The sequence below is a fragment of the Tripterygium wilfordii genome, chromosome 23 (genome assembly GCF_013401445.1).
Source record: "Tripterygium wilfordii isolate XIE 37 chromosome 23, ASM1340144v1, whole genome shotgun sequence".
In the NCBI taxonomy this organism is placed as follows: domain Eukaryota; kingdom Viridiplantae; phylum Streptophyta; class Magnoliopsida; order Celastrales; family Celastraceae; genus Tripterygium; species Tripterygium wilfordii.
Genome location: NC_052254.1, coordinates 5,710,244 through 5,782,332, shown reverse-complemented (window position 1 = coordinate 5,782,332; position 72,089 = coordinate 5,710,244). Strand labels below are relative to the sequence as shown.

Genomic DNA, 72,089 nt, shown 5'->3' with positions numbered 1-72,089 from the left:
ACCCAAACCCTTAAGCCAAGTGATAAGTATATATACCCGACTAAACTGGTTCGGGTCAACAATAGTTTTGAGTACCAATTAAGTACGTGGGGCATATATTTCATATATCAAAGCGACTTTTACTGCATGTTGAGCTGGAATCGATAACATGGAAAGGCACATGATTTTCTCTTTCTGTGTATTAATCATATGCATGTGAATGTAATAGAGAGACGTGGATAGATTATGCATGTGAAAGTGACTCAAACATGGTTTTCTGTTGAATGGAGACAAAGGTGGTTGACAATGAAGACAAAAGCTCCTACAACTTTTTCAACATTCTCATCTTTGTGTCGGAATTAGACTCTTTTACATTTTTATGATGGCACGGTTAAATACGTTATTTTTGTTAAATAGAACTTACCAACTAGACTAGATGGTAACTTAGGTACTCACTCTCCCATTATTAAGAGGCCATGGGTTATAGCAATACTGAGAAAAGCGGGATATCCTGGATTCATCGTTTGCTTTGAGTATTTCTTTGCAGCCGAATGTGTGATTCCGCTAATCTTGGATCCATCAATTATCACGTGAACTATCTTTTCAGGAGGAGGCTTCTTCTCATTTTTCTGCCTTCACCATCGTCGCTTTTCCTTCATCGGTCAATAAATCACGCAGATATCTCTTCTTTAGCAGTTTGTTCACTTCTTTTTTGAGCACGAAGGAATCCTCAGTTGTGTGCCCATAGTCATTATGGAAACTACACCATTTGGATGCATCTCTTTGGTCGTCTGGTTTTCAGAGTTTCTCCGACCATCGAACAACGTCTCCAATTGTTTTCAATACCAGACACATTTCTCCAGGGGGTATTATCATATTGTATTCGGGCAATCATGGTTTCTTCGTCGTCGGATCCAGGGGCTTCGGATCCTTGTGGACATATCGTGAAGGATCCGTGGTCGGTCGCTTCTGTTCAGCTTTCTTCGGTTGTGGTGGGTTTGGAAGTCATCCTTCGTCTTCTTCCCATTTGATATCGACACTTGCTCTTGCCTGTACTTCCTGGAAAGTTTTACATGGATATCTAGTTAATTTTCCATATAATTTGCTTCCAAGTAAAAGTGTCATGCGAAAAGCGTTGATGGCTATTTCGTCCAGACACCAGGGGATCTCGAGCTTCTCCTTGTTGAATCTTGCCAAAAATGCCCGAAGTGATTCTCCCACCTTTTGACGCAGCCGATATAAGTCATCCGATGTTGGAATTATCTTTCTACTACTTGCGAATTGCTCAACAAATGCATCATCCAATTGGGCAAATAAAGCGATCTACCCTTTCGGGAGTCCGAGATACCATTTCAATGGTGGCCCTATGAGGGTTGAACTGAAGCCTCGGCACATGCATGCTTCATGCTTGTTAAAGGATACGACACCAAAGAGAGCCGTTGACTATATTGGTCAACATAATCTTCTGGATAGGTAGTACCATCATATGGTTTAAGATGAGGAATGATGAACTTCTTTGGGTGTTCTTCTGTTGCAGTGGCATGGACGAATAGGGACCTATGATAGGTATGATTCCTCTTCATTGGTGGTAGCATGCCTGGGATTCTGAAAATTGTAGATTCCATCTCCTCCAACCTTTTGTTCATGCTTTGCTAGCGGTGTAGGAGTCGCATTTGTCTGTCCATCAATTGAAGGGAAAGTTTGCTATGTTGTCACTGGGAACAACGGAGCCATGGATTGTGTCGTCGGCTGCAGGGCCGTCTTCAGGGGGAGGCCGGTAAGGCAATTGCCTAGGGCCTCTCATGAGAGGGGCCTCACTTTTTATTAAGAAAAAATATTCTAATATATATTGCTATTTAAGAAAACAAGCCTATTAGCCCAAACACAAAATGACACGCCATCACATATATAAAAATTAAAAAATGTAATTCATTGACGTAAAACTTTGATTGTCGTGTAACAAATCAAATTCAAACGTACAAGCGAGGGCCATAATTGTAAAATAAGAATTAAAGAATTGAAAGAACACCAGTAAAGGCCAAAGAGTAAGACTGTATGAGAACCTGTTCCGTTGTTTGTCGTCTACTCGTCTTATTGAAAAAAGGTTTTGAGAGTTTTGAGAGAGAGTCGGAGATAGAAAGAGAAGGGAAGTCACCGGTAAATCACCTATTATATATTTCTATTGTTTTGGGCCTTTCGACACACTTAATTAGAAATTGACAAATTGTTATTTGTTTTTCTAAACCCTAATTTCCTTTTTTCTTTTTTTTTGTTAGGTTTGCTTGTGATTGAGAAATCATGACAGGTAAAAGAAAATTCGAATAAGGAAGTTCGAAGAGGAAGAAGAAAGAAAGACAAGATAAACTCACACAATCTTTCACGGGATCTATGAATAGGTATGTAAAACCTACAAATATGCCGCCGAATTTAACTGAGAGTGCGACTACTGGTGAAAGTTTGCCAGAGAATAAAAAACTATCTCCGATCAACTATGTCACAAGATAGATTGAACGGTTTGGCCATATTGTCTATTGAGAAAAAAATGACAACTAAACTTGATCACAACGATTTAATTGACAATTTTGCACATCGAAAGGCTAGAAGAGTATTAACCTTTTCTTCTTAGATTTAGTTTAGTGTTATTTGGTTTCATTTGATGTAATAAATTTATAAGTTTGAGTTGCTTAATTTATTGGATATTGGTGATAATTTATGTGTATTCAAGAACTAATTATATTGCATTTTGGATTTACTAGATATGTTGGATTTTAGATTTATAAAAAAAAAATTTAGGGGGATGAGGGCCTCATTTTCTTAACTTGTCTAGGGCCTCCAAAATGCTGGAGACGGCCCTGGTCGGCTGCAAGAACTGCTCTAAAGTCGATGCCAGTGAAGATCCAGTCTATGGTACGAAACCTGTTAAAGGAGAACTGATGTCGGGGAACTATTTTGCTAGTCCTTCATTGGGTTGAGATGATGAATTTGGATCGATGGTGGTGACACAGGGGGTTGTTAGTTGATCCAAGCGTTGAAGTAGTGTCTGGTTCTCAGCACGAACAGTCAAATTTTTTTGCTCCAACTGTTGGATCCTTGAAGCTTGTTCATTTTTGAAAGCATTGAATTCCGGTTGATCGTCATCAAATCTTTTGATCAAGGCCTTCAATCTTTCATTCATGGATTGCTCCTCCACACCCTCAGTATTTGCCATTTGAATTGTTTTCTTCCCCTATCTGGCGCACCAAATTGTTGATGTAATAATTCAACAATCGAAATTGATAAGTGCTTGACTTGAGTGAATTGGGGAAGTTTGCGGCAGTTGTTGTCTTTTTTGGACATAATTGTTGATATAGAACTGCCTTGTCTTTGGCTTCATACATCGACTGTTTCTTGTTCGTCTTAATGTAAAACACTTGTCCTTGTTCTTTTGGACTTCTGTTTTGGTCGTATGTGTTGTATTGGGCTTATGGATCTTACCTCTTGTTTGGGTTTACGTTTTGATCTTGCCCTTTTTGTATTTGATTTGGGTTGGACTTCTGTTTTGGTCTTATATGTTGTATTGGGCTTATGGACCTTGCCTCTTTTTTGGGCTTACTTTTTGGTCTTGCCTTTTTTGTATTTGATTTGGGTCTGATATGTAAAGAAAATTTTTCAAAAATTTAAGGTGATAATGAAATTTCAAGTGAGCTTTGAGATCCCAATTCATAAGCTGACATGGCATGGCAGGACACGGCGAATTCATAAACTTGTCTTACAATTAAAAACATGAAAATCTGAGGTAGTGTTTCCATCAAAGCTTAATTACATGGGATAAATGTTCATATGTATCAAATCGACTGCTCTTGCGATCTATCTTTGCTGAAATTCCTCTCAACTTTGGAAACTTGAGAAATGTTACACCCTGTAGGTGCATGATCTACAAATAGAAGAAAAGTCAAAGTATGCCACCAGCAACTTGTATGATACATAAATAAAGGTGACTGAAAATCTCTTGACACCGAGGTGCTGATCAAAGAAACTTTGACGGTCAAATCAATAAACTTGAAGATCAAGAGATGTGCGTGGAAATGCACGTGAGAATGTCTGAATGTGGTTGAAGGCTCGACGAGAAGAGTGTTTGGTGATCAATGGTCCGATGAGGACTGATTCTATCATATTTGTTTAGTGAGGGTAGTAATGGTTAGAGCTTGGGGTTTTTGTCAGGGTAATAGACTTATCTTCTTCCTGAAGAAGATATGGCATTTATGGAAAGCCAAAAAAGATCTTTAGGAGATATCGTCAGCCATGAGGAAACAAATTTCAAGACTGTCTTGGGAGAAGGTGATTTTTAGAAAGCGATGTCCGATGACAAGTCTATCATGATTAGTTGGTAAAGTCTAATTTTGAAATTGCGGCATGCCCTCTTAGATGTGACATGTGCAAGTCCCGAGGTAGGCCTTAGGTTTCAGAGTGGGTCAGAGTTATGATAAAAATGAGAGTTGGTGATCGGTTGGCAAAAAATCGAGATGTCCAAAGGTGTGGTCCATCATCGAAAACAGGTTGACACAAGTTACAAGGTGGAATGTAGGAGAGGATCAAGTTGATCGAGGGACTAGGCATAAAGCCTAAGACTTTGTCAATAATTGGCTTGCTCGTGAGTTTGAGTCGAAAATAGAATCGACTTTGAGTTTCAGTCGAGGAGAACATATCAGGTTGTGATGTGACATGAGTGCGCTGTCTTTTGGGCAGTTGGCCTATGCACATGCATGTCATGATGAATATGTAAAAGTATGGTAATTGAATATTCATACTTGAAATGGGTTGAAGACCTATTCCAAAACAGAATGGATCCCTGCTTGTACAATATAAGATCATGAGCCTGTTAGTCAATTTAATTTATTGGACTTTAGTCATACATGTTGACAGGGTCAAGACAGTTTGTGGCTCGTGCATACCCCTAAATCTATCATAATCATTTGAATGGCAATCCCTACAACCTTCTCAAACCTAAAGCGATTATTGAGTTTGTATTCATTCGCAACCAATAATTTATCCATTCAAATAATTGATTTGAAATCTGATTTCAAAGCTCCCCAAATCTATGTGGTATATGAAATAGTCATTAATTATAAACACACATATACGTCCTACTTTCTTGACTCATTTTGAAGAGATTGATTCATGTTCGGCGATCGAACATAGTATCCGTTATGATCTTATTGGGCCAACTGTATTTAAGAAAAAAACAATTGCCCAAAATTTCCAAGTCAGCATATTGATTAAGCAAAACACAAGAAAAGTTAACCATGAAACGACTAGGTTAATTCATTAACCAATTTGTAACATTTGAAATGTAAGGGACTGAGTTGCAATAAGAGTTATCTGTCAGTGATCAAAAGTAACATTTATCCCAATTGAGAGTTAAATGAGGGTCACATTTGTGATGGATGAAGCATTCTTTTTCTTTTTCTTTTTCTTAGGTAAATATTTTTCTTTGGAAAATAGGGACTTTATTTTCAGTCTTGGCAATAGTTATTTAACAATGGGCCTAACCCATCTGTAGATGCCATTGGGCTGATCATAATGGGCTCATGCATGACACAAGAAGGAAAAGTGTTTAACCAGAATGGCCCAGTCCCAGTCCCTCCAATTGCTCAAAGGCCAAAGATGTACCACACCCACATTTTAAGCCCATATAAGGAAACAAGACAAACGCAGTGATCGTCAATAAGGCAACCCAAAAGTGATGCGCCATGATCTCTTGTTATGGTGGAATACGTACCGCAATGACTTGTTTAGGTGTGTGGAAAAATGGCATTTGAGTAGATAAGATAAGAGTTTTTGTTTAGGGGTGTGGAAAATGTACCGCAATTCAAGTATTCCTAGAACCAGATGAGATGGTTGGGCTGGGCCTTGTACATGCATGGAAGGTGATAATAAAAAAATAATATGAGAGGAAATCATTGCACACAAAATGTAATATATATATATATATAACAATCTCTTATGTAGACACCCGTAAATTATATTAACTTACGCTCTCAATTTCACAATTGATTTGAAACATGTGGAACCTAAAGCAATAGTCTTCACTTGTCATTTCACTCATCTACACCCTCAAAAAATATGCGTAAATTAATATTACATGCTAGTGTCGGCATAAGAGAATATTTGATATATATAATGGTATGTTAGACTGTTAGTTGATTATTATGTGGTGGTTGTGGATGAAACAAGCTTGCATAAAAACAAATAAGGCACCAACCAATCAAATCCAACCAAAAGACAAGAAAATAAAACTTAAATAAAAGAGGTAGATGTGTCAACCACCCATTGATGCAACATCTACTAATCTACGTACAAACCCTCTTTTCACCAAACACTAACACATACTTTTAAAAGTATAGTCATGTTTAACATGGTATTGCTTTTAATAGTAGGGTCATCAAAATTGTATTTTTAAAGGTGTGTGGAGAGAATGAGACAATTCAAAACACTTTGAGGAATATTATATTCAACAAAGAGCAAGCAGTTGCTTCCAAAAAAAAAAAGGAATAGTACGTGAAAACAGTCTTACCCTAACTCAAATTATTCCCATCCCTTTCAACCATGTTATAATAACAAGACAAATTGGACCAATTACCAACTCAATTATTGATTGCCACACTTTCCAAGTTTTTTAATTTATTAAAGTGAATTATTGAATTCAACCATGCATGTATTGTGGGTCATGCCCCAGTGATTGTACATCTCATAATCTCACTCTCTCTAGAAAAAAAAAAAAAAAGTAAACAAAATTTACCAAAAAAAATAAAAAATCATAAAATTGTTAAACAAGATAAGTACAAGACTGTTGATGGCACTAACCAAGACCAAGAAAATGATGATCGCTGAACTTTATTGGGTTCGTATGTTACTTAAAGATCTCAATGTTCCATTATTAATTCCTCCTGTGGTATGGTGTGACAGTCAATGTGCAATATCTCTTGCCATGAATCCCATTTTCCATATTAGGACCAAGCATATAGAGGTGGATTTTCATTTTATTCGTAAGAAGATATATTTACAAAAGGTCTCACATCAATTCGCTTTCAGTTTGTCAAAGAAAAACTCATGGTTTGTGACCTCCCCATTCGTTTGAGGGGAATTGTTAAACAAGATAAGTACAAGACTATTGATTACACTAACAAACACCAAAAAAATGTTAATCACAATTGTTCTGTTACCTAGTTATTGTAATCTCTTTTATTTGTTGTAACTAATAGATAAACACTTGTATATATCATGTGTAATAAGGGTATTTATCTCTTGTAACAAATCATATTATTTATTGAGATAGGAACAACTGGTTTTGGTAATCTGCCAAAACATATTCGTTCAATACATCTTTCAAAAATAACAAACAATAATGATTTATACCATTCCTATGTTTTTGTAATTTTTATTCTATTTTTTAAATTAAACATAATAAATTTTTTCAAAGCTCATAAATTAGTGTTAATTATAAGTTTTAACTAACATCTTACACCTTATTTCAAGTCTCATTATTCATAGTTTAAAAGTTAGTATTAAAATTGAAAAAATAAACTCTATCGGCTCATACACTCAAACATTCGTAGTTGAAAAGAAAACTGATAGAGTCCACTAAAAATAGGAGATATATTGATAATATCCACTGATGATTACAACCAGAAAGAAGGAACTCACAAAACAAAACACAGTAAACAACCCTAGCAATTCAAGAAACTAGGGAACCTCCCAAAAGAATTGGTTTTCGAGGAACCAGAGAACTCCCTAATTTTCTTTTTCCAAAAGACTCCTGCCTATCATGGTTGCAATCATACTTAACCTAAAAGTCACTAAAATGACAAGACCACCCTCAACTAGTACAAATAATAGCGTATATATCAAAAATAAAAACGTGTTTACCAACGAGAGGTGACTCGATTGACAATTGATTGAGTTAGATGGGTTAGTCATATGTATGCTCAATGTTTCATTTTAACTGCAAACATATTTCTTGATTGTATTTAAAAAAACAAAAATGTGTTTAGAAACCTCAACAGATGTTAATTACACGTAGATTTGTGAAAGCCGTGGCGTATTTGACATAATCATTGATTTAATCAATTTCTTTTTAGTACACGCAATTTCCACGTCAGACAGGAAGGACACGCATACGCTTATCCTATTATTCACAATTGTTCACCCTTTTTTAATTATTATAAATGGCTTCAAACTTACAACAATACCCTTATCTTTCACACAATTTACCCAAAAAAGAAACCGATAATTAAGAGGTAACATAGCCGCCAAAGAATTATAGGCCACACTATTTATTTTTATTTTTTTATTTATTCTGGTCAATGCCACTCATGTGAAACTTATTTTACCAATTTCATTTTGAAAAGAAAAACACCAACAAACCAACCAGCACAAAATAACAAAAATAGTATACTTTATCCTAAGATAAAACAAAATATACTTTTTGTTTGGTAAATTTAAAGTGAAATTAAGAAAAGATTTTTTTTTTTAAAAAAAAAATGACATAAAACACATATAAGCTCTCTTAATGCATCTCGTGTGAATTTTAAACCCTCTTACTTTTCTGGTCAATATTAAGCCCTCCTACTATATCTCAGGTATATTTTAAATGCTCCTGCTACATCTCAGATAAACTTTAAACCATCATACTTTTATTGGCCAATATTAAGTCATCATACTATTATCTTTGGATTAAATAAAAAAAAATTTAAAATCAAATAATCTTACTAAATAAAATTTCTAAAGTTAGACTTCTTTGTAATTAATCTTATTTTTGAGTGGGGTCTCAATATTTTTATATATTTTTTATTTTTACCCTTGTTTTTTCCCGTTTAAAAAAAAAAGAAAAATGACATCTTACCCAACAATTTGGTAACCCAAGAGAGTCCAACATATTTATTCAATTGATTTAATCAATAGAATACATTTATTCCACTCTTTTATTTCAGAATTCATTGTCAAAAATTTATTGTTTTAATATAGATTTCATTATTTTTTAAAACACAATCTAGAATTCATTATTTTAGTTGTGAATCCATTATTTTTGAAATTTCATTGAAAAAAACAATGAAATTAAGATCCACTCGATAAAACTCATCGACAATAGATCTTGTTAGAAAGAGCTTTATGTGCTGATTCTGAATATATAATTTTTTTTAAAATCTAACATGTATTTTGAGAATAAAAATGTTTTAAATTTTTGTTTAAGAGATGTGAACTCTTATGTACTATCATTGTATGAATTACCTAACATTACGGGAAAAAAAAATGGAGAATTTATGAATGACGTGGGACGTATGATTGGTTTACATTTCACTTTTACACGCAAAGGTGGTCAATAGAGACAAGCTCTTTCACGTCAGACAGGATATGCTTAGAGCATCTGCATCAGTTTCTCTTAACAGATTCCCTAAAATACAGATAAAATGTCACTTTCCCCTATTTTACAGATTCTCTATCCAATCAACACTGCATCAGATTACCTATCATATTCTCTATTGCATTAAAATAATATTTATTTCTCTTTCCTTTATTTATTCTATTCATATAAATTACTTCTATTTAAAATAATAAATTAATTACATTTAAAACAATATATTAATTAAAATAATAAATTAATGTTATTAAAAATTAGAGAAAAAAATTGAGGAGAGAGAAAGAAGAGAGAGAAAAGTGAGGAGAGACAGAGGAGAGAGAAAGAGATGAGTGATGAGAGAGAAAGAAGAGAGAGAAAGAAAGGAGTGAGGAGAGAGAGGAGAGAGTGAGGAGTGAGAAAGAGGAGAGAGAAAGAGGAGAGAGAGAAAAAGTGAGGAGAGAGAAAGGAGTTAAAATCTGAGGAGATGAGAGAGAAAGAAGAGAGGGACAGAAATGAGTGAGGAGAGAGAGAAAAAGTGAGGAGAGAGAAAGAGATGAGTGAGGAGAGAGAAAGAGTGAGGAGAGAGAGAGGAGTGAGAAAGAGTGGAGTGAAGAGAGAGAGGAGGGAAAAAATGAGGAGAGAGGAAAGAGGAGAAAGTAAAGTAGTAAAAAATGTTATTTTATGTTTAGGGAAGTGAATAGTGGTTCTCTAGATGTAGGGAACTACTGTTCATATTCTGTAAAATAGGGAACCTCTAGGTAATCTGATGCAGAGCTCTATTTTGACAAAATCTCTATAATCTTTCCCTATTTTACAGACAGATTCATGTTTAGGTAATCTGATGTGGATGCTCTTAGAATATTACTTACATAACTTTCGCTTTTGCTTTTTTTATAGTCATACTTTCTCCACAATACCCTTTTATATTCCATAAGTTACCCAAAATACCCTTGTAGTCAATAATAAAGAAGCAGTGTAGCCGCCGGTTAATTATTGGCCACAAATAAAATGTCATTCTTTGTTTTGGATATTCTGATTAATAATATTTGGTCAATGCAAGTGTCTTGCTCACTCAACGTAAAGTTTATTTTATAAATTTTATTTCTTCGTAAAAGAACAACCTAGGAAAGAAGAACAAAATAGTATTCTTTATCCTAATATTGAATACATTATAATGTTACTAAAATATTATAGATTGGATTTCAATTACGTAACCAAAAGATTTGTTAATGCTAAAATAGCCATTAATTTTTAAAAACAATTATACACTGGGGTCATTATGAGGATTAGGATTAAAATATTTTGAGTGCATTCACTAGGACTACATCAAAAGAAAATGACAAATATGTTGTAAATCCAACACCTCCATACAACCAATTATATTGTCCGGTTCTTGAGGATATAGCTTGCTCTTAATGAGTTGTCCGATTCTCGTGGATACATCGGGCCTTTACGGCTTTGTTTCTCCCTAGCTAACAAGTGGGTCAAGGTTCAACTCACTTAACTAGGAGAAATGCCTAGTTGATGTTAAGGGGTGAGCTTATCTCTTATTAAGGGGAATGTCCACACATTAACAACCGATGTGGAGCTTCTTTACAAACATCATAGATCGCCAAAAGACATCGGACTATAAACTACACCGAGTAAATCCGATTAGACTACACAAAACATAAAAAATAAAAAATAAAAACAAAAAACAACTTGGACAAAACATATTGAACAATTTGAGCAATCCTACAAACAGATCTAAACATCTAGATCCACCGAAATTCTGTATATCAATACTCGAACTTGAAGTTTGACAACGAAGAACATGCTAAGAGATCTCAGATCATACTCCGCTCTTGAAATCAAGCCATCTCTCAAGCAGAAATTCAGGGAAAAACCCATCATATGCTCATCTTCTTGTGCATATTGATAAGGATGATGATTATAGATTCTCATATAAATTGATTTTTTTTTGGCCTTATTTTCTTTATTGGGCCTCATTTATTGATTGCGTGAGAGAAATTAAATTGGGAATAAAATGATCAAACAATTACATGTGTAGATAACAAAACACTCTCCGACATAATATATATGCTTCCAGCATCACTGATATTGTCGTATTGTTTGGTGGGCCCATAACAGCCTTTGTACTATATAGTGTATAGTGTAGCCTTTGTTTTTACTCTTCGTCAATGAAAAAATAATTTATTTCTATTGTTACCAGCTTACCACTACCTATTTATATGCTAAGAAACTTGGACCTTCCATATCATTATCTTTTATATTATCAATTTATCATTATGCACAAGCCATTTTCAAAATACAGTTGTCCAACCTTATCATAATTTTGATCTCACAATCAAATAATAAATTGAGCTCCTGCATGACAATAATTATCATTTAAAATTTTAAATAATTATAATAAGGTCTATTAAATTCTAATACAATTAATAAATTTTTCAAGTATTTAAAAATTGAACGAGGGTCGAATCCATATATCTAGTAATGTAATACATCTAATACATAAATGCATAAATACTATTAGGAACAACAAAAGGTGATAAAAAGAGATAAAATAATGAAAAGTAACGACTAAACAACAATTAAATGAGCATAAATACTATTAGAAACAATAAAAAGTGATAATGATAAAATAATGAAAAGTAATGGCTAATCAATTGAACAATCATAATCATAATCATATAATTAAGATAAGTGTATTACAAAATACTGAAGTGCTTTAGAAGCTGTCACATCTGCTTTTGTATGGCTCAAATTCTTGTCACATGTAATAAAATAAAATAGAAGTTGTGTTAAGAAACACTTTCAATCATCACGCATTTTCTGCCTCATGTGATCAACCATATGTTACAATTCAATAATGTCATGTTATATATAGCAGTGTTATTATCTTGCTACTAAATGTACTCGCATTATAATTAAAATCTTTGTGAAGTATATTTCACTTCAAACTTGGCCACTTTTAAAAACATTTTAGTTTTACCTTTTAATCGCGTGAATAAATGAGATCACATATTTTAACTTTGTTGACGCTACTGAGTACTCAGATTTAGAATGAGATTCATGATTTGTCCATTTACTACTATGCATAGAATGTTGCCCATACACATGTTCTTGGTGAACTTTGTCACTTTTGAGAAAAAAGCAGCGCAAACAAGAATTGCTAAACTCTGAGCATTATTACTGAAGCTGAGAAAAATTTTGGAGAGATTCTACGTCACCACGTCAGCAAGATTAAAGCCTCACATTTAGACATTTGTATAGATGAAATTAATTATACTTCAAAATATTTTTATATTGTGTTAATTTGGTTTGATTTTGATAAATTTACCATTAAAATTTCATTGCCTTAATAAGACTATTAAATTGTATGTTTTCCTTGACCCAATTAAATTAATTGCTCCCATGATTGACATGCAATTTCCGTTATATCAGGAATTTTAGAGGCTATCATGATCATAACTGAAATAAATGCGATCATTGATGAAAATTTCCGTTTTAAAAGAAAAAAGTATGACAAATGGACATAAACCGAATTAAATGTGTCTCTATAATTTCCCTTTTTAGAATTGCACTCTATGTTGAGTACGTGGTTTTAAAATGATTTCTTAATGCTATTATGACTTTTAAATTTTTATATTCCTTTGATTAACAATAATTTTATAACTTACACTATACAAATAAATAGCATTACTCACATATAATTAATTCAATTGCATAAGTTTAAAATATGTAGAGACATAATTGCTTTACTCTTGATGGTATTTATTTCTCTATATAAAAAACAAACAAATACGGTATTTATTTCTCTATATAAATAACAAACAAATCCCTTGCAAACTATTTTTTTAAGCCAAAAAGAAAAAAATCAAGGCAACAATCTAAACAATATGCCTCTCAATTACCTTGGGGGATCTAAACTCATCTACTTTTAACTGACACATCCAAGTTAGGATTACTCGCATTTGGGATTCGTTGAATGCAAAAAAAAAAAACGACGAGTTAATCAATATTAACATGGTTCTCCTCGATACAAAGGTAATTACCAATAAGTTTGTTCAAATTTGTTTAGTATTTTAGGCTTTTTAAAATTTGTGATATGTTTTGATTGAGCAAGGCACACTTATGTATGCGATTATATGGAATCGACAATAAAAAGTATTTCGTAGCGTATTGAAGGAGGGACTTATTTATCGAATTAAAAACTTAAGAGCTATTGAAAGCAAAGCTTTGTTCAAACCATTGGATGGGAGGTTCTCTATCGTTTTTTTGCCTATAACAAAATTGGAGAAGATAACGGATCATGATAATGTAGCCATCGAGAAATACAAGTTTGAATTTCAAACACCCAATGAAATCATTAACAGGTTGTACAACAACAATGTTTTGTCAGGTTCGTAATTTATGAATTTTTACCTCTACTAGCTTTCAACATTAGCTAAAAATATAAATAAATAATTTGTCTACCTCTTCTAGATGTTGTGGGTTTGCTAACAGGTGTTGGTGCAGTTGAGAAAATATTTGTTAATGGTAATTTAGTTGAGAAGAAGAACATAGAACTCAAGCTATAAAGGTAACATCCATGCTCTTTTATTTCTATGTTTTCTCTAATTCATGAAGTATACAATTATATAGTATTTATTGTAAAGAAAATTACCCATTGTTCATGTTTTTAAGAGAACAAATATAAAAAAACACATAATTCTATGCACTGTCCTATAAACGAAAAATTATAATTCAAATATAGCCAAGCGTAGCGCGGGCATTGCACTAGTTTATACTAATCAAGTATCTCAGTTAGGGTTTGGTATCTCGATTCTCGCCTAGGGTTTATGAGAGGGTGTCTATCGTATACTTAGTTGTGTTAGTAACAGCGATTGTTGGTGGAATCTTATGTGTTTTCTGATGGCTGGGGAGATGGTGGACAAGCTTCAACAAATGCGATTATCATATCGGAAAAAAGGTGGCTGTCAATCTGGCTGAGAAGTTACACTCTTTTCCAAAAGATTGGGAGAACTAATGTCTCATTGGAAAAATATTTACATCAAAGAGGTTTAATCTAGAAGCACTTCAACAATCTATAGGTTGAGTGTGGAAAGAATCAACGTTGATAATAAAGGAGATGGATAAGCACCTCCACTTATTAGAATTTTCGAATCTTGGCAAAAAGGATCGATTTCTTACAATGGAACCTTGGACGTTTGAAAATAATGTCTTCTTTACGTCCTTTTAATGTTGTGGATTCAGTGGGTGACTTGAAGTTTGAATGGGTATCGATGTGGGTACAATGTCATAATCTTCCTTTGGGTGGGATGTCTAGTAGTGTGGGCACAATTAGGGGAGTTCTTATTCGTAGATATTGATAATGACGGGCACTGCTGGAAGTCATGTCTTTGTGTCAGAGTTCATGTGCGCATTGAGCATAGTTTGCTTAGAGGTGTGATGGTGAATATGGGTGAGGGTGAGCACTTTGTTGAGTTTAAATATGAGCGACTCCCTATGTCTTGCCTCTCGTGCGGGAGATTGGGCCATTATGATCTAAAATGTGTGGAATGTGGGCAGGGTGATTTCAGAAGTGGCAAAGTAAAGTATCCTTATGGAGCTTGGATGAGGACTGGTATAATAGTGAACAAAACACAATCTGCTTTCTCGAGGAGTAGTTGTGAATCTATCCCAAATGCAAATGACTATCTAAAAGAGGGATCACGTATTAGGGAAGGTGATGATGTGGGGGTGGTGGATCGTTTTGAAAATGTGGAGTCTGAACCAGATGTAAGGGGACAAGAAGGGTCAGTTATGGGGAATGAGGTAGATGATAATAATGTTCTTTTGGGATCAAATGAAGCTCTGGAAGAGGAGTTGCGTTGCGATACTATGGCTATGGGGAAAGATGAAATTGTGCTAGTGCATCTAGAGGGAGTCTTGAATAAAGAACTAAAACATGCATCACACGGAACAAGGAAATCTGGGAGATGGAAGCGAAAGACACGAGTGGTGGGTAGTGGTTCAATGTTTGTTGAGGAGACTGCTAGGGGGAAACAAAAGGCACTTACGGATGAATTAGGCCAAGGAAAAAAATTGAGAGTCAATTTTTCATCATGATTTTGGCGAAGGTGGCTAGCCTACCCCACCGTTCATTATGAAAATCTTAGCTTGGAATTGCCGGGGGTTGGGAAATCCTCGAATAGTTCGTGGGCTGGATCATTTGATTCAATGGTTAAATCTCCAAATTATTTTCCTTTCGGAGACAAGATTGAGTATGAAAAGGATGGATGTGGTTTAAAAAAAAATGAGTTTTGTTGGATGTGTTGCAATCAGGTGTGTTGAGGGTGGTGGTGGTTGTGCTTTGTTGTGGAGAATGGGGGGGGGGGGGTGGGTTACGGTGAAACTCTTGACCTATTTGATGTATCATGTAGATGGAGAGGTTAGGTAGAAGAGTCGGATAATTCTTGGCATATGACAGGTTTTTATGGTCACCCAATTCACTATCAGGGACATTTATCTTGGAGGTTATTAAGACAACTTATGGTGGGGTCAAATTTTCCATGGCTAGTATTTGGTGATTTTAATGAGATTTTGGACAATTCTAAGAAGCTTGGGGCCAAATTGAGAAGTGACACAGCGATGTTGGATTTTAAAAACTGCCTTGATGACTGTCAGCTTTAGGATTTGGGATTTACAGGAAGCAAATTTACGTAGTCTAATAATAGGCAGGATGATGCGATTTATGAGCGGTTGGATTGTGCGGTAGCAAATGCCTAATGGAGAAATTTATTCTCTCATGCCCAAGTGTCGAATAATGTTTGCTCCATTTCGGATCATGATTTTAGTGGATTTAATTCCTTGTAATATGCGTAGTCTGGTGAGAAGAAAGTTCAGATTTTAAGAGATGTAGATTCGACATAATGGGATGGATGCGGTGGTTCAAGAAGGATGGGGTGATAGCGTGGGGTCGATAATGGAGAAAATTGTTAGGTTGTCGGATGTTCTATTGTCTTGAGATAGGCATATTTTTGGGAGGGTGAAAAAATTATTACGATTAGTGCATCAAAGATTGGAATGGCTTCATAGTCAACCTAGTTCTATTGAAAATCAAGTTAAGAAGTTGAATTTTGATATTAACGAGCTTTTATGTCTTGAAAAAGTAATGTGACATCAACATTCTCGGGATAGAGTGGTTACATCATGACGATCGTAATACTAAGTTTTTTCATAGAAAAGCCAATCAAAGGATAAAAAAAATAACAGAATTGAAGGAATTGAGGATGAGGTCGGCATATGGGTGCAGGGTGATGATCAAGTAGCTCTGGTTGTGGTACGATTTGTTGAGAGTTTATTTCAACATGATTGTCCTACGGATGATGCCAGTGAGATTACTTGCATTGCGAGGCTTGTAACTCCAAATATGAATAAGATTTTTGTCTTAATTCTAACTAAGGAAGAGATTAGAAAAGCCTTATTTCAAATGCAACCAACTAAGGCTCCAAGGCCTGATGGTATGCTTTTATTATTTTCTCAATGATATTGAGAGTTACTTAAAAAACAGATAATTCAAATGGTGCGGGATTTTTTTACTAGCAAAAAATTGAAGGATAATGTCGATGAGACTCATATTTGCTTGATTCCAAAGGTCCCATAACCAAGAAAGGTTGCTGAGTTTCATCCTATTAATTTGTGTAACGTGGTGTATAAGGTGATATCAAAAGTGCTAGCTAATCGTTTCAAGCCGTTAATGCATCTTTTTGTTTCAGCATCTCAGAGTACTTTTGTCAAAGGGCGTTTGACAATTGATAACATTTTAATTGCATTTGAGATGATACATCATATGAAGAATAAGTGCAGTGGAGGGGATTCATATATGGCTCATAAGATAGATATGACCAAGGCTTATGACCGGGTAGAATGGAGTTTCTTGCATAGGTAATGCTTTCTATGAGATTCCATGTTAAGTAGGTGGGGTTGATTGTGGAATGTTTGCAATCAGTACAATATTGGTGATTATAAATGGAAAACCTCATGGCTCTTGGATTCATCAACATGGGCTGAGGCAGGGAGATCCTTTGTCACCATATTTATTTATTTTATGTGTTGAAGCCCTTTCTATAATGTTGGATAAAACTCATAGTGCACTAGTATTTCAAGGAGTGAGGGTGGCGTGGGGGCTCCCCGTATTACTCACCTATTTTTTGCAGATGATAGCCTATTATTTTGTAGGGCAATAGGAGATAAATGTCATGGTTTAATGAATGTTATTCATCATTATAAAAGATTCAGAGTCAGCTTGTTAATATTCAGAAATCTAATGTATTTTTTAGCTAGAATGCTTCAACAGATATGATTGGAACAATTACTGACATTCTTAGTATCCCTATAGCAAAATCTCATGATCGCTACTTGGGTTTGCCATCAATGATAAGGAAATCAAAACAAGTGATTTTCTTATACATCAGATATCGGATTTCGAAGAGACTATATGGAATGAAAAATTATTATCTCACAATGGGAAGGAGGTACTTTTTAAATTGATCATCCAAGCTATTCTTCTTTTACTATGTCATGTTTTAAAATTACTAGGTACACTTCTTAGTGAATTATGAAGAGAATGACAGGATTTAGGTAGGGATCGAAAGAGGGGCAACAAAAATCACATTGGGCTAGTTGGAGTATGGTGACAAAATTGAAATTGCATGGTGGTTTGGGTTTTAGGGACTTAGAGTGTGTTAATGATGCTCTATTGGACAAAAATATTTGGAGGGTTTTGAAAAATCCAAATTCACTAGTAGCAAAAGTATTAAAAGCTCGATATTTTCCAAATTCTTCAGTACTTGATGTGCAGTTGGGCTCCAACCCTATTGGGTTGGTGTTTAGAGGGGTTAGATGGAGGGTAAGATGCGGATTAAGTTTGCAAATTGGGTTGAATCCTTGGTTGACTACACCTCACTCTTTCAAACATGTTTCTCCGTTATTGGATGAGAATGGCTTACAGAGTGTGAGTTCTCGTATTGATGATCATACTAGACAGTGAGATGTTGTTCATGTGAAGTCTATATTTTTGCCTTTCGAAGTTGAGACCATTCTTGCTTTGCCTCTCCCTCGTGAGAAGATGTTCGATGTGCTCATATGACATTGGGAATCAAGTGAAAAATACTCGGTTAAAAGTGCCTATCATCTAGCTATGAACTGAAATAACCAAAATAACTCTACATCATCTATATCTTATTCAAGAAATAGTTATGGGTTTCCAAGGGCGAAATTGTGAAAATTTAGTGTTCCAACGAAGATTCGACATTTGCTATGGTTAACGGTTACTAATACCATTGCGAGTAGCTCTAACCTATTAAGAAGACATTTAAGTAATCATCCTACGTGTCTTGGATGTGGTGGTGTAATGGAAGATGTGGATCATGCGTTTTAGTTTTGTATAAACGGAAGACAGGTTTGGAATGTACTGATACTGTGTGAAGCTTTTGAGATGGGTCGTGGATTATATTTTATGGATTGGGTGGCTTCTATTCTTAACGGGGGATCTTTAAGAGTTTAGGTTTTGTTTGCTACAACTATTTGGGTATTATGGTGGTATTGGAATTCAACGGTTTATAAGGGATTAAGACCTGTGTCGGCTATGATGGCGTCTAAGGTACTAAATTTTACTTTATAATTATTGTCTTCTAATGCTAACCGATCTCGTCCTCAACTGGGTCTGCAACCTAGTTCATCGACTGTGCACTGTGGACATTGGATGGCTCCATGTCGTGATAGGTTAAAGCTCAATATAGATGCAACAATGCTTGAAGACCAGTGTGTGGTAAGGGTGGGAGCTATTCTGTAGAATCATTATGGGATCCTCTTCTTTGTTTATTTGAGAAAGTTAGGGGAAGTATTGATCCAACATATGTTGAAATTATAGCAGTGTCATGTTCATTACGCACCCTTCTGGATAGGGGATTTTGAGAGTTTATTCTTGAGGTTGATTCTTATGGATAAGCTAAGGGTCATTTCCTGTCAGCATATCCCTCGAACTGGCAATGTTGTAGCTCATTCTCTTACAAGAGTGGCTAAACATATTAATGGACGGTATATTTGGTTAAATGAGTGTCCGACTAAAGTTGTTCCTCTTGTTAGCAGCGAACGTTGTAGTTCTTTGGTTTGATTAATGAATTTTTCCTTCTAAAAAAAATAAAATTGAATGAGGGACGTAACTCTTTACTTTATTAAAGTTTTTGCAACTTTACTAGACGCTCATCATTTTTTGTCATTCGAGATAACTCTAAATTATTAAAAATGATTTTTTTTTAAATTTTAATTGTTTGCACTTTAATTTACATTAATAACTGGTTTCTTTGTCTTATTTCTTTCAAGTGTTTTTTTATATGTATTGATAAAGTGTGTCCTAAGGGCATTGGTTAATGATTCACTATAGCATATCACACTATGCCATGTGTAATGAATACTCTCTACCTAATTTTTAAAATTTAAAATATATATCTTTTTCAAATTCGAATACACATTTTTTATTCTTATATAATGTCTTAGGGGACACATTATTATTTCTCTTTTTATTAATGGACAATATTTTCATACTTTATGTTCTATACGTATGCTTAAGTTATGTTATGAAGAAACTTTTAAAATTATAATATCAAGTGATGTTGTCATAAATTTAAATATAGAGTATGCAAATCCCGTGCGATGCATGAGTTTAATTAGGAGTGACGAGAACCACAAGTAGTTCAAATGACACTCTTGTGTCTGATATCTCATAGATGTCTCGAGTTTGATCCTACCTCATCCCTTCCCCTGTAATAAAAAAAATTGTCTAATCACTTCATATTTTATACTTTTCTAAACACGGATCTAATTACTTGAATTTATATATTGGCTTATGGTTTTCAATTATTTTAGTTAAAAAATGGGCTATCATTAATTTTCTATTTATGGGATTTATTTGTAGACACAGGATACCAAATCCAAGATTTTTTTCCAATTTAAATACATCACCATGTGTAAGAGTCATTTACAATTCTGCCCTACAACTGCCACAACTCTATTAATACAAAGCAAAATCTAGCATTAATAAAATAATAATATTTTGTATTCTTAAAATTTTTAACAAAATAAAAAGATTGCCCTTGAGAGGATATTTTAGTAATTTAAGCGGCAATAATCATCAGTGCCATAATAATAATTAAATATATAGAAATAATGACAAATAATAATAATTAAAGATATAGAAATATATTAGATTAAAAACGTCACTGTCTAATCTGACGGTGGTGGTGGTGGCGCTATGGTGATGGTGGGTTTTTAGAAGAACGAGACAGCTCACCCGACACTCTCCGGATCAAGCTGCCCACACCATCCACTTTTCTCCGAACAAACAAATTTCCAATACGTCTCTCTCTCTCTCTTTCTCGCAAGCAAAAGCCAATGAAATCGAAAGCGTATGCAAGAGGATCGACAGTCAATTTTTCTCCAATACACGACTGATCAATCTTCCGAAGCAAAGACTTGTCTCTATGCGATTTCCCCCAAATTTGTTCTATTCTTGATTTCTTAGCTCAATCCAATTTTTAGCATCCCAATAATTTCCTTGTCCGGTTATTAGTTTTTTGGGGAATAAATTTACCGAAAGCTAAAAGGAGGTGATAATCGATGTCGCCAGCTCCAATTGAGCAGACATTACAGGAATCGAGTTCTTGCTTGAGATCCTCGTCTGTTGATGACAATCGCGGTCGTTTTGCGAGCCTCAGAGGCGTACAGTGGCGCATAAATCTCGGGGTTTTACCGTCGTCTTCTTCTTCATCTCCTTCTCCTTCGATTGATGATCTTCGCCGTGTCACTGCTGATTTCCGGAGGAGGTGGGTTTACTCGATTTTATTCTACGTCTTAATTATGGCACTTTCTTTTTCTCCAGTATAGATGTTGATTGAGAGTGAGACAACAAGGGATGGGGATTGGGATTTGTGTATTAATTTATGAGGTTTTTATCTTCTGTTCTTGTTCTCTGATTGGTTATTTCTTGTGCTGAATACCAGCTTAATATTATTTCGATTTTTCCAAACAATTATATAGATTTTCGTAGAAGGAATTAAAGGGAAATGGTTGTGATAATTGGGTTTAAGATTCTATATAACAAACCTTGATATTATTGTTTTACTCAAAACTAAAAGATTGCGATCTAATTGGACTTCCAAATCTGATTAGAATTTCCACTAAAAAGTAGGGTAATGGTTAGATTATAGTAAAAGATTGTAACTTTGTTAGGGTCTGGATTTGGGTTTTTAATTTCCAAGACAAATTTTCCACAATTTTTTTGCTTCTTTTCTTCTTCTTCTTTTAGTTGGTTTTCTTCCCCTTCTAAACTGTATCAAATATATCTTACTTTAATATTTAATGAATGCAATTCTAAGTTATAGTGTTGAATCAGGTATGCGGGTTTAAGAAGGCGTCTTTTAGTTGATCCACATGTACCCAAGAATGGAAGAAATTCACCTGATCTTGTCATGGACAACCCACTCTCACAGAACCCAGGTAACTGGCATCTAATTGCTGCAAGTTTTTATCCTCTGCTCCTAGATGTCATCTCATAGTTTTATTTTCTTCATATTTGGTTTGTTCATGAAACTCATATTGTACCTTGGTTGTACAATTGTACATTCAAGCAAATGTCCCTGGACCAATATTGGGACTCTGTGATCTCAAGTTAGAATAGAATTACCGGCTGCTATGGTGTCACTGGCCAATTTGAAAAAATGATATCACTACTTGAACCTCGGGAGTCCGGAAGAATAAGATGTAGAACTAATTAGTAAATGCCTGCATATGTTACATTACTGGCATTCCAGTTCATAATGAGAAATTAAGGCTGGTTCCTAGGCAAAGGTCGTAATTGTACTTTGTGTTGATTTACTGGTAATTATTGCACAGATAGCACCTGGGGTCGCTTCTTTCGAAATGCGGAACTGGAAAAAATGGTTGATCAGGATCTATCCCGTTTATACCCAGAACATGGAAACTACTTTCAGACACCTGGATGTCAAGGCATGTTAAGGCGAATCTTGTTGCTGTGGTGCCTTAGACATCCGGAGTATGGATACAGACAAGGTAAATTATGCTACTGTAATGTTTCTTTTAATTATTGGTACTTTCTTTATCTTCGATTATCTAGGGAAGTATGCTAGTCGTGAAATAATCTTCTGTTTGATGCCCTCTATATAATATATTTCATTTGCTGACAATTTTTGTGCATTTACAATTGAAGTGCTGTAAAGCTTAAAATATCATTAGTATACTACTATAAACTTTCAAAGTCTTTTAGAATTCGATCCTCAAAATCTTGTTTTCCTTGAATGCATATGAACTAGTTGTAGATCCTAAAATCTGCAATCAATTTGTAATTGTCGGATGAGGCCTATGACAATCCTGCAAGATCAAAGGTAGGGTCGACCGTGAAGCTAGGTCACCGGTGTGGTGCCGGCGGAAGAAGCTCTGACGGTTTAGTCAGTCAACAGCGGGAGATAGACTTATCTTCATATTTCTTACAGTCGCATATTGAATACTGGAATAAGGCTTTTGATCCTCCTGTTTAGATGAAAGAGTATGGACATCAGGACATGTTCATCTTGCAATGTGTTTTCATAATTTTTCATTAATATGGATTATGGACCATTCCAACCATTCCAATTAGTCTGCTGGTCATGTACAATGTTATATGCACACATATCCGCGTGTCAGTGTTGTGTCATATCCGTGCTACATAGATTGAGAACGTAAGTTTGAAAGAAAAAAGGTTAAGTTATCTTCAGATTTGCTTTACATTAGTTTGTAACTTTGTATAGAAAGATAGAAAACTTTTTGACATCCTTTAGGATTTGGTCTTCGTGACTGGTGGCCTTGTGGCCTGATGCCATCTTCTCTCTAAGCAGATGGGTTTGGACGGTGAGATTGTGAGTTCAATGCCATTCAAACCCATGGTATGCAGACCATCAAAACGGGGAAAAGAAAAAAATGAATGCATCTCAATAAAAAAGATTTTTTTTTTGCCTTTGATTCAGCCATTTATTACATTAATATTCATTTTATTATAAAATAGCATCAGGTTTTGTTTTGAGCCTTTATGCAAACATATCATTGTTAAGCTATCTCATCTCTATCTTATTTTTTCTCCTGAAGGAATGCATGAACTTTTGGCTCCTCTGTTATATGTTCTTCAAGTTGACACTGAGAGACTTTCTGAAGTGCGGAAACTTTATGAAGACCACTTCACTGACAAATTTGATGGCTTATCATCTCATGAGAAAGATCTTATTTATAATTTTGATTCCAAAAAACTTGTCGATTCCATTGGAGATGAGAATAACTCACATGGTAATGCAATGACAGTTGGGAGTCTTGATGATCTGGATCCTGAGATAAGGACAATTGTAATGCTAAGCGATGCTTATGGTGCTGAAGGTGAGCTGGGTATTGTATTATCTGAGAAATTTATTGAACATGATGCCTACTGTATGTTTGATTCTTTGATGAGTGGGGCACATGGCTCCATTGCCATGGCAGATTTCTTTGCTCCTGCCCCTACAGGTGGGTCCCACTCTGGCCTACCTCCAGTCATTGAAGCTTCTGCTGCATTGTACCATTTGTTGTCAATCGTCGATTCATCTTTGCATAGTCATCTTCTTGAGCTTGGTGTGGAGCCCCAGTACTTTTCACTTCGCTGGTTGCGTGTTTTATTTGGACGAGAGTTTTCACTTGAAAATCTTTTGATAGTTTGGGATGAGATTTTTGCAGCAGATAGTTGTAATATAGAGAACAATACTGAGGATGATATAGGTTCGAGCTTCAGGATACTTGGATCACCTCGTGGAGCATTTATTTCTGGCGTTGCAGTTTCCATGATACTTTACATGAGATCTTCCTTACTCGCAACTGAAAATGCAACTTCATGTCTACAGAGACTGTTGAATTTTCCAGAGAAGATAAATTTGCAAAAGCTGATGGAGAAGGCAAAATCATTACAGGGTCTTGCATTGGACACTAATATCATGTCCTCTCATTTGTCTAATGAAGCATATAATGATAGTAAATCAGCTGTGCCGAGATCTCAAAGCCTTCCATCTCATTCTATTTCCCCCAAAACTCCACCAAATGTGGTACCTGAAAGCTATTGGGAAGAAAAATGGAGAGTTATGCATAAGGCTGAAGAACTTAGGCAAAATAGTTTAGGAAAAGAAAACCCAACACAGAAGAAAAGATGGTCAGAAAAAGTAAGATTGCGCCTATCAAGAAGAGAATCTGCCCCGTCTCCAGCAAAAGTTAAAAATGTTACGAATGACCCTAGGTCATTTGTCAGGCGAAATTTGTTAGAAGATTTGTCCAGGGAACTGGGCTTGGATAAACATAGTGAGGAAGCAGGCTGCCACGAAGCTTTTAGCCCGAAGCACCCTCTAGCTGCTGAAGTTGAGCCTGGAGAAGACATTGTTCATAAAAACTTCACTTGCACGGGTGAAGAGGGATGTTTAAATGGAAATGTTGGCAGTGAGGAAAACTCGTCTGTATTCTCAGATCCATCAAGTCCTCGTAGCGGTGATAACGACCTTGAAAATGAGTCAGAAAAAAGTAGCTCCACATCAAATATATCCATTGATGAAAACGATGGCCAGCCCCCAACTGCAGCAGAAGAATCAACTCTTCCAATTTCAGATCCCCCTGAAAATCGTGATACAGATTCTGAATGCAACGATGAATTTGTGGGGAAACCAGTGACAGGATTGAAGGAGTGGAAGCTTCTATCCGGTAAGTTTCAGTGGTTTTGGAAATTTGGGCAGGCTGCTTCTGGTGAGGGCACATCTGAGAAAGGACAAGCGGCGGTTGAGGCTTCCAACTCTTCTGCTGGTGGAAGTAATCAGAGCAATGCATTGGATTCTTCTGCTGCGAATGAACCTTGTATTGCTTCATCTAGTGGCAAAGGAGATGTCGTGGACCAGAATGTGATGGGCTCGTTGAGAAATCTAGGACAGTCTATGCTGGAACATATTCAGGTATTGTTCTTTTTTTATTTTTTTGGGTTTTGCTATAAATCATATTTCGAAAAATTTTCAGAAATTAGTTGTATTGTTAAATTAGAATGATCATCTCAGTTCCTTATAGACACTTTTGAGGAATGGAATATGTAGATTAGGCCACATTTAATATGTGTTTGCTTAAGTGGCTAAACAATTGAAGGTAAATTTCAAATTTGATGATGGCCTCACTTCCTTTTTGTTGAAATAACGAGATCCGGTGATGCTACAAGTTCCCTGAAGTCCCACTAGTGGTTTAGTGGCTGGGAGGATATTAAAGGAGTTTCACCCCCATTAAAAGAAAAGTTCCCTGATAAGCGTCAGAGTACAACTTTGCTTAAATTTTTTTTCCAAACAGGCCTTGCATATTGCATTGAGTTCTTTTTATTTTCAGTTTTTGTTTGTTTATTTCTTTTGTTCCTTTTTGTTGTGTTTCTTACTATTTGATCAATCATTTGTCTGGCAGGTAATTGAGTCTGTTTTCCTGCAAGAACGGGGTCAGGTCGGATCGCTGGAGAACTTTTCCAAGAATGTTCTGGTTGAAAAAGGACAAGGGACGGCCATTACAGCTCTTAAAGAGCTCCGTAAAATCAGCAATCTCTTATCTGAGATGTAAATTGAGCTCCATTTATATTTTATACCTGTATATACATTTGTTCGTTATCATTTTTAGTGACTTCTCTGTTTAATAAAACCGAATTTTTGGAACTTTTGGAGAGGCAAACATATAAATACCAATTTCGGTCATCATTCTTGAATTGAATGCCCTTTTTTTTTGTGGTCTGGTTTATTTATTACTGTAGTGCATATGGAATTCTGAATAATTAGCAATGGTTGGTATGTAGACACGAAATAATGTGAACGCTAGTGGGAAGACTTGGGTTCTGTGAAAGCAATTTTGAACACTATTACTATGGCAACTTTACAGTCGGGCATTTATTATCTAGGGAAGACAAAATTATATCCGATACATATGACTGAATTTATTAATGTGATTTGTGCCTATAAACAGCAGAGACTAGGGCGGGAAAGTAAAAGGAGATGACAAAAGATATCTTTTATCACTTGTTCAAAGTGATTCTAGAAATCTCCAAAAGAGGCAAAAATCACCTGAGAGAGAAGCTAGGCATCATGTAACATGTCTTAATTTTTTTCAACCAAGTCAAAATGCTTATGCTGCTGTGATTGCCACATACAGGCAATACAAATGAAGTTACACTTGGGGAAAAACTGTCACATATTTTTACATTACTGTAACAGTATAAATAAAAGAAACTTCCATCTTTTGGTCAGCTTGTATGTGCTAATCTATGTTATGAAAGCCAGGGAGAAGGGACGTGATGAAACCGAAGACGATCATCTGGATCTCTTTCACAATTCCCCACCAGCGGTGGCCTCCGTTGACCACGCCAGGTTCTGCCACATCCTCATTCCCATTCTCAACTGCCTGATTACCATCCCCAATAGGTCGATGATCATTCTCAGCGCCAGCTTGCCCCTCTGCAACAAGTCATCAACACAGCATTAGAAGATACTAAATGCAAGCATGAAAAATATTGCCAATACTGCAATTTAAAACTTTTCAAATGGTTTTCAACACAAATTAAAAGGTATAGTAACATATTACGAGCTTAAAGGTCCAGGATGACAGATTTTCAAACTAGAAAATCCACGTTGGCATCAGCAATTTCCATATGAAATCCTAATCAAAATTCCCATTACAGATTTTCAAACTTTCCTCCAACTAAAGAATCGTTTTCACCATCCTCCATAAGGCAAATTTCAAGTCCCAAGAATCAATTTAGCTTTTATACTCGGCATATTGACAAGGATGGTACTGCAAACAACTTCACTATAAACCAATACCCAGAACAAACTCAGTTGCTTAAAGGTGCCTTCTTCTAACTAAAGCACCATTTCACCAACCTCCATTTGGCCAATTTCATATCCAAGAATCAAAAGGGCTTTTACACTTGGCATATAGACATCTATATAAAGGTCTCTGAAATATTGTAAGCCATCGACCTCCCAGGAAAGGGTAGAAGAATGGGACCTATAATGGGACATACAATGCATTACAGACGTATGATGCCAATGTTTATTCAAAACACTGTATCATTTCGAATTCATTCTCACAGCACCATTCCAAGTATGGGAAATATACAACTTTCAATAAAAGAATATGTTGAATCCCTTAGCAATCTATGCAAGACTTTAATTGCATCCTTGGCATCAATTTGTCCCACGTCCATAGGGCTTCACATAAGACAAATCAACAGGATTTATCACCACGATTAAAAACAAAATCACAAGCAATCTCTAAATGATCGAAGGAATCATGTTTCAGAACGCTTGAATCACTGTAGTCTACATATAAGACTGAAATAAACCAATCCAAGCTTACTCAAAGCATTCTCACAAAACATGCATTCTTAGGAAAAGAACGTAACTGGGTCTGCTTTATATAGTGGAAATACCAAACAAAATTACTATGTCTACTCTTATAAAAAACTTTACACCAAAAAAGAACTGCAGTAAAAATTTTGATAAAATAAGAAAATTAATCTAAGACACCTTCCATTTTGTCAAGTATTTTGAGGCAATAGTTTAGTCCCACATTATTCTATATTCTAAACATGTGAAGGGAACATGTTTAAATTATGATCGGTTACACAACATGATTTCTGAGTATCAATGTTTATGCCCACATGCTTCTTTCAATGAGCATAGTATGAACTCAGACATGCTTAACAACATATTACCTGCCAAAGGAGCATTTTCATTCACCACCCTTCCGGCAGCAGGAGCATTCTCAGCCCTTACAGCAGGCCTCTGATGGGGTGGAGGAGCAGCTGCCCTTTGCATGCTTTGTGAAAGCCATCGTATTAATGGTGTCAGAGCTCCAGTTTGGTATCTGTAAATATCTATAAAAGTCAGCTCCCTATTAACAAAAATGTATATAAACCAGAATTTGAGAATCTCTAACATGAATCTCTAACATAGCATCTATATATGCAGAACTTAAACATGACTTTTTTCTTTTACAGATAAGTTATATTCTTTATTACTAGCGTGAGCACGGAATCGAACTTGGGACCTTACCTGGTTCAAGTCCTAAGTAGTAGGATATTAAAACAAGAGTAGCCTATTAAATGTTTGTGTAACGTGAAGAAAGTCCAAATAATCAGTTAAGTGGAAGTTGCACGCATGATAAATAGCACAGTAAAGACTTAGGTACTCACAAATAGACAAGTAAAGCAAAAAGCACAAGAACAATAAGCCTTTGTCTTGACCCATCTTGGTTAAATAAGAAGATAACAGCCGCCAGCTTGAGTATAAGCAACAAATCGAGCTGGAATGCAATTCGAAATCTCCTTACGACAACCTGTCTCTGAGGTGCAGCTTGTTGCTGTTGTTGTTGTTGCTGTTGTCCTTGGCCAGCCTCTCCTGACCCAGCTTCAGGACTTGATCTGCTGTTGACAGCGCACATGCGAAACAACAAGACAAAAGATAATCTATTATTTAGGAATAAGAAGAAAGTCCACACAAAGTAACATTTCACCGAAGAAAAATTTCCCCAATGAAAAATATACCATGTTCCAGTAGGTATGAGCCAGAGATATCATAGACCACAAACCATCAGAGACAAACAAAAACTCAAGCACAGACATCAATCTATATTAAGAACAATGTCATTTCGGCCATATTGGTTGGTAACAAAGCGCAGATTTCCAACATTCATGCACACTGCAGATGTACTCAGTACTCACGTAGGTATGTTGTAGGTAAGTGGAATAAGCGTATTTGAGGAAAGTCCAGCAGTTGGCCCCATATATGGTAGAACAGGTACAGCATAAATGCCAGCCCCATGGTTCAACTGTTCCTGATTCTGCAGAGGATTTAACCCTGGAACTAGTGCAGGGTACATAATTGGAACCATCTGAAAATCACCATGCGGAAATGCTGGGAAACCAGAAAATGTAGGAACCTGAGATTATAAAGCCATGAGTGATTTAGCCAAATGATTAACAAACAGTCAAAATAGTGCATTGAAACTACAGACCTATGGACACGCTTACAAATGAGTCAAACCACTACTTTACAGATGTTTTACCCTTTACAGTGTTTGAAATGGAACCCGGTGTCTTTATATCATTGTTCCTTTTTTGTCCCTAGTTCCATCTTTAATTCAGTTAAAAAAAAAACAACTATTCTATTGAAGTACAAATCAATAATGAAAATTTAACACTTTCTGTTTTTCTTCAAAGAATGGTCCAGCAATTGAAATAACACTGTTAACACAAACATATTATTATGTGACATAATTTTTAAATATAAAAGAGAAAGAAAAGGAAAAGAACCACTTGACTAAAATGGAAATACATTTTGCAGGTTGATTGAGTATTGGTTGTTTGTGACTTTATATACATAAATACAAGCCATAAAAAAAATATACATAAATGTAAGCAAATTGCGGTCAAAATATGTACTCAAGATTCAAGACTTGAGAACAAGCTCCACATGCTTAGATGTTCTAAAATTTTGCTACTAAGTGCACCGCATGCATATTCTGAAGAAGATAACCTCTAAAATGAGAAATTGCTAATTGTATCCATAGAGCAATCTCTGTAACCCCCTGAATCAAAAACCAAGGCACTAAATGTGATAACATGGAGACACTCAGACACATCACGAGCAATCTCTGTAACCCTAGTTCGACTCTCCATAATAGGAAAAACTCAGCATTTTACAGATGCTTGGGGTGAAGTCAGCTTCAAATGTATGCAAAGCACTAGATTCCCTTGCGCTAGAAAAAGGTGAAAAAAAAAAAACACTCCACGCCTTTAGCCTTTTTACTAATCAAATTTCAAACTTTTGTCAGCAAAACCCATGATAGTATCATTATATTGCAATTAGGAAAAAAGCAAAACCATAACTCCCAGTAATTCAAGGTTAAATAAAATATTTATTTATTTAAGAAAACCAAAACACAAACCAAGCTCACTACCCCTAATACCTTTTTGCTGTCAATTTTTTTATATATCATCAAAATAGTTCCAAAGTAAGCATATAATCAAACTGCATCACTTGCCGCCCCAATGTACAGAACCCATTTTCAAACAAAGCTGAAAAGAAAAGAAAAAATGAAAGAAATAAATAGGAGACTCGTCAATCAATAATCATTATCAAAAACATTGCCAAACTTATCAAACGAGAAAAAATGCGACACGCCTGCACGAACCCTAAAAACTACAAATTTTCATAAACCTGCAAGCCACTGCAAAATCAACTAAATTGCAAACAGTAATCGATAAATAGCAATCAACAAATCCCAAGATAAAACACAACAGCTAAATCTTAACCCAAAAAAATAGAAATAAAAAATTGATACTTAAGAGGAATACCGGTGATTCTTTAAGAAAATCATGGGGGCTTTTTTGAGTAGAAGCAGATTGTTGAGGAGCAGGTGTTGACGTCTCCTGCTGTTCAGCCATCGAACTGGTAATCAAAATACGGAGCTCTGTCTGTATCAGGAGAGATATTGAAGATTGTTTGATCTGTGAAGTATGCTCTATCAGGATTCAGGAGAGACAGCGAATTCATACGTGTTTTGTTCATCATTTGGCGAATGATCTATAGCCACGTGTATATGACATGGCAATATAATAATTCAATAATAATTAAAGTTATAGTAAATATCCCAATTAACAAGAAAATTCTAAATATAGCGGACCAATTTGGTAGAGCATTAGTTTTTATTCTAGTATCTAGTATAAATGCTTTGGGCTTGTCAAACAATCATTTCTGGGCACAAATTATGAGGCAATTTCTCTAACATTTTAAAGCTTTTTGAAAATGCTTCATTTGAGGACAATTTTAGTACCATTTTCACATTTGTTCTCATATTATCCTCACATAATTAATGGAATTCCGAAAATGACCCTCCAAACAGTCATCGAGATCCTACTCTACGCCATCTGGATGAGGAGCCGATCATGTCGATCCTACTCCCACCGTCGATCCTATTCCCACCGTCCTTCTCTCTTTCCTCCTGCGGCTATCGCTGCATTACCCCCAACTTCATGCGCTTCCTCCCTGGCACTTCGTACTCATTTGCTGGAGCTCCAGTGACACTCGCGATTCTGACTCCCCATCATGAATATGCCAAAACAAAACAGCAAGAGCCAGCAAAACGAAGATTGAAAGAGATGAAAATAGAGAGATGGGGATGGAGGTAGAGAGAGACGATGAAGAGTTGGAACTGGGTAGTGAGAGGTGGAGACGAGATAGAAGTCCAATTGGGTTTGGAAAGTTAGGTTTTTTTTTTTTAAATATAATAGTGTTATTTATAAAAAAAACTATAATGAATACTGTAAGACAAAAAATATTTAACTCATGTTGTTTTAACTGTTTATAAATATTTTAATTATTTATCTTTATTTTACAAATTAATTTGTATGTATAAATACATTTATATGTCTCTGTTACAACTAAAATATGCATAATACCCTACAAGTAATTTGTCACAATATGCTCTATAGCACAACCAAACATTCATGCAACATATCTACTACTAAAATTGTCTAGAATTTCTGCTAGCATATCTGCTACTTTCAAAAAGCTTTACCAAACTGGGCCCGTTGATTCAAGTAAAAATCGTAGTGTAAAAATACATAGAGAATTGTTTTAGTGAAAAACAAGGATTAGGTAAAGACACAGAAATCAACGAGCGGAGAGGTGATTAGAACCTGTGGATTGGCATTAGTTCTGTTAACTTTTGCTTAGGTGATAGGAATCAAATGATGCACTGCTTTTGACTTTAACCTAACAATGGCGATGGATAACATTGTTAGCTTAAGTTGGTGCTATCAACTGATATATTAATTGTAATAATTGTATTACAGGCTATTTTTGCATAATGATACTGAAATGAAGAGTGTTCTTTCACAATAACTTTTTATTGTTTTCTTTGTGTTCCCTTCTCCACCGCCATTGCTAGGTTAAAGTTGAAAGGAGTGCATCATTTGGTATTGGATTTGATTGATCCTACTGTTCCCTTCTTGTGCAAGCCATGCCTAGAACTCGAGCTTTCATCATGGAGAATCGCATCTCCATTTTGGAAGCAAAAATGGAAAAACTCATGGATTCCATGAGTCAACTGATCGATTCAATGTGCATGGATTCCATGATTTAATAGATTGATTTGAAGTTCAACCTCTTTGTGTAAAAAAATATCCAAAAAGTCACCAGGCCTTGCAAGTGCACAAAAGATGCTTGATGAATTGCTTCAAACAGTCGTATCTCATACATAGATGGCTCTGCCTCTGTTGAAGAAGGACGATAATAGTGACGAAATTTTAACATCATCTATGGCCACTTTTCATCAAGAAAGCAAGAGTTGGACATACATCCATCAAATGAAGAGGGACCAGTAAGAATAAATGTTGTGTTAAATTCTCTGCCTACAATGCATATAAATGAGAAAACAAATTCAGGTGGTGAGGCAAGGAACTTACAAGGGGTAGTTGATAGGAACATGTGGATTGGTATTACTTATGTTAAGAGTTATGTGAACTTTTGCTTAGGTTTATAATATTATTAGTTCAAGTCGGTGCTAGCAACTGATATATTAGTTGTAATAGCTGTATTACAAGTTAGGTTTGCATATTGATACTGAAATGAAGAGTATTCTTCATAACTTCTTCTTCTTGTTTTCTTTGTGTTCCCTTCTCCACCGCCATTGCTAGGTTAAGGTCGAAAGGAGTGGATCAAGAGATAATAATTATGTCCCTAAAAGAGAAAAAATAGGCTAATATAGTAAGTTTGGAGGGAAAATTTTCACAATGTATAGCTCGCTTTGTTGGTCAAAGATTCACATCAAAACCTGCAATGAAATATGAGTTAAGTAATTGGATACGCACAATACATGAGTAAGTCATCAAATGCCGAGTCAGGCCTGTATATGCCTACATAATATGCATCTTTTTGCTGGGGCTAATATTTAGTGTCGCTAATTAGGTGCTCACATTGGGCTTTCCTACCCTATATCTCCTGGATGGCGAATCTTCACTGTGCTCACTGTGGGCCGAGGAATGTCTTGTGGATGTAGCATCATTGTATTTGTTCTTTTATTAAACACCCTAAATGCACGGCTGTTAATTGAATAAACAAGGAAAATTCCTTCATCACTTCGAGAGTCAAAATTTCTAATATATTCACAATCTTTTAGTATGAAACTTCGACTCTCAAAGCTTAAGATATGTTACCATGGGTTTCTTACCTTCTCAAAGTTCATAATAAGTCAACTTGGTACCATATCTGATGTGCACATGGATGACAGTATAATGTGCAGTGTTTATGCTTTTGCCCAAAATTTCTGTGGGAGAGACATAGCATGGATCATTGTTCTGACCATTTCTTGTAGCACTCTATCCTTTTTTCCACGACATCATTTTGTTGTGATGTTTTTGGAGCACAAAACTCATATTTGATTCCATGCTTCTTGCAAAAAATATCAAATTTAGCATTTTCAAACTCAGTGTCATGATCAATCTTAAACAGTTGATATAAAGCTTTAAATGTTTTGAAAGTTTTAGACTTCTTACGTAAAAATCTTACCCATGTATCTGGAGAAGTCATCAACAACTACTAGGATGTATTTCTTACCTCCAATGCTCTCAGTTCTTGTAAGTCCTATAAGATCTATATGAAGCAATTCAAATGGTCTGATAGTGCCAATTATGGTAACCTTTGTATGAGAAAATGTCGTTTGTTTACCTAGTTGGCAGGGATCACACTTCCCTTTAACTTTCTCAATTTTCAGTAATCCTTTCACCATCTCAGCTTTGGCAAGTTTCAGCGAGTCAAGATAATTTAGATGCCTTAGTCTTTCATGCCACAACCTGTCAGAGGAAGAAACTCTATTAGAATTGTACATGATCGGTTCATCAAATGGTACAGTATAACAGTTATCATTTGATCTCCTTCCCTCCGATACACATTTTTTATTGTCATAAAAAACTCTATAGTATCTTTTAGTGAAGTGAGCAGTATACTCAGAGTCACACAAGTGATTGATACTCTAATTGATTAGTTTTTAGTCCTTCAACGCAGAGTATATTTTTTAGAGTACACTGACCGGGAGTTTTTATGAATTCTTTTCTTTTTATGTCCACAACTTCTATCACCAAATGTCACTTTGCCAATATCACATTTCTTAAAAGAAGCAAACATGGAATTATTTCCACACATGTTTCTTGAGCAACCACTATCCAAATACCATGACATTCAAAGCATTGAGTTTTTTGTTAGTAGCATTAATCCTTTAGATCGCCTTTCTTTTCCATCCTTTTCTTGTCTGATAAGGAAGTTCATTGACCCTTCAGATCGCATGTCTTCCTGTTTTTCATAAATTTCTAGAAGTTTTTGGTTAGTAGCATAAGCCAGGGTTGTAACAAGGATTGCAAAAAGGGGGCATCGCATTGCCCCCGAAATTTTTTTTGGGCTATTTATATGTCATTCATTAATATCCAATTCAGTAAATATATGAAATAGTAAGAGTAAGTAGCTACAACTTAATTATAATTAGCCTTGTTTTTCCTGATAGAATCTGTTGCCAATAACTTTTGTTTCATGATACGTAGTACATGAATAAAATGTTACAAGGAGCTGAAAATGAATTAAATAATGACGCAAGTAGAAACCAACACGGGATTAATCCAATGATTAATCTCCAGGAAAATCAAGAACACCAAGGGTGAGACACAGTCTCAAGATTCTTTGATAATATTTCGAAAAGAAGAATAGTAGTTGTCTGCGTGAGTCTACAACTTGAGATTAAATACCAACCCCCAACCCTACACATACGAAAGACTAAAATACCCAACAATGAATTAAAACAAACTCTAACCCTTCATAACCTGCATAGGAAATAACAAGACCCATTAACTTAAATAATACCATCACTAACTTAAATAATACCAAACATAAACAGACGACTTTGTAGAACCACAAGTGACGCCCACGTCATTCTCCCCCACCATCGAGCAAGCGCAACCCTGTTTGAGCAGCAGGTAAAGAGGACCTGGGGTAGGCTTGATAAGTATAGAGATCTGCCACATTGAATGTCTTCGAAATGCCCATATGAGTTGGCAAATCAATAACATTCGCATTGTCGTTAATTTTCTTGAGAACCTTGAAGGGTCCATACTTTTTGGGCTTCAACTTGTTGTAAGTTCCAACCGGAAACCTCTCCTTGCGCAGGAACACCATTACCAAGTCTCCTTCCTAGAATAATTTTTCTTTTCTATGTTTGTCTGCAATGGTTTTATACCGGGTCAAGCTCTAACTTCAGTCTTGACCTTCTGGACATCTTCAGCAAACGCTCTAGCTGACCGCTGCTACCGCGACTCAATTGGCAACTTTACCAAATCAACGGCATGCCGAGGAGGCTACACATACACAACAGGAAACGGGAACTTACCAGTAGCACTGTGCACAACATTGTTATACACAAACTCAGCTTGTGCAAGGGCATTATCCCACTATTTCGATGTATCTCCACATATATTACGAATCAAATTACCTAAAGTTTGATTCAATGATTCAGTTTGTCCATCCGTCTGTGGATGAGCAATGCTACTAAAATTCAGAGAAGTGTGTCGAACCGCTTCCACAAGGTAATCCAAAAATGGCAGAGAAATTTAGTGTCACGATCCGAGGTAATAGTCAAAGGTATGCCATGCAAACAAACAATTTCTCTGAAAAATAACCTAGCCACATGCGAAGCATCAGAAGTCTTCCGACAAGGTAAAAAGTGTGCCATTTTAGAGAATCTATCCACCACCACAAAGACTGAATCAACACCCCTTTGAGTCCTCGGCAACCCAAGTACAAAATCCATCGAGAGATCCTCCCATATACCCTGCGGAACAGGAAATGGAGAATACAAACCCGTATTCTGAGATTGGCCTTTTGCGGTTTGACAAACAAAACATTTCCGCACAAAATTACCAACATCTCATTTCATGTGTGGCCAAAAATATCGCTCCACCAAGCTAGCGAATGTCTTCTCTCACCTAAGATGTCCACTCAAACCTCCACCATGCAATTCCTTGATAAGTTGTTCTCGTGGTGAAGAACGGGGAATACAAAGGCGATTAGCATGAAACAAATCGCCATTATGAATGAAAAATTCTCCCACTGATGTTGCTATCCGAGAACAAGCCCTCCACTTTTCTTGAGAATCTTAATCAATAGGGTATAATTCTTTAAGCAGCTCAAACCCGATTATTTCATGACTCACCGAAACCAGCAAGGTTGCACGCTGACTAAATGCATCAGCAACACGGTTGAGGCTTCCCGATTTGTGCTTGAGAACAAAGGGAAATTTTTGTAAAAAGGCCGACCACCGCGCATGTTTACGATCCACATGCTTTTGATTATTGATGAACTGAAGTGCTTGGTGATCTGTATATAAGATGAATTCCGATTGTAATAAATAAGGTTGCCAATATGTTAAAGCTCTAACTACCGCATAGAACTCTTGATCATACGTGCTCCGCCGCCTTCGTGTTTCACTAAGTTTCTCACTAAGGAATGCAATAGGTCGTTTCTCCTGAGACAACGCAGCACCTATTCCCGTACCACATGCATCACATTCCAACTCAAAAGGTTTCTCAAAATTTGGCATAGCAACCACTGGTGCGGTACATAATTTGTCTTTAATTTCTGAAAAAAGCTTTGTCAGCTTCATGACTCCAAATGAACTTGCCTTTCTTAAGACAATCAGTGATAGGGCTCGTGATGATACTGAATCCTCTTATGAACCTATGATAAAATGACGCAAGTCCATGGAGACTTCTGACTTCACTTAGGCTAACCGGGGTTGACCAATCGCAGATGACCTTGATTTTTGCTTCATCAACTTGAATGCCTTCTGCATTTATAATGAAACCCATAAAGAGCAATTTATTTGTCATGAAATTACACCTTTTCAAATTAGCATAAAGCTTGTTTTCCTGTAATACAGTCAGTACTTCCTGCAAATGCTCTATATGCTCCTCCACAATTTTGTTGTAAATCAAAATATCATCAAAATAGACCACCACAAATTTAGAAATAAAAGACCTTAGTACCTGATTCATCACACGCATAAATGTGCTTGGAGCGTTTGACAATCCAAAAGGCATAACTAGCCACTCAAATAGGCCATCCCGTGTTTTGAAGGTTGTTTTCCATTCATCGCCTTGTCAGATACGAAGCTGATGATAGCCACTCCGCAAGTCAATTTTTGAAAATATGCAAGAACCCCACAACTGGTCTAGCATGTCATCCAGTCGAGGAACGGGGAAGCGATATTTTATTGCCCGACTATCCACATACATCCTCCATGATCCATCTTTCTTTAGGACCAATAAAGTTGGCACCGCACATGGGCTCATACTTTCTCTAATAAACCCCTTGCATAACAATTCCTCCACCTTTTCTCGCAGTATCTCATTCTCCTTTGGGCTCAAACAATAATGAGGTAAATTAGGTAAAGTCGCACCAGACATGAAATCAATCTAATGTTGTATATCCCGTAAGGGTGGTAACCCATTCAGTAGATCTTTGGAAAATAAATCACTGAATTTTTTTAATATTGGCTGAACCTTAGCTGGCCACTCATTCGACACCCCTTCATCCTCTACATGGCTCAATAGGATAGATTTAATTACTAATGCATGCAATTCCCTTTGGCTCTTGAAGTCCGACTCAATTTCATGCTCAGAATTGGTAATTGATAACAAGGCCTTCTCTACTACTTGCATGGAATTCTCGGGTCCCTTGTTTTTTTTTACTGGAGCAATTGCTATCTTCTTTCCATTCCAGTTAAATAGATAAAGATTGGCTCTCCATTTGTACGTGACATCTACATCAAACTGCCATGGTCTTCCAAGAAGTATGTGTCCCTCATCCATCTCAAGAACATCACACAACACCTCATCATTGAAGTTAGTTTTGTAACAGTACAGGAATAGGAGGCAAAGCTTATCTTATTCAATGTGTAAGATGGCTTTATATACAGCCATATAGGAGGTAACATAAAAGCGAACACAAAGCTATTCCACATAAACGTGGGTCATAGCCAAAGAACATGTCAGTACCCTGATTTCCAGGGATTATTAATAACAGAAAGCTGAAATACTAAGTCAACACCTAAACTTTCGTAACATTCCCTCCCTTAAATTGATGACTCTGTCTTCAGTTTACTCTTGGATCCTGACAAACACCCAGCATCATGCGCAGCTTCTAAAAAACAACTCTTGTCAAGGGTTTGGTCATGATATCAGCTAGTTGCTCTTGAGTACGACAATGCAGCAAAGTCACAACTCCATCGATGTGTTTGCTTCGGCTGTGCATGACAGGATTTCTTGACGAAGTCAGTGAACTCCACCAGGTCATCTTCTCCTGGATCTACATCAACTCCTCCTTCACTTCAACTCAATCGATTTTTTATAATACCGTTGTTTTATAGTTTGATCGCTATTATGAGGGTTAAACCTCAGTTTTGGCAGTTCTGGAGCATATCCAATATTTTGTTGCAAAAATACCATTATAATGGCCAATTTGTAATTTTCATTGTAGAACCGGTGCTACGATACGGTATTCAAAACTATGGTTAGAAGTTTAGTAGATATATAAAAGCAAAAACTTGTTTGTTAGCTCGAGAATCACGCTAATATAAACTTGGGCTACGTTGGATCGAGCTTGACAAATTTCTAAGCAGACATACTTGAACAGCTAAAACTTAATTAGACTCAACTAGTTTACAACTAACAAACAAAACCTGAATGCTTGGTGTAATACCCGGATTTTATCTGGGTCATTTTGTTATTATTTCTTATTTCATTTAAATATTTTATTTTTAAATATATATTGTGAAAATCCAAATTTAGAGCCCGATTAAATTTTTGCCCAAAGCCCGTTTAACTTTACCCCAAGTCAAATTTGTGTCCCAATATCCAATTAGTTCCAAGCTCATAAATTACAAGCTCCATTCTCAAACTTATCCCAAGCCAACAAATAAAGCCCAAGCCACAAAACCCATAAGCCCATAACCCAAGCTCCACAAACCAAATGAACCCTAAAAATTCTCAATATAAAAAGTAAGGGGGTTGGGACAGATTAGGGAGAGAGGGAGGGGGCACAAAAGAAAAAGGGAGGATGTCGAGATAGAGAGGAGAGGCAGCAAGGTAAAAAAAAAAAAAAACGAAAGTAAAAAGAAGAAGAGGCGTGGGTTTCAACTAGGAAGAGTGGTTTTTTGGGCAGAAGAAGAAAAGGCTAGGTAGAGAAGAAAGAAAGGAGAAAAGAGAGAGAGTTTGGATTCAAGGTAGAAGCATATCTCACAAAGACCATCCTCCATTCCTTCAAATGAATGATATGTTGTTTCTACGATGGGAGGTGGAGAAGGGTGAGCAACCTCACTATAAGTCACGGATGAGAGAGTTAGTGTAGGAGGAGAAGTAAGTTTGGGTTGGGCCAAAGAGGAGCCGGGCTTTTGGCATTTGGTTTGGGTTTGTTTCATTTTATTTCCTTTTGTTTCTCCTCACTTGGGCCTTCGATTTCCATTAACATTTGCTTTCACTTCTTGTTATAATTTTAGGGCCCATTTGCTTTCTTTTTGAGCCCACATTTGTTTTCATTTGGTTTTGTTTTTATTTGGGGCCAACACTTAATTTGTATTTGTTTTATTTTAAAATCAAAATAGCTGTCATCCGAAATAAAAATAGTTTTTATCACCCACTCGAAAAAAAACTATTTAAATCGAAATAATTATTGTCAAATTCAAAAGTGGGACATTCCAAAATAAATCTTCAAAAATATTTTTTTATGAAAGTTTTGTAAGCTTCTTCTTCATGGTATTCTGTATCCGTACATGAAAAGTTTTTCAAAAAAAATTATCAAAAATACTTTTTTATGAAAGTTTTATACACTTCTTCTTCGTGGTATTCTGTACCCACGCAGGAGGAGTTTTCAAAATAAATTTTCAAAGATAGCTTTGGTTGAATTTTTGTAAGCATCTCTCTCGTGATATTTTGTATTCGTATGGGAGAAGTTTTCAGAAATCAATTTTTAAGAAAATAAAAATACATTAACCCTCGTCCAAGTGTTGGTAATTGTGTGGATGGATATTGTGAGGTGTTAACACCTTCTCCATACTCAATCAACCCACGAATCCAATTTTTTAATCATAGATCAATATTTTAAAAGGTGATCAATTATACCTTTAAATCAATTGGTGACGATTTCATTAATTTTTATAAATCGATCAGCGTCACAATTTCGGTTGCCACAATTGCTCTCAAGATTTTATTATTTAACGAAAAAGTAGACATACAGACACACCCCTCAACTATGAGTGGTTCTCCTAAAACAAGAACAATATAGCTGGAAACACTTAGAAAATTGTGAAAAGACCCAACACACAGAAAGAAAAGCATGTCTTTGTCATCATTACATGCTCGTAGGACTCTGTGGATCACTTAGAGCTGCAATTGCCGTCTCTATTTTTATCTTCAAAACATCTTTCTCCTCTTCATCTGTCTGCAAAAAAAAAAAAAAATCAAATATAACAAATTCATATACAATTACAGAGAGAGAGAAAAAAAAAACACTTACTTTTATTTTAAATATTATATTTAAATGCAATTAATTAACTAATTAATTATTCAATTATTTAATTTATCCATGGATACTGTTTTTTTGATATATTGAATGGAGAGTGGGGATCGAACCCTAGACCTAATGCCTAGGGATGGGAATGCTTTACCAACTAAGTTGGAGGTCGTTCCATGGATACTTTAACATCACCATAGATTGAACGGTGCATCTTGAAGGCAGATGGTCAGATGTCCTCAATTAAATTATTGAAGAAAACAAAATAAAATTGTATTAAAAAAATAAAGTGAAAACTGACCCTTGGAGGCAAGAGGATCTTGTGTAATCCAATTGATTAACCAAAAAGTCCTAATAAAATCATTGCAGCTAACCCTTGACAAGTTGATATAAACTTTACAATTAAAAAATGAAAAAGAGAAGGAAGTGTTTTTGAGGCTTTAAAAAAGTAGAAAAAAAAATTAACTTAATTTTAAATTCTTCTTCTTTTAAAAAAATCTAGCAAAATTGCAAAACCAATTAGATATGTACTGGGTGGAAGATGAAGGGTGCTGCTGTAGTTAAATTAGAGGACGCTTGATAGCCATAATAACTTTCTAAAAATTTTTGAAAATTGTATTTGTATTGTGATATCTTTAACGAATTCAATGATATTTTTTTTGTCTCACACAAAAATCAAATTTAATAGAAAAAATATATGATAATTCTGAACTGTTAGATATAAATCCAAAACATTATATGATTTTTTTCATATCAAATGTGATTTTTTTCGAAAAAGAAATATCATTAGATTTGTAAAATCAATCAAAATACAAATATAATTTTTTAAAATTAAGAAATTATTTTAGTTATGGTTAAGGGCTTTTGACGCCTGGGTGGGGTCCACTGTAGGCCGTTTTGAGATAAAAAAAATTCTAAGAAAATGATAAGTATATTTTTTACAGGAAATAAAAATTCAATTCAATATGAAAAGTACATAACAATTATATAAACTCAAAATATTTTACAAAATTTGATTTTCGTTTTATAAAAAATTTACATGGTTAATCTGAATGCTACAAATTTACCTACCAAAACATCACATTCACACATGCACGTGCGCTCCAAAAAGCGCGTGAGAATTGACAAATAGAACCGCGTGTGGAATTTTCAAATCTCCCATGAGATTCTCATGCTAAATTAAAATTTTTGAAACACATGTTTCAGCTCCTTGTTTAGGTAATTAAGATAGGATTAGTACTATAAGACGACAATAATGACAATTAGCTTTACTAATCAATACCCGTTACTCCGTTAAGGGAGAAAAAGAAGGAAAAAAAAGTGTAAAAGTGAAATTGTTATTATTGGGATGACTCACTTTATTAAAAGTAGCCTATCTGTTCTCAATATTGTAGACCCCACCAACTCTTAATGTTTGTTTTTATTTCAAAGTCTTTTCCTTTGATTCTCGTCCCTATGCGCACGTAATCTATAATGACAAAAAAATTCCTAACTATTCCATTATTAATTTATTTTTCATTAAATACATATTACAAGTTAATTAAATTTAAGAATAATATAAATATGGTGTATATGCATGTGAATCAAAGATGAGTAAATTAGATTTAATTTAATTAAATTTAAGTAAATGAGACACTAATCTACTCCGAGTTAGGGTCCGAACAAATAAATTAGATAAGATTTATGTGTTTGAATCCGGATCTGATTTTAAATCAGACAAAAATTATGTGTTTAGACCTAAACTTCAGACATATTATTTATTACCAATATAATTTTGTCATCCCTAATCATTACCTAGCAACTTTTTTTTTCTTTTTGTGTGGGTACGATTATTAGTACGTGTGAATGGAACCCAGTTAGTATTTAGTGCCAAAAATAGAGATTGAAGAGACTGACCTCAATGAAGACTGTCTTCAACAGCCTGCCTGAGATGGTGGTTATATTGGCTGTAATGATTTTGAGCTTCAAAGACTCAAACACTTCACATAGCTTAAACATGGTGTCTGTTCTTTTTATACATGTCAAGCTCACCAACAGTGTCTTCTCTCCCATGTACACAACTCTACACTGTAATCAAATCAAATAAATAATTAATTAATGATTAGGCAGGGAGAGAGAGAGACAGAGAGACAGAGAGAGACAGAGAGACAGAGAGAGACCCACTTCAAGAACTTCAATTGGGGAAATTCTGGACCCTGCAGAGTCATAGAATTGTTGTTCAAGCTTCTTCCTTTTGGGCTTCAACAACAGTGGAAGTTCTTGTTGATCAAACACAAACCCAGATGGGTATTTCTTTAATTTTCCAGATTCAAGTTCAAAAATCTCTGTTTGGATTCTCTTCTCTTGCTCATGCAATTCTTGGATGTAATCAATTGCATCTTTAATTATTGAAGCCTTGTCCATCTAAATTAAAAAAAAAAAAAAGTTTCAATAGATTAGACGGTCATGATTAATTGTCATGAACAAAACTATATAAAAAATAGAGCAATTATTGTGGAAGTAAAATAGATAAGCTATTGTGGTCAAGTAGGTCACACACACACACAAACCTTGCTAATGTTGGGGACCACAGCTCTAAGTGCAAAGAGTCTTTCATTGAGCTTTCTCCTCCTATTCCTCTCTGAAACTATGTTCTTTGACGCCGCCGATGGTCCTCCGTCCGGCGAACTCGAGTCGTAGTACCCCGAAATCGCCTCATCGATTGCCCAGCTAATCCAAATTCACCCCATAAAAACATATAAGAACAACAATTAAGGAATACCCAGAAAACAAAAATATAGAAAATTTGATCAGAAGGTTGTGCATGTGTGTATATATATATGTATGTATTTGAGGGTACCTATCAAGCTCTTCATTTTGGAGGAACATTTTGGTCTCCCAATAGTTCTGGTATTCCTCACAATTTTCCATTGTAATCGAGAGAAAGAACAAGAAGAGCGTAATATATGGGTGTGTGTGTTTTTTCTTTTGCTGCAATAGTGGGATCTTCTTATTTATCTTATTATTTATAGGGCCACGGATAGGGATTGTTATAAAAAAATATAAAGAAAATGAAGGGCTGCTTCTGAAGTGCAGGGTAGATCTACGAGTGAACACGCTGAAATCAACCACAGGTGTGTTTCGGAGTCTAATATGTTGCTTCCTTGAAGGATCTTAACCGTCCAATGAAGTAGGGTCCACTTGGCCGCGTTTAAACACCATGCGAGTACATGTGCTCACTCTATGTTCAAGTGCGTGTTTTGCACTCTCCTTGATCAATGATTTGATTAGTGGGGGTGTTTGTGATGAATACCTGCCACACGAGTTTAGTGTCCAAGTTTAACATCACAAGTTTCATTCTAATTTTTTATTGAAAACTCAAGTTGGATGTTCAAGTGTGTGTTTTGTACTTTCCCTAATCATTGACTTGATAAGTGGAGTGTTTGGTATAGCATCTCCTACAATCTAATAAAAAACTGTACCAAATATGCACTAGATTATTGTGAAAATGGGGTGGGTTATGATTTTTTTTTTATTATAGGCTTTTTGCCATATTTACCCTCAGAATTGACAAATCCTTTTTTGTTAGGCACATTGATAAATCGTATTGTTGAGTAGTTAAACTTAACAAAAATGATATGTAGCCCATGAAAGTCTAACATGTCTATCTCATTGATTAAATCAATGGAATAGTTTTATTTTTACTCTTTTATCTCATCATTAATTATCCAAAATTTATTGTTTTAATATAGATTCTATTGTTTTTTAAAGCACAGTCTAAAATTCATTGTTTTAGTTCAGAATTCATTTGTTTTTGAAATTTCATTGAAAAAAACAATGGAATTAAGATTTACGCGATAAAACTCATCGATAATGGATCTTGTTAGAAAGAATTTTATGCACTGATTCTGAATATGTAACTTTTTAAAAAATCTAACATGTATTTTGAGAGTTAAAACGTTTTAAAATTTAGTTAAAGAGACTTGAGCTTTCATGAACTATCATTATATGGGTTATCTAGTATTAGTGTAAACTTAAATCTCATAATTAAAAGAATTTATTCTCAACCAATTTGACAACGGGGTGGTTGGAGTGGGTCATGGGTTTTATTATTTATTTACATGTTAATTTCGCTAGGTCACTTTCCAACAAGACATCAGAAACAAAATTTAGAATAAGGACAGAGTTTTAAATTGCCAATATGTTTATATGCTTTTCACCAAATTACTTAAAAAAAGATTCATTTTCTCTCCCACTTTTGCGTCAACACACATGCGCATGACATCAACAGTTTTGACATCTCTCAAAATACATGAGAGAATTTGAAAAAATATATATATTCTGAATCAACATGAAAAACTCTTTCAAATAAGATTCAAATCGATATATTCTGAAATGAAAATTTTTTGCATATAAATTTTGTGCATATAAATTTATTTATAGTGCGTATAATTTATCTTCAGTGCATATATATAATTTATCTGCATTGCATATAATTTATTTGCAGTGCACAAAAATTATTTACCTACATTGTATATAATTTATCTGTAGTGTAACAAATTTATGTTCAGTACATAAAAACTATTTATCTGTAAAGCATATAATTTATCTACAGTATATATAATTTATCTGTAGTGTAAATTTAGTGCAGACAAATTTCATTATATACTAACCATAAGAAAATAACAACAGATAATGCAGATAAATTTAGTGTAGATAAATTTTAATATATACTAACCATATAAAAATCACAACACATAGTGCAAACAAATTTTTGTCTATATGATTCAAAGTTCGATACACAAATTTTGAGCCTAAATTTGACAAAAAAAATTTCAATCTTCAAAAATATATTAGACACAATTCTTTAGGTCTTAGAGTCTTCTTTTGAATACCTCAAAAATCGTCTCAATCATAACTCAAACGAGTGAGTTATGGCTGTCTAAACACATTGATGTCAGAAACACAACTCTGATACACAAACTTTGAGCTTCTAGTTGACCCTCTAAAATGTTCGAATTTATAAATATGTATTAAATACAATTTTGCGGGCCTTCGAGTCTTCTTTTCAATGCTATAAAAAACGTCTCAATTGGAGGTCAAAAGAGTGAGTTTATGACTATCCGAACACACAGATATCGAACACACTTATGTAAAAAATACAGTTACGATGTGCGAATTTTGAGCCTGGATTTGGCTTTTAAAATGTAATATACAAAAATGTATTAGACACAAATCTATGTGTCTTCGATTTTTCTTTTGAACACCACATAAATCGTCTCAATCAAAGTTCAAGCGAGTGAGTTATGGCTATCCAATCACACTAACGTCGGAAAAAATATTTAATTGTTGAAATCTAAAAATAAAACAAGGGTTCAGGTAGTATGTTCAGTAAAAAAAAAATTGAAATAATTTATTCTTAATGGAATAAATCTTATTCATTCATAAATCTTATGGGTTGAAAAAACAAATCAGAATAGACCTATTAAAATAAAAGTTTAATTTGAAGGACTTATTGCTAATAATTAACTTGTTTTTAAGAAAAAAGGGGTTGCTTGCGCACTGAGTAAGTGTGAATGGTATTGCTTTTTGCGTCATGCCCTCAAAAAGTATTATATAGGCCTTTTTTATTATTATTTTTTTCTTGATCATATCATAAATTTTTTTTTTTAATAAGCAGCTGCATGATATAAAAGAGAGAAATACAAGAGGTCAAAATGCAAGAAGGCCTGAACAGAGTTACCTTCAACATGTGAAAAAGACAGACAAAAAACACAAAAAAAGGGACAAACGTAGCTGTGTTTCATATAAGAGTAACCCATAGACCTACAAATATGGAAAGTTAATTAATTTGGGCACAATTTTGGCATGTACTGTGTCACTTCTGAGTCCTATTTTTGGGAGCCAAAATCCCATGCGAAGCGCAATTGCAATGATAGTATTTTAGGGACATAAATGCTCAAAGAGTAATATTTGATGGGGTATGGATGAATGAGTAGATACAACAATGAGATTTTGATGTTCTATTTTAGTTTTGGCATGGAAAAAGAAGGGGGACATTGGTTGGCTTGCATGTTAGCCTTATTTGTCTTGATTGAGCAATCAACAACAAATTTCTCATTTTCACTAGTTTGATTTTTGTATGAAACATTACTATGTTTGCTGGCTTGATTTTTGTGTAATAAAGATGGATCCGATATTGATTTTTGTGTAAAAATATGTGTATATGTTGAAGTGGGTCTCATATTGACAATGTGAGCCAACATGAGGGCCAACTAGTCTCCATGCTACTATACTTGCGCCAACATAATAAGACCAATAAATTGACTTTATTGTGCCCCATTTTTCATTCAAGACCCATCAAAACTACACCCATGGGCAAACAAAATATCATTGTTGCAATTGCTCAACAACCACAACGGTATAAATTTATTGGGCCAATAAAATGTATTGGGGGATGTGTTTTGTTAGCTTGATTTTGGTGTAATAAAGGTAGGGCTTAATATTTAGTTTGGTGTAGATGTGAGTATGTTTGTTGCCTGGCCCGACAAACAAACAAACAAACATGAGAGCATGGCAAATTCCATTCGCCCATGTTTATCCCATCAAATTTGGAACAAACGGCATGATTGGAGGTATTATTTTTAAGGCGCTCATTAAACAAACCGACAAAAGTCATCCATGTCCCCTTAAAACCATTCTATTGTGGTTGCTAGTGTCTAGTGGGCATGAATGTGAAACAATTTTATGTGTGTTGGACGTTTTCTCAATAGTAATAATAATAATAATAAAAAAGAAAGAAAAAAAAGTCATTTTTGTTTCAATCCGTTTGATCATTGACCAAATGTATTAATGTACTATAGAGACAAGAGAGAGACATGGCCATTTCCGACATATGGGCTCCGTTTGGCACAGCGGAAAAATTGATTTTCAATGCTAGCGGAAATGCTGTGAAAAATAGGCTAAGCTTAAAGCTGTGAAATATATTGTGAGTTGTTTGGTGAACTAAAAACTGATGCTAGTTGAAAAACTGTTGAAATAAAGTATTATAATAAGTTTTTTATATTTATATTAAAAGTAATCTAATAAATATAATTCTTATTAAAATTAATTTTAAGTATTAATTTAATTAATCAAATAAAATTTATATTTAAAATTAATTTGAAGTATTTTTTTAATTAATCAACTTAATTTTCTTACATTTATTGTATTTTTTAACTTATCATTATGTATTAAAATTAAACACAAATAAAATTAAAAGTCTTAAATATAAATATTTTATTTGTATTTTTAAATTTTAATTATTTTATTTTAATATTAAATTTACTGTTATAATAATTATAAATGCATAAATATAATTAATTCATAATTTTTATTAGAATACAATTATATTTAAATCATTAAATAGTAATACTTTATATTAATGTGCGGATCCGTTGACGGAAAGTGGCCTGTTTGGCACAGCGGAGCCGCTTTTGCGGCTCCGCGGGCGGCTCTGCTTGTGGAGCCGCCCTGCCAAACAGGCAGATGATTATAGACACCCGTTTAACTATTTTTTAAAAAAAATTTGGCTAATTCACGTGCATATATTCCTTTTACATGTTGAAGTCTTGAAGAGAATTTGAAAAAAAGATGATCATTCAACAAATAAATCCTATGTCGTGTCGTCTTCACGACTACCAACAACGCACGCTTTATTATTCCTCTCCTCTCATCTCTTCCTCTCAATTACTATTTTTTTCCTCTCCATTTCTCATCAATAATTCATGCTACCCACGTACGTACAAATTTAGTTTTCAATCATAGATGCAATGGATTCCACGATAAATGTGTGATCTCCACTTTTATTGTGTCTAGTGTACATGTGAGAATTCATTGATTAAATTGGAGTTTTATGAAAATTTCTGAAGAATCTTATGCTTATCAAAACGCTTGAGATTAAATTAAAGTCTTAATTATTTTTTTTAATTAATTACCTACATCACAATAGCCAACTTTTCTTGGTCAGGAGTTAATATCCCCTAAAAAAAATATTATTCGTCTAAATTAATTACATATATGCATATGTATCTATTTATATAAAAAAATTATTTGGAATGGTAATTGAAAAGATCAAACATTTACAGAGATTGAATTGGATTTTTTTTTAATAAAACGAATATATTCTAGGTTTTGCGGTTGGCACCATCATATAAAGCACATAAGTTCACTTTATTCTTTTTTTTGGTGCACCCGTCTCATACACCAGTCATGTGACGTCATCAAAAACTTTGCTGCTGACGTCGGCATACTTGACTAGATTAAATTGATTCAAAGTGGGGAACACCGTGATGTAAGTGGTATCGGGTGCAGTGGATAAGGATGGTTGGTTGGTTTGTCCTCCACTCCTCTATTTAGAAACGGCGCGACTTTAGGGTTCACCCGTCTACACTACACCACGAGTAAAATGTTGTAATGGGAGAAGACTATTAAATACGTGCTTGACTTGCTGGTCCTTAAACCCTAAAAAATATATATACATATATATGTATATATGGATATATTCTTGATTGAGGGACCCACTCTCACAAATCCACCTTGGCTTTTCCATGAATATTCTTCAATTCCACATTATTAGTATTAGTAGGGCATTTTAACTTCAAAATGCGATTAAGTGCTGAAAGCTATCATAACCCTCTTTAAGAGGTATAGCTTCTTATACGATTTTGATTATATGATCCGAAAATAGATTGAATATTCCTTTTTTGTAGATCTTATAACTAGAAGTAGAAGGAAGACTCCAATTTTGTAGAAATTTTTTTTCTATATTTTCATAAATAGAAATTTCTTTGTTTTTATAAGAAAACGATGAAGAAGAGTTAGAATGTCTAGAAAAGGATCTGGATTATCTATCCATTAACTTTAGATTGATCACTATTAACGAATTATTACCTCACATGCTTTTTCTACTTTACAGAACAATTTGGGGTTTCACAATCCTTGAAAAAAATTATATTCTTGATTGAGGGTCCCACGTCCCACAAGTTCTCCTTGACTTTTCAATTCTACATTAATTTATTAGTATTAGTTGGGCATTTTAAGTTTACATGCGACTATGAGTTTAGTCGTCCTACAAAGTCATACGTGATGTCATTTGCCTTAGAATGAAAGGGGGCCTGTTGTTGTACATGGCTAAAACCACCTTTACCAATCCTAGTCAAGGGCGGAGCCAGGAAATTAAATGAGGGGGGGCCTGAAAGTTTATGGGGGTTCGGGGACAACGCCCCCGAAATTTTTTTGGCCTATTTAGTGTCATTTGTTAAAATTTAGTATAGTAAATATAACTTGATCAGCTGCAAGGTTATAGGCATTTTAATTGAATATGTGTCAATGGGATTAAATAAAAAAAAAGTTAAAATGTTTTGTAATGTTCAAGTCTTCAATCGAACCGAGGGCTGAGACGCAGCCACAAGGACTAAACACCATCAGACCAACATGTTTTTTATGTATAATTCATGAACCAATAAGTATATGTACTATTTTTTTCAAAATCCAGGGGGGCCTGGGCCCCCCGGTCCCTCTGTAGCTCCGCCCCTGATCCTAGTAACATGGGACATGGCTAGAGAATAGGTCAAACAAATAACTAGTCCCTTAACAACAGGAATTGTTAACAAAACACTAATAAATTGCCAAATCAAACTCTAAAAATACTAACAACAACAACTTTAACATCCTCTTTAAATTGAATGGCATTAGCAATCAATTTACACGTGGATCAGAACAAACACACATTAGATTAGGCATGTTCAAGAACACAAACAAGCTTAAAAAGGTTGTCATTATAATTGCTTACTTGCTCCTGAGTATGACAATGAACCATCTTGAAAATTCCATAATTTGTGAGCGCACGAAGAAAACGAAAACTAACATTCACTACATCAGATAATGTTTTTTACGGAGACATTCACTACATTAGTTCAATGTTGCCGCCAAAAACCTTTAATGGCGACAAGAAAAATATCACCGAACATCTTCGCAAAAAGTTGCATCACAAAAGAAAATATTAGTAATATAGGCAACAAATGTTGCCGTAATAGTGTGTTGATGTTTTATGACAAACATACGTATGACCATTAGAAATTATATTTGTCTAAATACTTTACAAATTAGAAAAATATATTTTCAATAATGATTGAAAATATGCTAACCTCTCAATTGGATACATCCATCTATATTGCACTGGTCCTACAAGTTTTGCCTCATTAAGAAGATGAGTATTGGTAGGTGTACCATTACATCAAATAATGTACGTGGAAACAATCTATCCAACTTTCATAGGGTTTCAAAAACCTACGCATGAAGTCGATTCAAACATTCTTCTTTAACTACCTTTGAGCACAACTCTTCAAAAAAGTGACTCAAATCAATTATGGGACCGCAAACATCATTGGAAAGAAGGCCTCTCAAAGCTAGTGGAAGTAGTCTCTGGAAAAGTACGAGGCATTCATGACTTACCTTTCGTCAAATTGACACACTGAGAGATATTTGATGCATACCGAAAATTTTACATCTTTCAAGCACTTACAGAAAGTTCTTTCTCTTCAATAGAAAAATTGTATCAGGCAACTGGTAAAATATATTTACCACAGAACATCTTGGATATAGTTCTTTCATTATACGTAGTTCCTGAAGATCAAGACGAGATTTTATTGTATCTTTTAACTTTCCATCGAGACCCATTAATGTCCCAAAGATATTATCACAAAAAATTTTCTTGATGTGCATTACATCCAAATTATGTCTTATTAACTGGGTTCTTCAATAAAGAAGTTCAAACAAGATGCTTTTCTTCCTCCCATTTCCAAACCTATTATCAACAATTTTCTCTCTCCCATTACTTCACCAAAAATGACTTGAGCAAACTTTGAATATTGGTCAAGGACACAATCACCATATTGAGGTTGAGGAGGAAGTCTATGTTATTGCTTACCAAAAAATGACTTGCTTTTCCTCTATCAGTGCTCAATTGGTAGAAATAGACAATGATCCATGTAACAATGGTTGCGTCCATGCTTCAATCATAAGTAACTTGTGTCAAAATTACACGATGGACATACTAATCTTTCTTTCGTACTCTACCCGAATATTGATCCATATGCAAAAAATAGTTCACATCAATGCTGCATGCATCCTAAAATTGGATTTAAATTATGCATCATAAATCATAACACGATAATTCCATACCTCCCCACCAACTTTACTTTGCATCCACCTATGTTCATCAAATATTGGGCACTTATCAAAATTAACACATTCATTTCGATATAATATGCAATCATTCACACAAGCATCAATCTTCTCATAGTCAAGACCAAGATATCAATCATCTTTTGGGCTTCATCAAAATATTCAGGCATTTTGTTCCTTTTAGGAAATGAAAACATTTTAGTTGAAACAATTTAACTATGAATGATAATTTTGACTCTACAAAACCTTCAACACTATTTAGGCCAACATCATATTCCAATAAGCTTCTATGTAAATGAATTCAATCCGTAGCCATTATGAAAAAAATCAACAAATCAATCATGGAAGAGATAATGGAAAAAACCATTATTCAAGAGTTACTTTTTAGTACTTAATGGTGTGAAATATTCAAAACCGTTACACAGATAATGGAATCCTAATTTTGACCTACTTTTTAGATTCCAATTATCAAGCTCTGTAAATATATCATTATATATGTTGAAGATTTATCTACAAGACTTGATGCATCATCAATGTGATAGTTTATTTACAATTCATATTAAAAAAATATAAGACTATATCATTATGCACAATAATTACTTTCGACCAAAAACAAGATATAATGGGATATATTTAAGTGACAATGAGACAATAGGTAGTAATCAGAAGAATGATAGGACAACCATAATTTCATACACAATTTCGAAATCAAATGTTGGCAATAGTTACCAATAGAAGTATTGATTAAGAGGATATATGTTTCGTGACAATGAGACAACTGGTAGTAAGCAGAAGAATGATAGCACATTAGCAATTTATTTTGGCAATTTGAACTCGCACAACATGCAAGTAAGTAATCGTATAGATTAGTTGATCAAGAAAGAAGACAATACACCGTCATTTTTTTGTTATTTATTTTTTTCATAAGCTAAAAGTAAAAACTAAAAAATTAATATTAAGCAAAAAAAACAAATGATTATTCGAATTGATTGGACACAGTCTCCCACAACAGTACCAAAACTTGATAGCGATTTTCGATCACTTAAAATAGAAAGCAAAAAAAAATTCCAAATAAAATTACTCACAAATACACAAGACCATAGTTATATAAGGTACGCAAGTATGAGGGCAAACCATGAGGACTACATAAAATACTTCAATAAACTAATATACCAAACTTAGTGAATGAAATAAATTTTGAGAGTTGGTTGATTATAGTCAAACAAGCAATGATAGTAAAGCAACGAAGTAAGGAAAACACAAACTATGTTGATTAGGGTTGTAAGAGCAAATTTATAAAACATTGGGGCAATGATCCATGTTTATTAATCCCTTCTAATTGTTTCTTATCTTACCCTTAATCCACTCAATCGATGTTATTGGTGAATCCACTAAGGCAAGAATTACCTATAGTATCTAGGATAATCCATTTATTTTAACATGCAATTCGATTATGGTATCTTGACAACATCAACATGTAAGATATCCTTAAGTTTAAGAATTCATTGACGAGCCATGCAAACTCTAGGAGTATGGTATCTATCCTAGGCGTTTTTAATTTCTAATCACTAGAAGCTGGTCCAAAAATTTCGTATGGTATCTACGTGAGTTTGCATCAGCTTCTTCGATTAAAAACCTAGTTGATGGACAATCATCCAAGCATTCAAATAAATACATATCAAACGGGTGATTAGAAATCCAACATGAAAAAGTAATCAAAGATAAGAGTAATAAACAAACTCAAGTAATCGCACAATATGCAAGTAAGTAGTTGTACATATTACTTGACCAAGAAAGAAGCATTGCTCAATCTGTCAAAAGAATCCTTATGCTTGTCAATCAATAAATTATATGTATTCAAAATTTTGTCCTTTCAACATCATTGCCCAACCATTAAATAAAGTAACTTTTATGTAATTTACAATAGTTTTTCCTTGAGCCCTCATGTCACTAGAATAAAAAACAACTCGTTTTCTTAGCATTGTTCGTTCTGGTCGCATCATGCCTTGAGAAGAATTGAATAATTTGTGTTGTGTATTCATGTTGTGAGGTTGTATATTATATAGTAACATTGAGAGCCCTAAATTAGGGAAACTAAATCAACCTAATTCTAGGAAACTAAATCAAAGTAATTAAACGGAATATTTACAACCCATAATTACAAGAAACATAATATTCTCTCCTAATTCCAACACTCCCCCTCAAGCTGGTGCGAAGAGATTGACGAGACCCAGCTTGACAAGAGATGACTTAAGTAAAGAAGGACCTATTGGTTTAGTAAACATGTCCGCTGTCTGAGCCGATGAAGGAACAAACCTAGGAGTGATAATGCCAGACCGAACTTTTTCCCGAATGAAATGGATGTCAACTTCTATATGCTTAGTTCTTTCGTGAAGAACTGAGTCGGATGATAGCATGATGGCAGACTTGTTATCATAGAATAAAGAGGACGAGTCTGTTACAGAAATACCCAATTCAGTGAGGAGAGAACGGAGCCACATGATTTCGCATATACCTTGAGCCATGGCACGATATTCAGATTTAGCTGATGATCGAGAAACAACTGCTTGCTTCTTACTTTTCCAAGAGATAAGATGATTACCCCGGAAAGTATAGAAGCCAGAGGTAGAATGCCTATCACTTATGGAACCCGCATAATCAGCATCAGTGTAGCCCGAGAGATCAGATGGTATATAGCATAAGAGACTAGATGGTAGACCTAACATCTCTCCAGAAGCATAGAATAATCCGAGACCAGGGCAAGATTTGAGATAATTGAGAATATGATGAACAACATCCAAATGGGAAGTACGTGGAGAATGCATATATTGACTAACAACATTAACAGCAAACGTGATATCTGGTCTTGTGTTTGTCAAATAAATAAGACGTCTCATAAGACGCTGATACATAGATGGATCTGACAAACAATCTCCTGAGTCTGGTGATAGCTTGAGGTTAGGAATCATAGGAGTAGAGGCAGGTTTACAACCAAGCATACCCGTATCCTGTAGAAGATCAGGAACATATTTCCTCTGGGATAAAAATATGCCACGACGAGAACGAGCAACTTCAATGCCAAGAAAATATCGGAGGGGACCTAAATCCTTAGTATCAAAGGATTTTCGCAGATCATCCTTTACCTGAACAATACCTGGGGAGTCATCTCTAGTAATAAGGATATGACCAGTATGCGTGAACAGTCAGGATGAACAGTACCAAAAACAGTGATGATGAACAGCATCGTGAACAGTGATGATGACGGTGAAAACCCTAAGGCTTCGATACCAAGAAGAATTGAATAATTTGTGTTGTATATTCATGTTGTGAGGTTGTACATTGAGAGCCCTAAATTAGGGAAACTAAATCAATCAAATCAACCTAATTCTAGGAAACTAAATCAAAGTAATTAAAGGGAATATTTACAACCCATAATTACAAGAAACGTAATATTCTCTCCTAATTCCAACACCTTGTCCATAGGAGACATGATAAAGTAGCGATCATTGTCTCATAGCTTTCATGAGATAGTCAAGTCTTATAAAGGGTAAGCGAGTAGGTTTCTCGAATGTAAAGAAATCCTTAGAACTTACATGATGAGGAAACAAGATCAATTCACTCACCTTTTTATTGGTCACTAGCACATGCAATATGAAACACATGCTATGGGGGAGTTGCTCTTGCTTAATCCAAGCTTAGAGTGTATGTCAACTCTGATAATAACACCATACAAGTCGTAATATGGTCGCTCACCTTACTTAGGCGACAAACTTGAAATCTCATATTTTGCATGCTTCTGTAGCATCAAAAGCGTTTTCACATTTGACTCTACTAATAGGCTCATGAAAGATTGGAAATCAGTTATGTCAATTCTTGTAAAAATAATATCATCTTAGCTATTACTAAAGTGATATTTACTTCGAATATTTTATAGTTTATAGCGCCACCGAAGTCGCTAACCAGTGTTTAATTTCAAATTAATCTCATTCTCAACACGCTCCTATAGCGTTAGAAATGATTGCTCATGTGAGCGAGTCAATCATGCCTATGACATACATTCAAAGTTGTACAAATCATTTCAAACAATGAAATCACAAAAAGATAAACTGAATAATAATATTCATAAAACAATCTATATACAAGAGTTTGTGAAAATAATGGTATACTGTAGTATCCCATTTTGATCCGGCCCGAGCGACAATCAAATAAGTACAAATGGTACTCACGAGAATGTCCAGACAGAAGGTCATAGAAGTCATAGGAGCAGGCATACAAAATCCCATGCCCTTATAATCACAAGAATAAGTAATTCGATAAAAACTTATAGTAGTTGTTTGCTGTGCAATTCATTATTTTCTATGCAAAAAAGACACAAGAAGATCTACTTTTTAATACATGGGACAATATGGATCCTTCCAATATCCAACCTTTAACTTCTATGGGGGCAAGCTCAAGCAACAATAATAATACTGTCGATTTGACTAATTAAGGAGCTGCTGCCATGTCTGGATATCGTGACTATATGGTTAATTTGATATGGTTGGACCATTATAAGAGCACATGCATCAGTTTCCCTTAACAAATTCCCTAAAATACAAACAAAATGCCACTTTTCCCTATTTTATAGATTTTTTATCCAACCAACGCTGCATCAGATTATCTATCATATTCTCTATTGTATTAAAATAATATTTCTTTCTCTTTTCTTTGTTTATTCTATTAATATAAACTACTTATATTTAAAATAATAAATTAATTCCATTTAAAATAATAGATTAATTATATTTAATATTAATCAATTACTGTTATTGAAAATAATAAATTAATGTTTTTAAAAATTGGAGAAGTTTAACTTTTTTTTTGGTTTTATTTTATGATCTGGGGAAGAAGAGATGTTTGTCGGAGAGGGAGGAGAAGAGAAAAAAGTGAGGAGAGAGAGAGGAGAGAAAAGAGTGAGGAGTAAGAGCACCCACAGTGGGTAGCTCTCCTTCAACACTCTATAACCATTTATTCCCTTGCCCACTCCTTAATCTATAGCACTGCATTTAGCTTCACCCACAATGGGACCTAGTTATCTAACACTTTATTTTCTACTATATCAACTACCAACCTACCATCCCTCCATGTTCTTCATTTTTTAGTCTTTGTACTTAATTTTTGATGCAAAAATTTGAATGATTTCACCAACTTGTACTACATTGCAATAATGTAAATCATTACTTATCTAACTACAAACCCACCTTCTGCCATTCACTCTCTCGGTAGCCATTCCACAAGAGCAAATACACTCATTTTGCCATTGTCATTGGACTCATCATGACAGGATCTTCAAAATGGTCATACCAAAACCAATACTTGAATGAATTGTTGCTTCTTCAAGAACAAGAGCTCGAAGATATTGCCATGATAGAGCAGGTAGTTGCCGATCTCGAAAAACCGTGCCACCTAGAGTCAACACACGCACATTCATAAATCGAGATCGTATGAAAGCACACAAAGATCTTGTGAAGAAGTATTTCGCAGTGGACTGTATTTACACACCACGAATGTTTCGACACCGATTTCGAATGCGAAGGGAGTTGTTTCATCGTATCCAAGCTGACTTGGAAGAGGTTCAACCATATTTTAGATTGAGATACGATTGTGTCGAAAAGGCAGGATTTTCATCCATCAAAAAAATTACTACCGCGTTACGAATTCTTGCTTTCGGTAACCCAATAGATTAAGAGGATGAAGCTCTTATGATTGCAGAGACGACTGTAATAGAAACTGTACGTATATTTTCTGACACTATTATTCAAATATACTCTTAGCAGTACTTACGCGCTCCAACTGCAGTAGACCTCACTCGACTGCTCGAAGAAAATAAGGCCCGTGGTTTTCCAGGAATGATAATTTCTTTAGATTGTATGCACTGGGAATGGCGTAACTGTCCAACTGCATGGCATGGTCAGTATATTGCACACACCGATAGGCCAACAATGATTCTTGAGGTTGTTGCATCACAAGATCTATCGCATCCAATCAATCAAACATCCTCGAATTGAGAAGGAGAAACATTTTACAAAGAAGCAAGAGGCGGCATGTAAGGATGTAAAAAGAGCGTTTGGGGTATTGCAAGCAAAATGGGCAATCACCCAAGGACTGATAAGATTTTGGGATGAAAAGACGGTTACTTCCATTATGAATTGTTGCATCATACTGCATAATATGATTATTGAGGACGAGTGGCACATTAGAATTTAACCTTGGCAACCGATTGTTGGTGAAGTGGTTCTCGAAGATTTGCTTGAGCATAATGAAGATCTCTTGCCTTGTTTCATCCATTCACGCATGCAACAAGTTCGGGATAAATCAATTAATGGCATGCTTAGGCGTGACTTAATGGACCACTTGTGGATGAATTTCAAAGGAGAAAGAAGTCGAATGTCATGATTCATTGTGATAAGTTGGGAGCTCTACAAGACCCCACTAGCGCACAAGATAATCCATAATCAAATACTTGCCATAATATGCATTAATACTTAGAAAATCCAAAATATTTGTGTTACACACAACATGAAACAAAAGGTTGAGTACATAACAAAAAAAGATGGCATTGTTGAAATTGCTTTTCCAACTCCCACTACTGTCACTGCCCCTATCTTTCCTACAATTGTTGTTATTGAACCAGCTCTTCCTATAGCGGCTTTTGATGGAAATGGACGACAGGTTTATGCCTACAAAGACCCCAAAACTCAACACTGTTATTGGGATCTTGATTGCACATGCAATGATTGTCTTCTAGGTGATTTTGAAGACGAATACTTTCATACAGAAAAACGCTCTAAGAAGAAGAAGAAAACTTCTCACACCACCAGGCAGAGACGGATCTGGTATACAATCACTAGGGGCCTGGGCCCCAGTGAAATTTTGGAAGTTTTTTAATTATATATAACTTTTAAGTATCAACCCAAGTCAAAATTAATTAGGCCCCCAATAATGTTCATCATTTCCTTCTTCTAACCTGTAAGAGTGGGACCGCCCAAATGGAAAGACAAAATCTTTCATTAATTAAAAGCTACGCACTTAGTTTTTTATTTTTTTATTTTTGTATAATGAAATTAATCAATTCTTTAATTTAACCTTTATGTCTTTCTTAATTTTGTATTCCATCAATTTTAATTCCAAACTTTTTTTTATTTCTTTGATCAATAATTATCTTTTTGCTTAAAAAGAATTATATAATTTTATGAAATGATTAATACTTTTAAGAATTATTTGTTTGAAATGTATTGTTTCATTGGATGAAGTTATTAGATTATATTCATCTCATATAAATAACCTCCAAAAAAATTTCGGGGGTGCTGCCTCCAAACCCCCACTACTCAATTGTGCCCCCAATGAATTTCGATCCTGGATCTATCACTGCCACCTGGTCTCTTCCTTTCTACAACAACATAATATAGCAAATAAGAACTAGTAGGGCCATCAATTACAGAGTAGATCACTACCTTCATTCAAAACCATCAAATTCATTTGCATCATTAAACCTGCTCTCAAGGTTAATTGGAGCAATGTTGTTTCCCTCCATGATATTCGACATTTTTCCTACACGCCCAGGGTTGAATTCGAGAGTTCGAATTCCATCATTCCAAATGCTCAACCAGAACGCATCGTGCGCCTGCCTAGTCCCCACAATTAGGTCCTTTGAGATTCTGATCTAGGACTCACACAATGTGACATCCTCATTAACTTTTCAATTTGGTGCTTTTCTATTACTCACTTGTGTTATGCGTGTTGGATTTTGAAGCGGCTGGGGCTGCGATTCAGAGTTTGAAAAAAGCTGGGCTAAAAGAGATTGAGAGTATGATCGGAACTAGGACTTTGTTGGTTGAGAATCAGTGTCCGATACATCACCAAATTAAGGAATAGATGACTATTGGTTAAGAAATTATTGCTAATAAAACGCAAATGCCGTTGCTTGCATTGGTGATGGAGTGAATGGAAAATCAAAGGGGTTTAGAATAGGATTATGGGTTGGAAATTGAGAGTTTCTAATCGGTGATTGGGGGTGTTCTTGTGTGGAGTTAGGATTCTCCATGGATGGAACAGAGGTTGCGATCATAGAGCTTTCGTTCGAAGAAGCTAGGGCAAATACGGAGAATTGAAGGAGAAACGTGTGAAGTAGAGTGAATTGGGCCCCCATTGCGTAACTTTTGGGCTTTTAGAGTGTACTCCAAATAAGGAGTGCCTCCAAATTTTTCAACCCATTTAGAGTGCCATTTAGCTTCCATTCTAGGCTTGCAGTGTTACACTTATCAAGAAAGTGTGTTTTGTAGTGCTACACATAGAGCCCATTGTGGATGCTCTAAGAGAGAGAAAAAATGAGGAGAGAGAAGCTAGGAGAGAGAAAGATGATTGAGGGGAGAGAGAGGAGATAGAAGAGAGTCAAGTAATAAAAAGTATTATTTTATGTTTAGGGAAATGAATAGTGGTTCTCTGATGTAGAGAACCACTGTTTATGTTCTGTAAAATGGGGAACCTTTAGGTAATCTGATGTAGAATTCTATTTTGACAAATTCTCTATAATCGTTCCCTATTTTACAGATAGATCCATTGTTAAGTAATATGATATGGATGCTCTAACACAACAAATGTTTAATAAAACACCCTCCATGTTAATGTTTAATGCTTTACCAGAACCAATATGGAATCCTATAATCGAATTGAGTCAGTTGTTTCAAGATTTATGCTCAACAACTTTACGAGTGGATGAGCTACAACAAATGTAACAAAAAATTCATGTTATCTTATGTAAGCTGACCGACACCAAAGTGTGTGTGTGTACTTACCCCAAGTGTAGGGTATCGTCAAGTAATAAACCGGTGAGTCCGGTATCGATCCACGAGGAAGCAATGCAAATTTGAAGTGAATGATATGCAAATGACTAGCTAACACTAATAAACACAATGAATATCAAATAAAAACAAGTAAAAGAAATGGGCCGAATGACTCAGTAGCATGACCGATTTTGTAATCAAAGTAAGCACAAATTGGATTTAAAACAATTAATTAAAAACCTAGTCTCTAGTCCGTCCCGGTGGCTACTCGGTTCTCATACTCAAGGTATCATTGCAAACACACACAACCATACACAATGCATTGTGTGATACTATCAATCATGCATATGTAAAGAGAATTGGGTTATAAGACTTCAATTCATACATGTAGGCCATCGGGTCTCTTAATCTACGATGAACGCAAAGGGATAAGCACCTAATATTATGAATTAATATTCCCCCTTGGGGCTTGGCTTGGCTAACACCCTAGTTTCACACTCAAAGATCAATTAACCATAACTCTCCCATGCACATTCCTAATTTAACCCAAAACCCCATCATCAATACACATAATTAATAGCTATGCAATGAAAAACTCAATTAATTAAGGAAATCATGCAATGGGTTTAACAATTCTCAATCGAACACATAAGATGCAATCCTTAGACTAGACAATCCAAGAATACAAGCAAATATGTCATTCCCATAGATCCAATCACACAACTATCACGAAATTAAAAGAGAGAAATCGAAGCTACGATTCTTTGAGCATACCTTAAGTAATCGAAACCGAGGACCCACCGTTTGGGACTAGAAACTAGAAAGAGAACTTAGCCACTCATCATAATGGACATAAACATCAATTTTATAGATGAAAATCAATGTCTACACACGAAATCACAAGAAACCAAGAAAAACTTAGAGAGAGAAATAGAGAGAAACAATGGAGGCAAGAAGTTGGAGGAGATGAATTCTTTTTGGAAGCCAACCAAATCTTAGGGTTTTCTTCTCTTTTTTTACAATAGAAAATACCTAACTACCCTTATAAAATCGTTTCCCATTGGTTACATACATGATTTACCCCAAATGCCCTTGAAATTTCGGTGCAGAAAATTACAGATTCGCCGTAGGTGTCCGGACGGGTGTCCGGACGCTTCATGCCTCCAACTTTGTCCGAACAAGGTCTGATTCCAAGCTCTTGTGATTTCCACCATTGGATCTTTTTTCCATCTTCAAATCTCGACCTTCAATTACATGTGCAAATCTTGGCATGTGCACTTGCAGCCATCTTTGACCATTTGATTAAACTTGCACCAAATCTTGACCTTGGTATCTCCAACAATTTCCTTTTAAATGTGTAGCAACTTGCAGCCATCTTTGACTCCAAAAATCAAGTAAGATCTTCTTTTAAGTCAAAAATTGCAAGCAAGAATGTTGTCTTATGCACAACCATTGATTCACCTTTAAATGATCATCTTAACCCTTCAAGTCTTGTTGTAATCTAATCCATTCATAATTCAAAACAATTCAATCTCGGCCATAGATTAGTGTACCGTTGGAGCTTGTAGTCTTCAAGAATATCTTCATAATCTAAGTCCCGACACCTCACAGCAAAAAGTGCCCAAAAAGTGCTCCAACTTGCCCAATTCAGTCATTTAAGCCCGATTTCCTGCAGAACCAACGGGAAACATGTATAAGGGTAAAATTACTTTATTTAAACACAAATGAATTACTATAAGCACTAGAACCTTCTAATTAGATAGTATTAGGACCTCAAAATAGAGGTCCGGTCACACCCCCCAACTTAGACGTTGCTAGTCCCTAGCAATGCAAACACTTCTAAAAATAAAATCCTAACTCACTGACGTAGGCATCACGGTTGCATTTAGCATATGCAACAAGCCTTTAAACCCCTAGGTCACCCTAGTGGACGAGTTGTAGTCTCGTGAGGGCTTATCAGAGCGATACCCACAAACACTTGCCAAGGGATCCACTATTACTTTGAAAGCACCATAAATGATTCTTAAGTTCTCACATGCAAGAAATAGAGCTAATCCCCCAATTTCCCCGCTAGTTGAAGACATGCAAAATCTTTAGAAAATCAATCTCAAATCCCCTCAAAGATGACTAAGAACATTTTTATACTATGAAAAATATAAGTGCAATCAAGCAAGACAACTCAATACATTCACACAAGTAAAACCTTGTTACGGAACCTTTTGGTGTTCATAAATCCCCAATCCCAAATGTACACAAAAACATAAAAACATTGTGCTAAGTAAATGACTTACACAATTGAATTAAATATATGTGTTTATAAAAGATAATTTGGATGGGCATAGCTTTGAGAAAGAAATCACCTACAAGAGCAATTAATGCATCCGCCAACTCACTTGCTTACCTTGAATCAAATTCATCAAAAGGTTAAATGGTTTGTAATGTGGCTAAGGGACAAGGTAGGAAGAATTTGGACTAGGTAACAAGTTGCAAGGTTAAGTTCAAACATGTGAGCTAAATTCTCATTTTGTCACCCCTTCCATTGCACCACAAATTCAAACACTTCTCATCCTTTACACACAAAGGATTAACTTTATTGCACACACCTCTTTTTGATTTTTTTTTCTATGCACTTTTTTTTTTTTTTTGACAAGCTCCTACTCAACCTTGCAACCAAAAGTGGGAAGTATTTAAGGAAGTGGTGCACACAAGGCTTGTAAGTGAAATAAAAAGGCTTAAAGAAATTTAGGCTTATAATCACTCACAAAGGAATAGGCTAAGCTCAAATCTCTCAACCTAATGACTCATTCAGTCCTAAGTTCACAGGCAAGTGGCAAAATACAAAAATCACACTTCTCAGTAATCAAATGTAATGGATGCAAAGCTATTGAAGAACACGTACATAAGATGTCAAATGAATATCAATGAATAGCATCACCCAGAACCCAATGTATATCAAGGAAGAATGGCTCAAAAGATTGAGAAGGGATAAAGGTAGTTTTCCAGACAAAATGATCCAAAAACGTAGTCATACATATGCTTCAATGCCAAGATGCCCACTTAATCACAGGTTTGATATCAAACTAGGTCCCAATCATCCCAAGAAAGATTGATCATAGTCATCCTACTCAATCACATGCTTCGACTTCAAAAAAGAAATCAAGAAACCTACTCTACACTTGCACGTTCGAACAAGAATAAGAAATTAACGTTGAAATTGGTAGTGAATCCCAAAAGCATCTACCATTCCCTTCCTAAAGTCCATCTAGCATGTATGAACAACAAAGCATAACACAATAGGATAGAGGGTAGGAAATCATACCATACTCTTCAAAAGTGATCGGAATCATGAGAAACGAAGCGTATCCTGAAAAAGTTAATACCAACCACACTATCCAAGCATGACACAACAAGATTTTATTTTATTTAATTTTTTTTTTAATTTTAATTTTTTTTTAATATTCACAAAAGCACATCAAAATAAAGCAAGTTTACAATGAATTCACAATATTCCCTCACCCCCCAACTTAAATGAGACATTGTCCCCAATGTCAAGCATGATAAACAAGGCAAGAACAAATTGTAAAATGCATTGTGAACATACAAAAACACACCAAAAATGAATGAAAAATAATCTAACACTACATATTTACAAGAGAGCTCTTTTCATGCACACTAGGAAGGAGTGGGATCCACAAGGTCCCATTCTTCGGCCAAATCATTAAAATTTTCCAAGTATGGTTTCAAACGTTGGCCATTAACCTTAAAAGTTTTTCCACTCCTAGGATCATCAATGTCAATGCTTCCATATGGGGAAACCTTGCGGACAATAAAAGGTCCGGTCCATTTGGTACGTAACTTCCCGGGAAACAAGTGTAACCGGGAGTTGTATAAAAGAACCTTTTGTCCCTCATGAAAAACTTTCCTCACAATGTGCTTGTCATGGTATCTTTTCATTTTAAGCTTAGTAATTTTGGCATTTTCGAAAGCATCATTCCTCAACTCCTCAATCTCGTGGATTTGGAGTTTGCGATGCCCCCCAACTTGATCGGTGGAGTCATTCAAAGTGCGAATGGCCCAATAGGCCTTGTGCTCCAATTCCACCGGCAAGTGGCAAGCCTTGCCATAGACAAGTCTATAAGGAGACATTCCAAGGGCAGTCTTATATGCAGTACGGTAAGCCCACAAAGCATCAATCAATTTTGAAGACCAATCTTTTCTATTGGGACCAACCGTTTTTTCAAGAATACGTTTAATCTCCCTATTTGCCAATTCCGCTTGGCCACTTGTTTGTGGATGATATGGGGTGCCAACTTTGTGCAAAATGCCATATCGTTTCATCAAAGTTCTAACCGGGGCATTGCAAAAGTGAGACCCACCATCACTTATGATGGCTCGAGGCATCACAAATCTTGAGAAAATGTTTTCTTTTAAAAATTTTATCACAACTTGGTGATCATTTGTTCGAGAAGGGATAGCCTCTACCCACTTTGACACATAATCCACACCAACCAAGATATACAAATAACCAAATGAATTAGGGAAAGGTCCCATGAAATCAATGGCCCAACAATCAAAAATTTCCAAGATGTTAATAGGTTGGAGGGGCATCATCTCACGTTTTCCTAAATTACCTAACCTTTGGCAATTGTCACAAGATAGGCAATAAGCATGGACATCTTTGTGCAAAGAAGGCCAATATAAGCCACTTTGAAGAATTTTGGCCGCGGTCTTTTTGGAGGAAAAATGGCCTCCACAAGCATATTTATGGCAAAAGGCCATGAGACTTTCAAATTCATTATTGGGGATGCACCTCCTAATCACTTGATCGGAACAATACTTGAACAAATAGGGGTCATCCCAAAAGAAGTTTCGCACATTGCGAAGAAATTTGGATCTATCAATCTTGCTCCAATGAGATGGCATTTTTCCGGACACCAAAAAGTTGGCGATGTCCGCATACCATGGAGTCAATTTGGAAGAGATGGCATTGGTGAGGAAGAGTTGTTCATCCGGGAAATGTTCATTGATGGGTATGCCATGTGAAATCAAATTTTGTCCGGGAAGTCTAGATAAATGGTCGGCCACTACATTCTCCACTCCTTTCTTATCTTTAATTTCAAGGTCAAATTCTTGAAGTAAGAGAATCCATCTTAACAACCTAGGCTTGGCATTCGCTTTTGAAAGCAAATACTTCAAAGCCGCATGGTCGGTAAAGATGATGACTTTCAAGCCAACCAAATAAGATCTAAACTTGTCCAAAGCAAAGACTATAGCTAGTAATTCCTTTTCAGTGGTGGTATAATTCACTTGAGCATCATTCAAAGTCTTACTAGCATAGTATATAACATGAGCATTTTTTTCTTTTCTTTGTCCTAGGACCGCCCCAACCGCCACATCACTTGCATCACACATGAGTTCAAAGGGCATACTCCAATCGGGAGTTTGCATAATGGGTGCGGTGGTTAGGGCACCTTTCAAATCATCAAAGGCTTTTTGACATTGTGGTGTCCATTCAAAAGAGACATCTTGAGCAAGCAAGTTACTTAAAGGTTTGGCAATGGCACTAAAAGAATTAATGAACCTTCTATAGAAACCCGCATGACCCAAAAAAGATCTCACATCTTTAACACATGTAGGGGGAGGTAACTTTTGAATTAATTCAATTTTTGCCTTGTCAACCTCTATCCCTTTGGATGACACAATGTGTCCCAATACAATTCCATGTGTCACCATGAAATGACACTTTTCCCAATTGAGAACCAATTGGCTCTCCTCACATCTTTTTAACACACTTGCCAAATTAGCAAGGCATTGATCATAGGTATCTCCATAAACCGAGAAATCATCCATAAAGACCTCCACAATTTTCTCAACCATGTCACTAAAGATACTCATCATGCACCTTTGAAAGGTAGCCGGAGCATTGCATAACCCAAAAGGCATGCGTCTATAAGCAAAAGTTCCAAATGGACATGTAAATGTGGTCTTGTCTTGGTCTTCTAAGGCAATCTCTATTTGATTATATCCGGAATACCCATCAAGGAAGCAATAATAGGCTCTACCCGCTACTCTCTCAAGGACTTGATCAAGGAAGGGTAAAGGGAAATGGTCTTTTCGAGTAACCATATTGAGTCTACGGTAGTCAATGCACATGCGCCACCCGGTTTGAATTCGAGTGGGAACCAATTCGTTCTTGTCATTCTTAACTACCGTAACTCCGGACTTTTTGGGGACCACTTGGGTAGGAGATACCCATTTGGAATCCGCAATGGGATAAACTATCCCCGCATCAAGCAATTTTAGCACCTCCCCCCTAACTACCTCCTTCATGTTCGAATTTAAACGTCTTTGCATTTGTCTAATGGGCTTAGCTTCCTCTTCCATGTAAATCCTATGAGTACAAACCAAAGGACTAATACCCTTCAAATCAGCAATTGTCCAACCTATTGCCCTTCTATACCTTTGCAACACTTGCACAAGTTTCACTTCTTGGGAAGAAGTAAGTAGGGAAGATATCACAACGGGGTATGACTCATTCTCTCCCAAAAATACATATTTCAGCTCACTTGGTAAGGGTTTCCTTTCCGGCGTTGGTGGATGCTCTAGAGATGATTCAAGCTTAGTCTTGGAAGGTTCTAATTCCTCAATGGGTGGGTTGAATCGTCCTATGCTATGGATAGCTAAAGACGCCAAAACCTCATTAATTTCCTCTTCCTCAACTAAAAATTTACTACCTTTTTCGCTCAAAGCTAGCACACCTTCCACCGAATCCCTAGCAAGAGTTTTCTCTAAGTTCTCCTCAACATATGAATGGATCCAATCTACTTCCCTAATGTCTTCAAACTCTCCCATTTGTTTAGACACATTAAAGATGTTCATCTCCGCTGTCATATTCCCAAAAGATAGCACCATGACACTATTCCTACAATTGATCAAAGCATTTGAAGTTGCTAGGAAGGGTCTACCTAGAAGGACCGAGATTGGTTTGCTAAAGCTAGGGAGGGGTTGAGTATCTAAAACCACAAAGTCAACCGGGAAATAGAATTCATCCACTTGAACTAGCACATCTTCAACTATTCCTCTAGGAATCTTGACGGATCTATCGGCTAGTTGCAAGGTAATTCTTGTAGGCTTAAGCTCACCTAACCCTAATTGTTGATAGACCGAGTATGGAAGGAGATTAACACTAGCACCCAAATCCAACAATGCTTGTTCAATCCTATGGTTCCCTATGACTATTGGAATGGTAGGGCAACCGGGATCCTTATATTTAGGTGGAGTGGTGGCTTGTAAGATGGAGCTTGCTTGCTCCGTAAGAAAAGCCTTCTCCTTCACATTCAATTTGCGTTTCACGGTACACAAATCCTTGAGGAACTTTGCGTACGAGGGAACTTGTTTGATGGCATCTAAAAGAGGTATGTTCACTTTCACTTGTTTGAAAAGTTCAAACATCTCTTTGTGTAGAGCCTCATTGGTTTTCTTCCCTAATCGGTGAGGAAATGGTGGCCTTGGGATACACTCTCTATCCTTAGACGTGTCTACCCTTGTCCTATGTGATTGCCCCTTACTCTCCTCTTCTCCTCTTGGTATTTTCTCACATTTTTCTGAATTTCTGGATGAAGTGTCCGGGCAATCCAAAATAGGTGTCCGAACACTTGCACCTAGTGAATCATTTTCCTGCACAAATTTCTCCAAACTCTCTTCCTTTCCACTATTTCCTTTGTCCTTTTTCCCCACTCTATCACCAAAATTCTGCACATCATCACTTTGATCAACATTCTCATTTGGTATGGGTCTATCCACAATGCGTCCATTCCTCAAAGTGAGGATGGATTGGGCTTGTTCATGTCCACTCACCCCCCCACTAGTAGATTCTAGCAAATTGGCTTGTTTGGATGGATTGGGGTATGGTTGAGCTGTGAATTTACCCTTCTCATATGTGGTGAGAGCTTGGGTGACCTTAGTGATTTGACTCTTAATATCCTCAATGGCCCTATTGATTTGTTCTTGGAATTTGGTGGCCTTTTGATTCTCCCCTATTTGAGCTTGCATGAAAATGTTAAGAGTGTCTTCAAGAGACCTCTTAGGAGGTGGAATGTAAGGTTGTGGAGGTGGTTGTGCAACACTTGGAGGAGGCAATTGTTGTTGGGGTGGATTGGGGAGTGATTGGGATTGAACATTCCCATCATTCCTCCACCCAAAGTTTGGATGATTCCTCCAAGGGTAATTCTCATTGTACGAATTGTTGCCTTGGTGATTGGTAGGGTAGGGCTTCCAAAAGTTCTGAGAATTGTTCCCATTGTAACCTTGCCCAAATAGGACTTCCTTACAAGCCGGTAAGGCATTACACTCATCCGTCCTATGATCCCTACTTTCACACAAAGTACAAGCAACTTGGTCATCAACACCCACCACATTTATAGGGGCCTTTTGTGACTGTAAGGACTCCAATTTCTTGGACAACAAAGCAAGTTTAGCATGCACGTCATCATTTTCATTCAACACAAACTTGCCACTAGAGCTTGGCACAACATCATGTCGGGTTAGTGGAGGAGCTTCCCAAGATCGGGATTCCTCCGCCAACCCATCAAAGAAAGTGAATGCCTCATTGGCATCCCTATTCAAAAAATCACCTTGAGTCATAGTGGAAACCAATTTCTTCAAAGATGGAGTGAAAGATTTGTGGAAGAAATTCACAATTTGAAATTTTTGAAATCCATGGTGAGGACACATAAACAACAAATCCTTAAACCTCTCCCAAGCTTGGAAGAAAGTTTCATGTTCTTTGCAATGAAAATTCATGATTTGTGTTTGATAAGAAATGGTACGGTGGGAAGGAAAATATTTGTTGAGAAATTCTTCTTGCATTGCCGCCCAAGTCGCAATTGATTGGGGGCGCAAGTTCTCAAACCATTGTTTTGCATGATCCTTCAAAGAGAATGGAAAAAGTTTGAGTCTCAAAATTTCTTGTGTGCATGTAACATCACCAAAAGTAGTACACACCGATTCAAAATCACGCACATGTGAATATGGTCGTTCCGATTCCATTCCATGGAATTTGGGAATCATTTGGAACATTGATGGTTTAAGGCTCACATTTTGTTGGTTCGGTGGCATGATGATGCAAGAAGGTTGAGTTTGCCTTGCGGGATGCGTGAGCTCCCTCAAAGTGCGATGCTCTTGGGCATGAATGTACTCCACAGGAGGAGGTGCATGTAAATTTTGTCCAAAAGGAGCATATTGTGGCACTTGTGGCATTGGGTAATACATAGGATGCACATAATTATATGGGGGAGGCATATGATATGCGGGAGGCATATTGGGAGGTTGGTAGACATTTTGTGGGGCAATTTGTGCCGCATTGTCTTGTTGAAGTGGTTGAGGTGCATTTTGCAAAGCATGCTCAACTTGAACATTTGGTAAATTCTGGGCATTTGGCACATTTTGGGCATCTTGCCCTTGCGCCGGATTCATCAATTCATCAATGTTCACACGTTGCAAAAGACGACGTAATACATCAAGATTGATATCACCCCCACGTACACTCCCCGCATCACTCGCATTTATGTCACCACCTCTCCCATCTCTATTAGACCCATGCCCACTAACGCTATCTCTAAGATGAGACATGATGGCAAACAAAGCTATCAAGTAACACGAAAGATGACCACCAACCAAGTCAAGTAACACCAGATTTTTTTTTTTTTTTAATCAACAAACAACCAAGAGCAATATCAAGCAAGAACAAGAGCAAAGATAGGAGTAGAATGACAATCAACCTCAGGAACAATTACACACCAAGATGTAGCAAGTAGTGATAGAAAGAAAAATGCGCAAAGCTCTCTCAAACAACGTATCACTACCAAGCAGCAAACAAGGTGGCATCCATCGCCCACAGGAATCTAAGTTAGCCCCATCCGCCAAGTTCTCCTCACAATTTTTTTTTTCTCTTTTCAGCAACTACACTAATTCAACTACACTAGAAAGCAAGTAAAAGGGAGGAACAAAGTTACCCTTGAAGCGTGACTGTGCTTCTTCCTTATTTGATGGTGTTTAATAGCATAAAGCTAGCATCTACAAGCCACCCAACTCCGTCTTTGACACTCGCTTCCCCGGCAACGGCGCCAAAAACTTGACCGACACCAAAGTGTGTGTGTGTACTTACCCCAAGTGTAGGGTATCGTCAAGTAATAAACCGGTGAGTCCGGTATCGATCCACGAGGAAGCAATGCAAATTTGAAGTGAATGATATGCAAATGACTAGCTAACACTAATAAACACAATGAATATCAAATAAAAACAAGTAAAAGAAATGGGCCGAATGACTCGGTAGCATGAGCGATTTTGTAATCAAAGTAAGCACAAATTGGATTTAAAACAATTAATTAAAAACCTAGTCTCTAGTCCGTCCCGGTGGCTACTCGGTTCTCATACTCAAGGTATCATTGCAAACACACACAACCATACACAATGCATTGTGTGATACTATCAATCATGCATATGCAAAGAGAATTGGGTTATAAGACTTCAATTCATACATGTAGGCCATCGGGTCTCTTAATCTACGATGAACGCAAAGGGATAAGCACCTAATATTATGAATTAATATTCCCCCTTGGGGCTTGGCTTGGCTAACACCCTAGTTTCACACTCAAAGATCAATTAACCATAACTCTCCCATGCACATTCCTAATTTAACCCAAAACCCCATCATCAATACACATAATTAATAGCTATGCAATGAAAAACTCAATTAATTAAGGAAATCATGCAATGGGTTTAACAATTCTCAATCGAACACATTAGATGCAATCCCTAGACTAGACAATCCAAGAATACAAGCAAATATGTCATTCCCATAGATCCAATCACACAACTATCACGAAATTAAAAGAGAGAAATCGAAGCTACGATTCTTTGAGCATACCTTAAGTAATCGAAACCGAGCACCCACCGTTTGGGACTAGAAACTAGAAAGAG

General features: G+C 35.7%; 3 protein-coding genes and 1 pseudogene across 7 annotated transcripts; 2 read left to right on the top strand and 2 right to left on the bottom strand.

Annotated features, from left to right (window-relative positions):
• The first annotated feature begins 20,674 nt into the window (after nucleotides 1-20,674).
• On the top strand, nucleotides 20,675-26,180 carry LOC119993214. Its single transcript, XM_038840232.1, has 5 exons — nucleotides 20,675-21,222; nucleotides 21,792-21,895; nucleotides 22,292-22,468; nucleotides 23,537-25,401; nucleotides 25,889-26,180. Exons 1-5 carry the CDS (start codon nucleotides 21,017-21,019, stop codon nucleotides 26,036-26,038), a joined length of 2,502 nt encoding a protein of 833 aa, XP_038696160.1. The 5' UTR covers nucleotides 20,675-21,016; the 3' UTR covers nucleotides 26,039-26,180.
• A 365-nt stretch (nucleotides 26,181-26,545) lies between these two features.
• LOC119992482 lies at nucleotides 26,546-31,033 on the bottom strand. 5 transcript variants are annotated; one of them, XM_038839198.1, is made up of 5 exons: nucleotides 30,819-31,033; nucleotides 29,193-29,410; nucleotides 28,665-28,892; nucleotides 28,185-28,336; nucleotides 26,546-26,922 (listed from the first exon to the last, which is right to left on the bottom strand). In XM_038839198.1, exons 1-5 carry the CDS (start codon nucleotides 30,915-30,917, stop codon nucleotides 26,726-26,728), a joined length of 894 nt encoding a protein of 297 aa, XP_038695126.1. In that variant the 5' UTR covers nucleotides 30,918-31,033; the 3' UTR covers nucleotides 26,546-26,725. The 5 variants fall into 5 exon arrangements, with proteins under 5 accessions (XP_038695126.1, XP_038695125.1, XP_038695127.1 ...); XM_038839197.1 differs by having other exon boundaries at nucleotides 28,665-28,895; nucleotides 30,819-31,027; XM_038839199.1 differs by having other exon boundaries at nucleotides 28,665-28,895; nucleotides 30,828-31,025.
• A 9,714-nt stretch (nucleotides 31,034-40,747) lies between these two features.
• Nucleotides 40,748-44,084, bottom strand: LOC119992533 (transcription factor bHLH35). Its single transcript, XM_038839270.1, has 5 exons — nucleotides 43,922-44,084; nucleotides 43,632-43,791; nucleotides 43,246-43,485; nucleotides 42,979-43,149; nucleotides 40,748-41,010 (listed from the first exon to the last, which is right to left on the bottom strand). Exons 1-5 carry the CDS (start codon nucleotides 43,990-43,992, stop codon nucleotides 40,921-40,923), a joined length of 732 nt encoding a protein of 243 aa, XP_038695198.1. The 5' UTR covers nucleotides 43,993-44,084; the 3' UTR covers nucleotides 40,748-40,920.
• A 25,738-nt stretch (nucleotides 44,085-69,822) lies between these two features.
• Nucleotides 69,823-69,922, top strand: LOC119993887 (annotated as a pseudogene).
• The last annotated feature ends 2,167 nt before the right edge of the window (nucleotides 69,923-72,089 follow it).

Bases quoted from the DNA above. Each gene is read 5' to 3' on its own strand.
- LOC119993214 (XM_038840232.1), top strand. From the start codon at position 21,017: ATGTCGCCAGCTCCAATTGAGCAGACATTACAGGAATCGAGTTCTTGC. The intron at 21,223-21,791 runs GTGGGTTTACTC...GTGTTGAATCAG, and splicing joins ACTGCTGATTTCCGGAGGAG to GTATGCGGGTTTAAGAAGGC. The intron at 22,469-23,536 runs GTAAATTATGCT...TTTCTCCTGAAG, and splicing joins GGAGTATGGATACAGACAAG to GAATGCATGAACTTTTGGCT.
- LOC119992482 (XM_038839197.1), bottom strand. From the start codon at position 30,917: ATGGCTGAACAGCAGGAGACGTCAACACCTGCTCCTCAACAATCTGCT. The intron at 29,411-30,818 runs TTAAGTATCAAT...TTATAATCTCAG, and splicing joins AAGAATCACCGGTATTCCTC to GTTCCTACATTTTCTGGTTT. The intron at 28,337-28,664 runs GTGAGTACCTAA...AGATATTTACAG, and splicing joins TTTGCTTTACTTGTCTATTT to ATACCAAACTGGAGCTCTGA.
- LOC119992533 (XM_038839270.1), bottom strand. From the start codon at position 43,992: ATGGAAAATTGTGAGGAATACCAGAACTATTGGGAGACCAAAATGTTC. The intron at 43,792-43,921 runs GTACCCTCAAAT...AATTTGGATTAG, and splicing joins CAAAATGAAGAGCTTGATAG to CTGGGCAATCGATGAGGCGA. The intron at 43,486-43,631 runs GTTTGTGTGTGT...TTTTTAATTTAG, and splicing joins TGGTCCCCAACATTAGCAAG to ATGGACAAGGCTTCAATAAT.